Genomic DNA, 72,089 nt, shown 5'->3' on the forward strand with positions numbered 1-72,089 from the left:
TCAACATATCTCATCACTGTAACAGGAGGAACATTGCCAAGGCTCTGGCCATGTTGCCTCTTCTCTTGAGCCCCTCAGAATAAAGCTCAGTCTCCTTTCCCACATAGCAGGACTTTTTATCCTCTTCCTTGCTCATTTTTTCAGCCTCATCTCCCACAACCTCTTATTCAACTCCTACCCCGAAGCCAATTCAATAACTAAGTTTTCTGAGTGGCTTCTCTCTCTCTCCCTCCCTCTCCTTCTTTCTTTGACTCTATCTCTCTATCTTTCTGTCTCTTTGTCTCCCTGTCTCTGTCTCTCTTTTTCTCTGTCTCTGACTATCTCCTTCTGTCTCCTTGTCACTGTCTCTCTCTTCTCTCTCTCTTTCCCTCTCCTTTGCCCAGATCAACTCTTTCCTTTCTCTGGGAATATTCCATCTTTCTGCTCCACATTTCCTACTTGCCTGGTGATCACCAATCCATCCTTTAGGTTTCCATCTTGGGGCCACCTTCCCTCTGCAGCCTTTGCTGTCCACATCCCCACAATGCCCATCACCTCTCCCTTTTGGGTGGACTTACTCATTCCTGCCTTGAGACCCTGTGTCCACAGGACTCTGTATTATTAAATACACTTACTTCTGGATCCATCATACATATTTGCTCTCTAAACCACATGACACTACATTGAACATAGCATTGCTATGTCTGCCACATTACTCACAGTAGTCACTTACCCTTCCTACCTGACTACAATGTCAGGCACTTGCTATAGTGAACACTGCATGCGAGTATGTGTTCAGTAAGCATTTGTGAATACTGGGGCACCTGGGTAAGGATTTCCCCCATAAAATAAAAATTATATCACCCCCCCCCCACCACACACACACCTTCTCTTACCTCAAGTAAGGGCTAAACATTCCTACAAAGCAAGCCAGTTCTGATCCTGACCCTTTTGCCCTTCGGCCATCTTCTACCCTGGCCTGAATGCTTAGCTTCCTCATCTGTTGCATGAGGTTAGTGATCCCATGCTACCTCCCACTGTATAAACTCCAGGCAGGAGTGGTGTGTTGGCAAGATGGACATGGCTGTATGCCACATGTCCATGCTTAGGCTTTCAGAGATCTATTCATACCACTGACAGGGTCCTGCTGGGAGTCTCTCTCCTCTTCCAGCTCACTCGTGTTTTGAGGCTGAGAAAATGTTAATTATTAGGCACCAGCCCACCCGGAGAGCCTCAGATAAAAGCAAGCTCAGAGTATAAAGTCTAATCGATGCCCCATGCCTGGCGTCAGGGCTTCAGCTCCCTCTGCCTGGGGAATGGATCATTAATCCAGACACTCTAGCCTGGAACACGGGGCCCAGGAAGTCCCCAAACATTCCTGACCACCCACAGCTTAGCCCATCAGCCCTATGGAACAGTCAGCCTGGCTGCTGAGTCTCAGATGTTTCAAATCTCAGAGTGAGATGAGACTTGGGGAGAGCAGCTGATCCGCACTCCTACCCAGAACAGAAACCCAGGTTCCGTTTAAGCATTTGGTACCGGCACTGAGTTCATTCACTATCTGCGGAAGTGTGCTTGAGGAACAGCCCTGAGCTTAGAGTGGACAGAACCACGTGACTTTGGGCTTTTCCTTCCTCTTTGGTAAAACTGGGAGACGGTTATCAAACTCGCAGGGTGTTTACAAATAAATGAAATTGCTTTTAGAGGCTTATGAGAACATCACTGAAATATGACTTGTTATTATCACTTAATACCGTAGGCTTTTATCCTGGGAATCTATTAATTTTCTTCTATGCTCCGAGCCATCTTTGACTAATAAGACATTGCTTCTCTGCTTGGAAACTTTTGTGAATCCCATAGAGATGTACTTCCTTGTGTTCAAGTCCCTTCAGCTTCCTTCCTTACCTGTATTTCCTGCTTTTTCCCACCTATCAACTGCCTCCCAAAGGCAATAATCTGACCTTTAAGATCCTATTGGCTTGGCACATTGCAATTCCTTTTACCTTTCCTCTGGGTGACTTTCCACTCATTGTTCATGGGTGTGTTTCCATGCTGTCATCTAAAAAGCTGCCCACTTCCTTATTACAAACCTCTGGTAAAGTTGCTTTTGCTTCCCCTGCCACTTTGTCATTCTTACTACTGTAATATTATAGCCTATTGTTTGGCTTATAGCTGTTTTTCTTCTTGAATGAATGAAGAATATTAAAATGCGATTTTCCACAGGGAAGACTAGCATTCTTATCATGGTTAATCGCAACAACAACATCATTAACAACAGCAGTATCAGCCACTGGTTCCTTGGCATGTTTTGTTTTGCTTTTTAATTTTTATTTTCAATAGCTGAGTACTGGTTCTTGGTTTAAAAAAAAAAAGAAAAAAACTAGAGTCAAACTGATTGGAAAGTAAATCTGTACTCAACCCCTCAAGGCTGTGTGACCTGGGATGTTATTTTGTCTTTATCCACTGTTTCCTTGTTTGAACAACAGGGACTTTAATAACATTGACCTCTTAGGGTTCTTGAGATGCTTATAAAAATAGCCTTGATCTTTTGGATAGATACCCAACAGTGGGGCTGCTGGGTCATAGGGGAGTTCTATATTGAGCCTTCTGAGGAATCTCCATACTGCTTGCCAGAGTGGCTGAACCAGTTTACATTCCCACCAACAATGAAGTAGGGTTCCCTTTTGGCCACATCCCCTCCAACAATTGTTATTATTAGTTTTCTTGATATATGATGCTAAGTGAAATGAACTCCATGATATGGAAACAAGTGATATATCACAGTTATAACTACTTTCAACGTCCTATGTGAATGTGTAGTTTCTATTATTGATGATGTTTTGTATCACCTTCCTATGTTTGTACCTACACTATCTCTGTAATCTTATCTGAGTATATTGGAAACCGTGTTTACTGGTATTGGAAGTAGGAAATTCAAAGGGAATACCAAATTCGAGAGACACGGGGTAAAAAAAGAGAAATAACTACAAAAGCAATACTTGCAAAACTGTTTGGTGTAAGTGAACTGAACAACTGGGCGGGGGGGAGGGAAGGGGGGGAGGGAGGGGGGCATGAGGGACAAGGCAACAAACAGTACAAGAAATGTATCCAACGCCCAACGTATGATACTGTAACCTCTCTGTACGTCAGTTTGAAAATAAAAATTTGAGAAAAAAAAAAAAAAATAGCCTTGAATAGCTGGATTTCTTGCCCTAAGGCTCAGGATTCTAAGTTTTACTGTCTGCCCCTCTGTATGTATCTCTTGTATCCCTGGCTGTAAAATAACATGATCCTGTTATCAGAGTGTCTCAAATTTCAATCCTTAGTCATATGATTTTACTACAGGGCATGGCACTCTAGGTAGAGCCCTGCAGGTGGAAGCCATCCTTCACTATAGCAGACAGTTCTATTTCTTGTTGATTTCATACCTTTTTTAGTTTCTTTTCTTTTCTTTTCTTTTTTGCCAGTCCTGGGGCTTGAACCCAGAGCCTGGGCACTGTCCCTGAGCCTCTTTGTGCTCAAGACTAGCACTCTACCACTTCAGTCACAGTGCCACTTCTGACTTTTTAAAAGTAGTTTATTGGAGATAAGAGTCTCACAGACTTTCCTGCCCATGCTGGCTTAAAACTATGGTCCTCAGATCTCATCCTCCCGAGTAGCTAGAATAACAGATGTAAGCCACCAGCACCCAGCCCATTTTCTGGTTTCTAAGAACTATTTTGTCTTTGACCTATGTTTCCAAGTTTCCATGAGTGAGTCAAGTGACTAGGAGAGAGTTGTGAAGGTACAAGATGTGGGAAGCCTGACTGGTCATGTTCTAGGCTATGGTTGGAATACCCCAGACATCCAGGGCAAATGAAGAGAGCAGGGCTTGCCTGTCTTTGCAATGTTGCCTCACTGATGTTTTACACTGTGTTCAGCATAAAATAGTTTCTGAGTATTCATTAAGTGGGGAGCAAAGTTTTTTTTTTTCTTCTTCAGAATAGTTCTTCAGAACTCTTAAGATGAGACAATGCCTAGGATCAATAAGGCCTGCCTCACTAACTTTCTCAGAGAAACATCCATTGTATACACTTATCCAGCCCAGAAGACTCCCAAATTCTAACTTCCTAGTGGCCACCAGATCATATCTTGAGATTGGGATATGGGAACTTCCTAGAGAAGAGCAGCTTTGAGGAGAGAGGAAGGATCAGGGAGTTTTGTGCTCAGGGAAACTGAGGTAGGTAAAGGTCCTGAATGAACACTAAACATCTCTGAAAAACTTTTCAGGAGTTCCTGAGCAGAGGCAATCCTGAATTGAAAGAACTCTGGGTGTTCTTGGACCTTTGTCCTGGGTCTGCATCCATGTTATTTCAGGTGGGTTTTCAAAGGGATGAGCTATAAACTCTGAAATGAAGAACTGGCAAGGTCAGGTTGTCCATGGGGAATAGGAAACTGGAGAGGCCAGAACTCTTCCCCCAAAAGAGTATAGGATAATCATGGACAAGGATAGAACTTAAGAACTGGGGAGAATGGTTGGCAGAGCTCCTAGGGTTTACAGGAATGAAAGAAACACGAGAAGCAGTTTGGGACTAAGATGAGTTTGTGGGCCATCCTACCACTGCCTTATTGTGAGCTCTTCAAGGCCAGAACTAGGGCTTGGTATGGCTTAGAGGACGGGACATGGGCCTCTGCACAGCCCCTCAGCTCAGCATCAAGTTTTGCAAATATGGGATTCATGCTGAACACTGCTTGAACTCATTTTCCCCTCTTCTATTTTCCCCTTTTATTTTAAGCTCAGCTCTTCCTCCCCCGGATGGAGTTCTCCCATCTGGTTACAGAAACGGACTCAGTGTAAAGAGAAATCCTAGGATGCTGGAATTTCAGGAACGTTTCCAGGATGCCAAGAAAAATAGCTCTGCGATGAACCAATGGCATCACAGTGGCAGATCTGGAAAATACATTTGACTCTGTCTGAATCACAGAGATCCTGAGATTGTCTGGTCAATTCCATGATAGTTCAGATGAAGGAGCTAAGACCCTGGGTGGGGGACAAAATTAGCTGGTGGTGGAGATAGGACTGGAACTGTTACAGCTGTATAACTCACTCTGATCCAATGCCAGGTCTTGGATGCTGGACTTTTCTGAAGCTGTCTGACATATACAGCTTTCCTTACCATCAGGAAGAAAAGATGACAGTGGGCAGTCTTTCCTGGCCAAGCACCTGCCAGGATCCACATAAATATTTTCCTAGTGTTTGCATGGCCAGCATCTATTGGCTAACTTCCACAGGACAGTAAATAATTGAGATGACTAGTTGCTTTCTTGGGTGTGTTCTCTGATGACTGTGTTTTTTAGAGTGGACGTTGGAGAGACCTTGATGAGGGCAGTGAGCCAAACCCTTACTAGATTCTCTGAAAGCAATTTCTGATCAGGAAGGAAATACCCACGGGGTCTTTATGTCAATGTAGTTGGGGAAGAATACTTTTGACTCAGTCTGAAAGGCCTTTCAAGTAAGGCCAGGAATTAGTTTCAGGGATTAGGGTGGGGTGAGGTTAGAGAATCAGACCGAAAAGTCAGAAGAAATCAGCTTCTGTGGTTAAGTGGGTAAACTTGACCACAAGGCATGTTGGGAACTGTGCACAAGGGAAGGGAAGGGAAGGCCTAAGGTTCTCATAGTGACCATTCTTGCACTTCTAAGTTGAGGAGCGGGTAAGTATTCAGGCCCAGCCATTCTGATACCTCACTCAGGGCCTCCGACAGGCTGGCAGCAAGAATCTCAGAGAGTCAAGCTGTGAATACCCTGTCTGGTATATAGTAGGATTTCTATCAGTAATTGGAGGAAATAAGAATGGAAGAGAGGGAAGGAAATGTCTAGAAGTAGGTCAAGGCCACAGTGTCAGTGCAATTCAACCTTCCAGTGGACTTAAAACCAGACCATTTCTGCATGTCACCGTCTGGTGGGAGAGCCCACTATCATCTTTGCATTGGACAGGGTGGAAGCAAGATTGGATGGAAAATGTCTGAGGGTACGACGTGGAGGTCTGTGTTTGTTGAGGGAAACCTGTTTGTTGAAGAAACATGTTTGTTTGCACAAGCATCTATGTCTCCTGAATTTGGAAGAAAAGGCAGAGGTTGAGGGAAACCAGACTGCACTGAAGGCAGAGCACAGATCCCTGCTGGGTATGAGGATGTAGAATCCCACATGATTGGAGCTGGCAGGATCTCTACTCACAATGAGATTATTGGGGCCATGTGTTCAGCGTGTCTTGACTTCCAGCCTCCAGGCCCTGTGGTGGTTTCTGGGAACCAGCAGAGATGACAGTGGTTCTATATCTAAAGAAGGCAGGAAATGGGGCATAAGAAGCCAAATCTGACTTTCTTTATATGGTTTTTGGTGATTAGGATTGTGGACCTATAATTCCTAGTATGGAGATTAAAGTCCTTATCATGCAAGCATTTGATCTATGATATATATATATGTATATATATATGAATTGTACAAATGATGGGTTTCAATATGACATATGTACACATGTATATGAGATAATTGGATTGTATTTGTCCTTTTCTCCTATTACCTATATGTTTATCTCTCCTACCCCTCTTGCTGGTCCTCTCCCTATTTACCAATAGTGCTCCTTCATGTCTTTTCTCTTTGATTCTACATATGACAGCAAACATGTGATACTTGTCTTTCTGAGTCTGGCTTATTTCGTTTAACAAGAAAATGGATGGAAGTGGAAACAAAATTCTTTTGAACCAGTTTATAACCTAAGCCTTGCATACTCTCTAGGGATGGGAGTTCCTAAATTCACTTTATTCTAAGTTGTGCTGCAAACACATTTCTTCTTACTTTAGAAGGAAATACAGAAGTGTTGAAAGACTATGAACATTGAAATAGGATGACCTGGGTTCAGCTACAAGCCAAAGCAGCTGTGTATCCTTGGACAAGTTACTTAGCACCTCTGAATCTCATTTTCTTCACCCAAGAAATGGAGAAATAGCCATTGAAAGACTGAAATGAAATAATGTGCACAAAGTGCTAAGCACGGTATGTGGAAAGAGTAGATGCTTAACAAGTGATTGTTGACTTACTAAATATTTGGTTTGAAACAACAGTCTTTTATGGGGCTGATCTTTGATCTGCCAAAGTCAGGCTGTGTATGGGAACTACAGTTGTCTCATCAGTATTATGGGAGAACTATTGCCTATATCACGGGGTTATTGTAAGGTTTAATGTGATGCTTGTAATAAATCTTAGGCTTGTACTAGTAACCAGATTTAGAGGAAACTACCACATTGTGTAAAAGATCTGAAAAATGTGAGTTCAATATCCACAATTTAATAGATGCAAAAGGCTCTGACTCTGCCCTGGAATCATTTTCCTGTCTATTCCTTGTTTCCTATGCTCCGTAGGCTGGTCCTCATCCTGTCTCACATGGGATGTTATACCTGCTGTCTCCTAGGTCTCTTCCCAGCAGTGTCTCTTGCTCCAGCTGATTTTCTCCACAAAAAATAGCACATAGAAAGCAAAAGCCTGGCCATTAGACTGCCCTGCTTGCACCATCCTTTGCAATGGTATTCAAAACTCTCCACATTTCAGCCATTTCAGGACAGTCTTTCTGTTTATATTCTAGAATCTTCTTTATAGTCCCTTACTTTATATTTGCATTTTTATACATCTTTGCTAGGAAAAGATCCTTGGGCTCAGAAACAACTGATGATATATACATTTCTGTGGTCCTGTTTGTCTGCTGATTCATCTCTTAGCACTTTCTCTTGGAAATCTCAGAATAGCAGATCTCAGGATCTGCTGTAATTTAAAGCGGGATGTCTCCTCTAGAATTCATGTTGGATTTAATCCCCAATGCAACACGTCCAAAGACATATGGTCTTCGGAAAAATGATTATGTCATGATAGTTCTGTCCTCATGGATGAGATTAGTAGTGTCACGAAAGTCTGTTGAAAGAAGCCTTCTCTTGACTTTCTGCTTTCTGCTATTTGATGACATGCCAATAGGCTGCCATCTCGGAAATACAGAATGGTTCTTGGTAGCATTCAATGTCACTGCTGTGATGTTAGACTCAAGACTTCAGAACTATAAGAAATACATTTTTGTTCTTTATAAATCACCCAGTCTGTGGTATCATAGTAGCATAGATAGACTAAGACAGAGCCTTTCAATTCTAAGTTATTTAAATAAAACATAATGCCTTCTAGGGTGACCGAGAGTTCTTTTTCCTCTTTTACTTTCACCACACATGTGCACACACACATACACACATACCACATGAGCACATGCCACACAAGCACACAGATACCCAGTCATTTGTATGTAAACTCTTACACAAGTACTTCTTCATCGTGTGAACATGTATTTTCATATACATGTCCTAACATATACATGTAAATACTGTTACAAACATGTAAGGATTCATATACATGTAAAGATGTCTTCAAACATGTATGTACCCAAGCATTCCTGTAAACACCCTTATAGACATCTGAACACTACCTTTTACTGTCCACCACTGGACAAGCAGCTTTCTGTGAGCAACTCTTCAAGAGTCATCTGTGAATAAATTAATGGATGAATGAATGAATGGATAAGAGGATTCCCTTGCTTCACTGATGCCAGGTATTTACATGCATCATATCATCTATGCAACTACCAGATGTCACACTCCAGAGCACAGGTACATGTGACATACACTCAGAATGCTCATTCCTACCACATCCCCACATTTCTCATCTCCTCAGAAGCCTTTCCTGGAGCTGAGAGCTAAGGGAAATCTTCTGCTGTATGGCATCCTGACAGCTCTCTTGATATCAGGTTTGGACTCAGGGACACTCAGAAACCTTGGTCCAGATGTCAAGGATAACTCTGCAGCCGTCTATTTAGACCGTGCTCTGTAACAAATTGTTCCATTAGATGATACACCAGGGGTCTTCAGCAAGCCTGTGTGGACCCTGGGAACAGCAGTTGTCCTCCTCCCATCAGACTTGGAGAGCTTTGACCATCAGCCCCCTGGTCACAAATCTAGCTAGAGAGGAATCACCCAACCAGAACCCACCCCTTCCCCCATTCTCCATTGCCTCTCTTAGAGACTGTTTTAAGAGGATTATTTATTCTTCAGTTGTTTTCTTTCCCTAATTTATTTCTCTCTTTATCTTATTGTTTTTATCCCCAGTTTCCGCCTACAAAGAGTAGGGTTTCGACAGGGAGGCCAAGTTCACAGTCAGAAGGAAAATCTGAAAGTAACTTTTCCTTGTAAACCCCAGCCAAGATTCCTGCCAAAGGAAACAAGAAGTTACCATACTCGAACACATCGGTCTTCTTCGCAAAGAACCAACTTGCTGGGGGGGCAGGGACGCAAATAGTAAAATTCATATCTACTTCAAATAACAAATTTGTTACATGGCACCTCTGGCTATCTAATTTGCCAAATAATTAAAATATTATTCCCACTGCTTTTATGAATTTTAAAAGTTGTTTTTGTTCCTTGGAAGGAACTGGCAACATGTAAGCTGAGTGTCGGTCAGTCAGCCTGGATGGGTTCATCTTTGTGAAATTCTCCACAAAGATGGCACTGTAAGAAGGCTGGGGCTTCCTTTGGGGATCTGAGGACACAGTTAATACCTCCCTTCCTGACTCCAGAAGCTCTTGGAAGAGATGGGAGTGTACAACAACGAGACCCTTGATTTGAATCCTTACTCTATCCTCTAATGGCCGTGTGACTGTAGGCAAATCCCTTAACCTCATGGGTCTCAATTTTCTCATTTCATCCTCTCCAAGCATGTTATTCTTACAATTAGGACTAGCACACACAAGAAAACTGACACACAGTAGGAGCTTAACTAAATGACCAAATTAGCCAAACTAGCCCTTGATTCTACCCTAAGATTTCTAGGATGAAGCTGAATGGGATAATAATATAAATTAGAAGAAGGAAAGAAGAGCTAGGGTCCATTCTGGCTCCCCAGTGGGTCTGGATTTTTTGTTTGTTTGTTTTTGCTTCTCTGGGTCTCTATCACTCATATGGATATATCTAAGGGGTCTCCAATGCGGTAAACTTTCTTGGCCAAGTATGAAGTCTGAGTCTTCTATCTCTGCCTCTAGTTAGATACATAGTAGGTACCCTAAATAATTTAATTGATTAGCCTAGAACATTTCCGGTTAGCAGGGCCCAGAGAAACGGCAGAAGCGAGTTTAAATCTGTTATGTGAAAGAGATGATACATGATATTTCATGTAACTGTTTCACTGAATTAACAGGATCACGAGTGTGTAATGATACAACTTGCATTAGTCAGCTTTCAGGACTGTCTCTTGTACTCTTAAAAAAAAAACTGGGATTTTTTTCCTGCAACTTTTTAGTTGTCTCCTAGGCAACAAAATTATCCACTCATTTTGTATCATAAAACATGTTTCTGCTCAATAATGAACATGTCTTGTCCCTGAGTACTAGTATTACTCTTTGTACCAGTTTTTTAAAATTTCCTCTCTAACAGACTAGAACTCACATTCTCAAGCCCTATTATAGCCAATATTAGTTGACTCTTGAGTTGGAGCTCCTCTTATCAAGCCCCACCTCCCAACTCTGTTGCATAGGATTTAAGTTTCCAACGTGTGCTTTTCAACTTGAGTTGTATCAAACTGGATGTAGCCAAAGCATAACAGTACATTATTAGTAATAGCAACAAGCTTCAAACTTCATTTGAAAGCAATGTCTTTCCTTACTACCAAATAGGACCTGAAACTGCTGTTGGCTAGTCTCCTACAGTGAGAAAGGGAATTAGTGTCCTTTTTAGTTTTCTTTTTGCCAGTGCTGGAGCTTGGACTCAAGGGCCTGAGCACTGTCCCTGGCTTCCTTTTTGCTCAAGGCTAGCACTCTACCACTTGAGCCACAGCTCCATTTTCGGCCTTTTCTGTTTATATGGTGCTGAGGAATCGAACCCAGGGCTTCATGCATGCAAGGCGAGCATTCTACCACTAAGCCATATTCCCTGCCCCTCCTTTTTAGTTTTCTACTAGAGAATCTCTCTCTTCTGCTTACCATTGTGGATTTTCTAAAACAAGCAAACAAAAACCCTCCTGTCAGGGATGGAGGGAAGGGAAGCAGAAAAAGGAGAGAAATGTTCTTATGAACTAGTACTGATATGAAGATCTACGATCTCTCTGGGTTTTGAAGGCATTGGACCCTGCATGTTCCTTCACTGAGTTTTTTTCAATTTCTTTTTAGCACAGAACCCTTTATATGTGGCACATGCAAGTGATCGCTTGTTGTGGACACATGGACTTACTACTACTACTACTGCTACTACTATGTAGTTGTACAAAGGGGTTACAATTCCATAAGTCAGATTATGAATACAATGTTTCTTGATCCATGTCACTTCTTCCATCATTCTCTCCCCATTTGCCCCCCTCTTTGTCCTACCCTCAAGTTACATAGTTCAGTTTTTACATAATGTACATTGGCTTTAATGACTGCATCAGGAAAACATATTTTTATTCTCATTTGATGCTTTGGACTCCCTGCCAGTGGCTAAGCCTTTGCCAGCACCACCAGCCTCATTCTGCTGAGGTGTCTCATTCCTGATGGTCCTTTCATAGAGTCTGGCATGACTTAGATCATTGCCTTCTCTGTGTGGTCCAAATCTGTTTTTTGAGAACGTGCTTCTGCATTCCCTGCCTTGATAAACACTGAGAAAACAGGTTTTTCCCCTGTGCAGCCACCTCCCTTTGCTCCACTGTTAGAACAGCTGGCCAGCTACCCTCTAACCCTTTCTATTTAGCAGTGGGAGTCAGATTCCAGTCTACCATATCTCCCAAATACAGGGAAAACAGCAAGCTTTCCAAAATCCCATACAGCCCTATTCCCTCAGGTTTGAGTTATGGGAGGGAGTGGACAAAGATGTACGGTATACTTGCAATGCTCCTGAAATCGCCTATCTAATCCCCATTCAGTTTTGGTTTTTCCCACTTCTTTTTTTAGTGCCAGAGGTGAGTGGTCAGCAAAGAACCACAAAAGCAGCTTCCAGTGCTACCTTCCACAGGCCTTGCCTGGTGGTCTCACACTGCACGTGGGGAATGTGTTATCCATTATCTTGGGGTCTCACATGTAATCTGGACTAATGGAGTAGAAGTCTGAGGCATTTTGTTTTCCTAGGCAAAACATTGAGGTAGATACTACTCTCTCAACTTAGTGGATGAGGAAATGGGTTGAGAGGTAGTCTCCAAATGGAACTACACAACTCACTGCCACTGAAAGCAAAGTCTAACAGATTCCTAAACTTGGGGGTTTTTTTTGTTTGTTTTTTTTTGTGTGTGTTGTTGTTGTTGTTGCTTTTCTGATGTTATAAAGACAGATTCTTTACTGATATAGCTGGTGGATAGCATAAAGTCTGAGGTCTGTCATATAGACAGCTTAGCCACCAACATCAAAATTTAGTGCAAGGGCTAGGAATATGGCCTAGAGTGCTTGCCTCGTATGCATGAAGCTCTCGGTTCAATTCCTCAGCTCCACATATATGTATATAGACACATATTTATAATAGAAAAAGTCAGAAATGGCACTGTGGCTCAAGTGGTAGAGTGCTAGCCTTAAGCAAAAAGAAGCCAGGGACAGTACTCAGGCCCTGAGTTCCAGCCACAGGACTGGCAAAAAAAATTAGTGCAATCTTGACACTAGTGGCTCATGAATGTAATCCTAGCTATGCAGAAGGCTGAGATCTGAGGATCTGCCAGCCCAGGCAGAAAAAGCACATAAGACTCTTATCTCCAATTTACCAGCAATAAGCCACAGGCTGAGCTGTGACTCAAGTGGTAGTGTGTCATCCTTGAGTGGTAAAAGCTAAGGGATAGAGCCAAGACCTGAGTCCAAGCCCTAGTACCATTACCCCACCAACACACACACACACAAATCCTGTGTGATTGGCTGCTACTTGTCAATCTGTCCTACTCATAAAGCTACTTTAATCATGGCAAGAGCCTCCCCATTGCTCAGTCCATTGCTTTGAAAGAACTTACCAGAGAGTCTCTGTTGTGTTTGCTTCCAGCATGGCTCCCTCTGCCCCAGTTTCTATAACTTTCATTTGTCTCCTTTCTGCTTTTTATGAGTTATGCCAATTCCTGTATTGGAGACCTTTAATTCCCATGGCATTTATCACCACCATCATCATTATGTATGTCTATTTAGTGTTTAACTTTTCATAGCACCTGTCTTTAGACTTTGTTCAGCTCTGTGTCTGCAGCAGTGCATAGTAAATATTACTCAGTCGCAATTGAGTCAAATTAATTTATTGTCTGAACAGAATTAATTTGAAGGTAGGCTAGGTACCCGAAGTAGGAGGAAGAGAAAGGAAATGGGGACTGTTGGGTGCCTTTGTCATCAGCTAACAATGGCTCATTCTTTCTTTTTTTCATTCTTTTGATTCTTTCTTGGAGTGATCCTGCATGACTCACCCTTTGTCCGCTTCAGTTTTCTCATCTGGGCCAATGAGTAGGAGATGTCCTGCCAGCCTCACTGGGAATGTAAGATGAACCTTTCACAGGATCTTTGATGTGGAAAAGAATGACCAAGTATCAAACATGTGGGTTTGGTCTGGAAAAACAGAACTTGTGACTCAGCCCGGGTCTCCTCAGACAGTGGTCTGGGAGGACCCAGTGAACCACCACAGCCAGCATGAGACACAAACAGAGGCCTTGGCTTTCTGGAATAAATTATCCACAGGCAGAGGCGTCAGGGCTGTTGCTCTCTGTCTGGCTTCCTTGGCCATTTTACTTCATGAGACATAAATCCCCAAGACTCCCTAGTCATTCCTAATCTTTCTCAGTGTTTATTTTTCAGTTTTGTCCTCCTTTCTTTCCTGCTTGCTATTTTATAGGGCTGTGGGTCAGAAGGCCAGGAACCATCTGCAAATCTCACAGCTCTCTTTGCTGATAGATGGCGGTGGGACAGAGAGATTGAGCTACAGTAGCTTGAGGAAGAGATGCCCAAGAAGGCTAGAGGGATTGCCTTGGAGGACATTCCCAAGAAACTGGGGTCTGAGCTTTGCTTCTAGTATGCTTAGGCCTTCAAGTTCAGAGTCAGGAGAGACCAAGGAGTGTGCTCATTTGCAGAGGACATCATGTACGGTGTTGGGCTCATTTCCATCACATCCAACTGGGGTGACATTGAGCAGGCTGCCACATGGCTTTTAGTTTTGCTTTTCTCTTTCTCTTGTCTCTGTCTCTGTCTTTCTCTTGTGCTAGTCCTGGGGCTTGAATACAGGGCCTGGGTGCTGTCCCTGAGCTCTTGTGCTGAAGATTTCCACTTGAGTCACAGCTTCACTTCTGGCTTTTTGATGGTTAATTGGAGATAAGAGTCTCAAGGAATTTCCTACCTGGGCTGGCTTTGAACCATGAAACTCAGACCTCAGACTCCTGAGTAGCTAGGATTACATGTATGAACCACCTGTACCTGGCTGCTTTTCTATTCTTAATGGGAATGACAATAACTCATTCATACCATGGATGTACAGACCAACTCAGATGTCCTTGGCCAATGTCCTTGGACCTGTGAGACGTTCAGTACATAGTTTCTCCTCTCTGTAGCTGCACATGATGAGGAAGTCATGAATATGTCCTCTGATCTTCCTTAAGCCCTCTCTAATGGGAGCTCCTTGAAGGCAGGGTGCTTGGCTTGTTCACCCAGGACTCATACAACACCTGACTTGTGATCTGTGTTCCATAAATCCTGACCAGGGGATGAACAATACTAAGTTCTCTGCTTACAGAGGAGTTTCTACATCTGAGGATATTGCCATGGAAATGCAGAGATGTTCAGAGAGAGAAAGATCTGAAGAATAGAGTGTAGTCACTATCTCCACCGTTGAGAGGAAGTCACTTAGGTTCAGAATAGGGAAGTGGCTTGGCCAGGATCATATCAAAAGTTAATGCACAGACAGTGCAGGGCCCAGGCTTTCTGATGTCCTATCCATTGTTCTTCATATGCACCAAGTCATAAATTTATGGCAGGAGAGAGGGGGAGAGGAAAGAAGGGGAGGAGAGAGGAGGGTGGGGAGGGGAGGTGAAGGGAAGAAAAGGAAAGAAGAGAAAAGAGAGAAAAGAGAAGAGAAGAGGAAAGAAGAGCAGGACACACCTAGGAATGGAGAGAGAAGAAGAGAAAAGAAGAGGAGAGGAAAAAGAGAAGAGACTTGTCTAGGAACAGGAGAGCTAAGGGAATGAAACATTTATGCTTTCTAGTCTAAAGATAGATGCAGGCAGGCAGGTAGACATATTCAGGCTTGGAACTTATAAGGAATTATAACCCAAACAGTGGACAAATGTAAGAGTCAGCCTGAGTGTCTCTCCAGTTCTCTGAGAACACTTCCTTGACTGTGGGGCTCAGCAGTGCACATGACCTGTATTTCTGTGGGTCACAGAATGAAATAACATTAATGGGAATGAGGAAAACTTGATTTCCACTCAATGCCAACTCCTGTTGCCTGTATCAACTTGGCTAGCAAGATCTGTTCTTTTTTCCCCCTTCAAACAGTGCATGCCGTAATGCTTCTGCCACTGCCACTGATCTTCCTAGATCGAGTATTGCTACAAGAATGGGTATCTTTTGAATATGCACTCTATGCCAAGCACTTTGCTAAGTATTACACATATCTGAACAGAGCCTCACAGCCACCACCACTCACCAGATGAGGAGAGCAAGGTTAAGTTGTCTGCCTCCGATCAAGGGAGTACAAAGACTGGACCACTCCTTGGGGCTTGATCCTAGAGCCATCTGATCTCACATCTCACTCTAGACTTGCCCCTGCTCTGCTTTTAGATGTCACTTTACTTTCACCAAACTGAATTGATTCTTCCACTTTGTCCAGACATGGTTCTCTCTCTTCCATGTGTGCAGCTATCCTAAGTAAAATTTGATTCCAGGCCTGTGTGAGGAATTGGGGATGCTGACACCAGAAAAGCCTTCCCTGAGGGGGAAGTTGATATTGGAACTGAACATTGAGAGTAGACAGAGAAAGGCTGGTGAGATATGGGATACCAGGGAGCCGATGAGGTGCACAAAAGAAAGGGCTCAAGTGTGAGGCTGGAAAGGGACTCCAGACAGGCTGTAAAAGAGCTGCAGATCAGGCTGATGATTGGCTTTATCTTGAGACCCTATAGTGGGTGGGATCTTCCCACATGACAGACCTAGCTGTCCCTCATGTAGTCTGACACATGGTAGGTACTTAGAAAAGCCAACTGATTGGTTGATGAGATCCTGTCACAACTTCTCCCTAATAACAGAGAGTTTAGTTGGCACTTCTCTTAGGGCTCAGCTTCCTGCTACAACAAAGAAAATTTTCTTTCTGCCTTTAATTTCCTCCACACTAAGAACTTTGCTGCTTCTGGCTGCAGATGGTGCTGCTGGCTCTGGGATGTGTTGAGCCCAAAGTTTCTGCCAGGCCCCCTCTGGGCTTCTTACGAAATATGAGATTTGGGCCAGACCCCAGTTTCCCCAACACATGCCTAAATCACTTTCACTGCTGTGAGCCTACTCTGCCTTTCCAGCACTCGTCATAGCCAGAGGGGGGTTCAGGCACGTTGGGAAGGACCAAATCTTCAAAACTCCGAACCTGGGGGATGTGAGACTGTGTCTCCAACTGGAAGTGCTGCCCACATGCATAGCCATGAATGGCTTTAATAACTGGATATAAACTCAGTTTTACGTTGCTATTTATAATCACTCGTAAAACAAATAACACACTTGAGGGGAGGTGATGAGATTGGTCCTTGGCTTGGGAAGCCTGCTGGGGTACGACCACTCAGGGCATTCTACAAAGAAGCTTGATTGCTTTTCCTTCCCACCTAGGCCCACAGCACTCTTTCCATACAGTTATATTCACACCCAAGACCTATCACTCCTGCCTCCAGCCTCATTCACAACTGGCCCTTCCTGACTTCCTTTATCCCAGACAGAGCCTGCAGGAGGGGGTGGCACATACTCTGGAGTTCTTGGTTTTAGAATCATAGCATTTCAATATTTAGAAATTAGGTGGGTCCAGGTTTTTACTGTCTAAGAACTTGGAGATTATAAATTATGAGTGATGTGGGCTTGATAGTATCTGAAACTTAGGAAAAAAGTACTAAAATAATGAATGATAAGAATATTAGGAAGCAAGGAACTCATCCTGAGTGATGGCTCCTATCTACCCCTGAAGTTCAGAACAGGCTGGAAGTATGTAGGGCTGGGAAGTGACCAAGTGATAGTTGGCAGTAGACAGCTGGCATGAGGGTGGGCAGGAGCAGGGGGAGGGAACAATGTGTTGGCCTCCAGCTGACCAAATGTGCTCATGAGAATAATGAAAATTTAAGTTACTACTATTATTAACTCCACAATTCAAATTGCACTCCGAATTCTGGACTTGTGGACTTTTAGGTTCAATATAAGGCTTTTAGTTTTGTCTTTTTTTTTTTTTTAGTCAGTCATGGGGCTTGAACTCTGGGCCTGGGTGCTGTCCCTGAGCTCTTTGGCTCAAGGCTAGCACACTTGAGCCACAGTGCCACTTCCATCACTATGAGGCTTTTAGAATTTTAAGCTACCCAGTATTTAGATGAGAATCTAGAATCTTAAAGATGTAGACCATCAAAATTATAAAAATATGATGGTATAGCTATCATAACTTAAGGAGCCCAGGAATATATCTTGATCAATGTTGTTTGTCATGGAATAATTTGGAGCTTGGGGGGAGTCTGGAATCCAGATGTGTTGGTAGAGAATACTGAACCTATAGACTATTATATCCAAATCTCTGAATGGACAGCAAGAGAGATGATGGAAAAGTGGCAGTACATGACTGCCATTAATGGTAGATATATGGAAATGATCTTGTTACTTCTCAGTTTAGCTAACAAAAAAATTAAAAGATGCCTTGTTTAGTACTTCTACTTGTCTTGTAGTGCGTTTTCTGCTGATATAACAGAATAACTGAGACAAGGTAATTTGTAATAAACAGACGTTTATTTGGCTTATGGTTCTCAAAGCTGAGAAGTCCAAGAGCTTGGTATCAGAATCTAGCACAGTACCTTTGTGATACATTAGCCCATGGCAAAAAGAACATGATAGACAGAAGACAAGAGATCTGGATTCACTGCTGTAACAAAGGCATTCCCACAATAATGGCACTAACTTATTTATGAAGACAGAGCTCCCAGGATCTGATCACCTCCCATTAGACCTCACTTCTTAACACCACTTCTTTGGAGACTAAGTTTCCAGCATATGAGCTTTGGGGGAGACACTGAAAGCATGGGAGAACTCTATGTGGAGAAAACGGGAGTCTGGCGAAGAAAAGTGGTTTGTCCAGTTTGGAACAATCCATATTGCTTGTCTTCTAGTCACTCATGTCTCTTCCCCTGGTATGTCTCCTGCACGGAAGTCTTGTTGTATTCTCCTGACAGCTTTACAGGAAGCACTTGTGTATCACTTGTATGGAAAGATCAAGGACAACAAAGAAAGGAAATGTATATGGTGAGAGCTCAGTACAAACTTCATAATGAAGTCATGGGTGAATTCATGTTTGAGCTGCTCATCTTCATCCCAATTCCATTTTGCTGTCTCAAAGTCATGTCTTTTGTGGGATGAACCTGAACCTTGGTAACAAAGCAAGGCTTTAGTATAATCACAGACCAACCTTTCACCTTGGTGGATGAATGAGCCTTGACTTTAATGATAAAAAATAAAGGGCACTTTAAAACACCGAGTCAGACCTTTTGGTACAGGGAAAGGACAGTGGTTTTTTTGTATCCTCCAGAGAAGGGTTCTCTGGTTTTACAAAGAGATTTCCATGAAGAAGCATATTTGAGATTTCTCCACCAATGGGGATTAGAAGCAAATGGCAAATTTAGGTAGAATTTCTGGTCCCATAGAGCTAACTTCTGGTGCTTTCCTTGTGTTACTAACTGCCTGCACCTGGGACCCCCTTTAAACTGTTGTTCCTGGGTCTCATCCTTGTAGGCAAAAGAGCTGTTTTCTTCTCTGTTGGGTGTGTCTACTTATGGAGATGACTAAGCCACACAGTGTCGGTCATAGACTAACTTTTAAATAAACTCCTGAGATTTCAGTAAAATTTAACTATTTGCTCATGTTATTGGCAGATGGGAGAAGATTACTCTATTCCACACAGTTATTGGGGACGCAGCTTCCTCCCATGGGGTGGCTCTGCCATCTTCTTTAGCAGTGGTTCTCAGTCAGGGATGAGGTGTTTGGAGACATTTCCCGCCCTGTCATTAGTATCGGGAGTGAGGATGCCATTGGCATCTAATAGGTGCAAACCATCCTATGATGCACAGGTCAAGGAATCATCTGTTCCCCCAAATATCAATAATACTGAGGTTGTAAAGTCCTGTTTGAGGGTCTTCTGGGGCCATTCAACCAACAGACAAAGAGAAGGGTAGAAGACTGCCTGTGGGAAGATTTTATGTTTCTTTAGAAATGTACAGCACTTCTGTCCACATTCTATGCTAGAACTAAGGGACTCTGGATTACTGTTATCTCCTAACTGAAGTCAGAGGAAGCAGCTGTACTGAGTGTCTAACTAGTCTCTGCTCTGACACAGGCGTCTCTGACTCTAACCTATAAAGGTACTAGTTTGGCCTCTATTAGAGTTTCTTTTAACTTCCCAGTTATTCATATTTATCATGGAGTCAGATATAGAAATAGGACAATTTGCTTTACTCTGCTTGTTGTTCAATAACAGTTCATAAAGTTGGTATCGTAAGAGTTGTTGTGTGAAGGTTTCTTTTGTTCTATTTTTTATCTGCATTCTGAACAGCAATCCCTCTTCCATTCTAAGAAAAAGACTGTGAGGTGCATCCCATTTTAGAAATGGAAATTTCATCCTGATCCTGAACCAAGAGAGGAAAAGGAAGACATTTTCAAGAAGTTTAAACACATGGGCTTTAGTATGAGTTGGATTCTGAGGACTCTCTGTTACTCAGCATTCCCTTTGGAAATAAAAATGGCATCAGAAAAGGACCTTTTATTGAGAGGTGGGGCATTCCACGTCAAGTTTTGGCCCTGCCTCTCAATAGCTCTGTGCAACCTTGGGCACATTTCCTCGTTGGATCACAGAACCCTTGCTAAACAAGGGGCAAGGCAATTAGTTCTGCAAGCAGATAGAAGCTTATCTGCTGCTTTATTCCCCTATTCCCCAACAAGTTATCCACGCTCTTGGCACCAATATCTACTTACAGAATGGAGTCTTGTTTTCAAAGGAAGGGCACAGTGGTGGTGGCTGGTTTAATGACCCTCTTCCCTCCTGGGGCACTCAATTGGCAGAGAGAAGTCCTCAGGAGGTTGTCATAAATAAGTAGGCCCTTGTTCTCACTTCCTTAGAAGGAAGTCTGAGCTGTGATTGATGTGGCCCATTTGGGCAATGATGGCTGCCCAGAAGAATGCTTACCGGCTGATCTGCTTGTAAAGATTCACATTAACACTAGCCTGGCTAGTAGCCAGGTTCTCCAACATCCTTGAAAGGTTTACTCAGGAGTCTCTAAGAAAAGGCAAAGAATTTCCTGCCTGGTGAGAACTGGGAGTAGGTAGTAAAGAATAGGTTCCAGAAAAAGATAAAGAACCTTCTGGAATTTGTTGTGGAGTGCTTACAAGGATTTTTCCCTAGCTCTCTTTCAGAACCTCCAGAACTGAACTCAGCGTCTAAAATTTGTTTGAATGGTGCGCTCTGCACATGAGATGAATATTTAACTTGTTATTCATCAGAGTTAAACAACCATGTGTTAAAAATTATGTCCACAGTGGAAAAAAATGAGATGAAAGAATTGCCCGGTGCTGCACTGGTACTCACTGGACACTATGTTGAAAATGAATTATACAATGTGTGGGAGGGACAGGAGGGAGAAACTGGGAGAGAGCAAGGGAAGGGGGGCATTGTCCAAAAAGAAATGTGATCATTATTTGCTTATGTAACCCCTCTGTACATCACGTTTATAATAATAAAAAATTACAGAGAGAGAAAGGGAGAGAGAGAGAGAATGAATCGCCTTTATCTGTCTGGTCAGTAACACTGAATGTTGGAAGGAAGAACAAAAGAAAGAAGGAAGAATGTGGGGGAAGAGCCTAACACAAAACTCTGCTGACTTCAAGATCTGGCTGACCCAACTCTGAATTCCCCCCAGAGAGAAATCATTACAGATTTGTTAACTTAAGTTCAATATGCAACCTGAAGCATTCTGGGCCCACAGCTTCTCCTACTCTTTCCCTACTTATGAGACCTTTTCCTCTTGCCCAAAGACTGAGCATATCAGCAGGCTTTCTTCCACCTGTCTATTGGAGCTGGAAATTAATGCTAGCTGCAACTGCATTTACCTTCTTCAGAGGTAAGTGACTATCCCAGCCACATCCAGTCATTACTGTGACTTTCCAGCAGCCAAGCTCCTTGTCTCTATAAGCAGACAGTTTGGAAGAACAAAAGAAATGTGTTGTGGTCCTAGCGCGGAACGCAATGTTCCTAGAGACAGCCCTCTCCTTTTGGTGATTGAATGCAAGGAGGTTCCAAGAGAGACCTCTAGAGGTTGGATGACCTAGATCAAGAGGGGACTAGGAGAGGTTTACTCCTTGGTTTGATGCTTGCTGATGTGCTGGACCTGCTATTATAGCATGGAAATAGCAAGGGGAAATTCTAGAAAAGGGTTGGCTTCTGTTCATTGAAGTTTAGGGACACCTATGAATCAGAGATGGGTATTTTTCTGCTACTTACTAGGGAAAACAACTTTATTGAGGTAAACTGATCTACAATTCATGAAGTATACAGTTTTATAAGTTTTGACATTTGTATACAGTCATGAAGCTATTCCCAAAGCGAAGGCAGGGTACAAATTTATCATCCCTGAGTTTCTATTGCAAGAAATCCCCCTTTGTGGTTTGTTCCGCAACTCATTCCTTCTCTACTCTTCACAGATAACCCTTGACTTGTTCTCGAAGAGCTTTAACTTTCCAGAGTTTTCTATAAATAAAATCCTACAGTAAATACTCATTTTCTATAATTTCTTTCACTCACCATAAATATCCATCATAATTCTTCCCTTTTTTCTTGCTGAGTAGCTTTCTGTGATACATATATACAATAAGTAATTAATGTATCCATTCATCTGTTGGTAGACTTTTGGGTTTTTTTCTTGTTTGGGGTTAGAAAGAAAGATATCTATGGTCATTTATGCTTAATTCTTTGTGTGGAAATACACACCCATTTGTCCTCAGTAGAAAATAAGTTATCTGGAAGCTGCACATTTTAAGAAATGTCCAAACTATTTCCTGAAGTGGTCTACCATTTTGCATCTTCCCTCAGCAATGTGGCAGAGGTCTGTTACTCCACATCCTCACTGACACTTTGTATGATTGGTATTTTTAATTATAGCCATTTTAATAGTGAAGTGTTTTCTATTATAGTTTTACAATGAATAAGACTACCTTTTTTATTTATTTACCATCTGTCCATCTATGTATATGTGTATGTATATGTATATGTATATAAGCATATTTGGTAAAATGTTTGTTCAGGTATTCTGTGTGTTTATAGATTCTGAATCCTACTCCCATTTCCTCTCCTCATTTCAGAGCCTTCTGGCTCCATTGAGATTTCTTTTACTTGCCTCATAGACTAGAATCTATGAAGACAGAAATTTGGGCAATCCTAAGGCCTACTCTGAGGCTTGAGTCTAAGGATTACTACCCTTCGTGTTCTGGTACTCAGTGTCTTAAAAGTGCTGTTGTGTCTTTGCTCAGTTTGTTGATTGTTTGCTCTTGGTGAGAGGGCTGATGTGCCCCTTGTAAATTTGGGAGATAAGTATAAATCTCTTGGCGTCCCTTCTTACTGTCACTTCTTGCCGTTTCTGTGGCCTAGCAGCTTGGCTGCAAGGAGAGAACACTGTGATGTTTTCCAGTGGGGAGGAAAAGGCCTTGCCCTGTGCTCTCCTTTTCAATTTCTCTTCAGCCTTTGGGAACATAGAAAATCTTTATGTTTGTCAGGGTCCATGATAAGACAAAACTAGAAGGTAAGAGGAAAAAGGTCAGTGCTGATTGCTCTGTATCCAGAGAGGGAGTCGGGGAAACACATTGTTGTTAGGACAAAGAGGGAGATGTATCCTCCTCAGTAATGCACAGAGCTGACATAAAGATAAAAATCTGCCTCCAAAACCAGATAACTGCAGTTAGGAGAGCCACATTTTAGCAGATGCCACCAGCAAGAGAAAGCCGCAGATGAAGGCAGTGTAAAAGCAAAGATCTGTTTCCATCAGATGACAAATGCCCTGTTATTCAATGTGATCTCAGCTACCCTCTTATTTCCTTCCATATCTCAACATGAAAGGAATTGAATTCAGAAAAGGAGGAAGAGTAAAAGATAAGCCCATGCCTCCTTCCTAACTTGAGTTTCAAGTCTGGCAAACTCTGAAAGGAGGTGAGCAATTGTGAGTGAAATTAAATCTGAGAGTGGAGCTGTGAGCTGGGCTAGACTGGAGTTTCAGTAACTGATATTGACAGGAAAGCAACGGGATCTGCCTGGATTTATCATTAGGAGACAAGACTGCAAGATTAGACAGTTAATGATTCACTACAGCGTCTGGAGAAAACAGATCGATCTATTTATTCTTATACCCCTAATGGATTAAGGCCTCTCGATAAATTGGTTACAATCTACTAACTTTTCTTGCTGAGTATTGAGACAGGCAATGCATCAAGTGCTGGATAGAAGTTATCCTCTTCTCTCTTTGGAACACATAAGAAAGTTACTCATCTATTTCTCTCATTTTATTGATGAGGGAAATGGAGGTGGAACTGACCGGTCTAGAGAGTGTCTCTCCAGTCTCAATTCCTTTGCTTTTGATGTTTTCCCTGAAATTTTTGTGATGCTCAGAGTGTTTGTCTCATTTCTCTAAGCTGCTTTCTGTGGGTCCAAATCTTAATGAGGCAAGGGCAGATTAACTACTAGGATGTTATATTATTTGATTCCTGCAGCTGAAATATTGGATCTGAGCACACAGAAAATCATAAACAGATAAGAAGTATCAAACAAACCACTGATCTTTTTGTATTTCAGTTTGTATTTCAGTTGCACAGAACAGGGCTCCCTTCTGTTTGCATCAGAGGTACGTGGAGATTTATAGCAAAGGAGCAGGAGATTGGTGCAGTGAGAAAATACTAAGAAGTCTCAGGGAAATTCTGCCTGAACTTAAGTAACAGGATTCCTAGGAAGGCAAGGCTGGATAATTATATACCAAGTAGAGTGGAGAGTGGAGAATTTTGATCAGATATTGATGGTGACCAGGTATGGAGGGTAAAGGATTCTTGTTAAACTGTCTTGGCAGCATAACTGGGTTTTATGATCCAAGGCAAAGGATCAGATGCTTTATGAAAATTTGGCTCAGCAGAAAAACTTTGCCAGTGAAACAAGGGTGATGAATACTGGTAAAAATGCAATTGTGGATAGAATGAGAGCTTATCTTTTCTGGGTACCCTTTCACTTTTATGTACTTTATAAGCTAGACACTAATTTTGCAGAGGCCTGGGATCCCTGAACAGCTTACAGTTGAAACTCTTAGCTTTGTACAAGTGCAAACTGGGCCCATAAATCTCAGTCATTTCCTCAAGGAGGAGTTGGGTCCAGATGCCTGACTTCTAACCCTGGCTCTTTTCTCTGCCTCATATCCCCACAGTGGGTAGCCTCTCCCGCAGAGTGGGATTGTTCTAAATGTTCTCGACTGCTAGTTAGCGGTCTTCTCTCTTCCTCCTTTCCTTCCATGAACTGGTGACAGCCCCTGTTAGGCCCATGTTAGGGAACATTACCTATATTTAATACCAAACAAATGTTTGATGTGGTTTACTCATTTACATTCATTCATATATTTGGCAATAAGCAACTGTTTTATAAATCATATTTGGAATCTGCAAGGAACTCAAGAGAAGCAGGTGATAGCATGATTCCACAGTATCCTTGAGGAATTGGCAATCTGGGCAGGGTGAGAGAGTATACACACACACACACACACACACACACACACACACACGAGCCAGGCATGTGTACATGTGCGTACATCCACACATACCTCACTCACCACACAGTGGAGGACCAGCACTCAAATCAAGGCACAATGAAGGTCAAAATGCTCTTTCTACTTTAATGGTAAGGAATTGTTTTGATCTGGAGTTGAGAAGACTAAGACATAAGCTTTGGCTGCTGCTTCTGGTTTTCTGCCTATTTCCGAGATTGTATTTTCTCAGTCCAATCCCTCCATCTCCCTTCTGTTTGGCCCGCTCCTGTGACAGATTCCTCAGGTTGTTGTTTTAGCTCTTATTCTCCTCTCACGATATGCAGTAATTTCCCTCTTTCCATCACTATCCTGTTCTTGGTGGAATGCTAAATATAGACGTCCAGAGGAATGTGAGTTTTAGACCTATCCATCCACCTGCCTCCTGAACATCTGTCAGAAAGCTCACATGTTCCTTGTCCTAAACTGAACTCATTTTCCCTCCAATCTGCTTCTCCTCTTCCAGCTCAGTTGCTCATTCAGAAACCTGGATGCCCTTTGTGATTCCTCCCTTCCCCTTACTATTTTAATATCTCTGTAACCACTGTGTTTTCTGAACCACAGAATCTTAGAATTCTATCCTTATTGCAGATTTCTTTTTCTCCCTACTACTGTCAGACTTCAGGTATGGCAAGTACAAAGCTGGATTATCATGCCATTCTTTAACCTAATCAGTACTGCTCAGAATTATGCCTATCAATGGGTCCTCTGCATTAGACCCTGGGAGTTCTTCTTAAAACAGAGCAAAAGAGCAGAAACATTACTGTACTGTCATTTATAGCCCTTCAAAGTCTGCCCGTGCTCACAGAGGGAAAGTGGGTTGAATCATGACCCTTCCCCCCAAAAAAATTATGTAGAAATTTTAATACCTGCTACCTCAGAATATGGTCTTATTTGGGAATGGAATAATTGCAATTTAACTAGTTTAGATGAAGTCATACTTGAGTAGGGTGGGCCTTTGCTTTGATATGACTGGTGTCACATCAGACTTTGGATACAGATCAGGCATAGGTAGAAGATGTCCATGTGAAGCACAGGCAGAGAGTACAGGCTTGTGATGGCAGAGGAGTGCCTGGGGCTTCTAGAGAAACTGGGAGAGGCAAGGAAGGGTCCATCTCTATAGCATGCTCTTGCCAGTACTGATTTTGGATGTCAGCCTTTAAAACCCCAGACAATAAGTTTCTATAGCAATGTGTCATGGCTCTTTGTGGCAATCTTTTATGAGAAGCTCTGGTAAATTAACACTGCCTTTTCATGAGCCAAATACCCATTATTTCCAACTATCTCAATTTACTCTGCCAGTTGAGATCAGTCACATTGGATTCAGGACAGTTGTCTAAATATAAAATATATCTACACAATTTTTCTCATGCTGGCTCCTCTCTTTTTCCACTCACCCATCTCTTCTCTGGGACTTCTTCCTTACCGGTAGCCCTGATAACCTCTTGCCCTATGGCCATGGCATCCTTGAGAGCAGGCTCTCTGTTTCTCTCCTTTATCCTAGTGCTTCATAATGAAGCTGATCTACCACCATGCTGGAAGAACTTATTTGAGTTAGGTCATGGTTTCTCCCATGGTTTATGATGCTGGTGGGTGGTGGATACAAAGCACTTGTTTTTCACCTCTTGCTGGGTTGCTAAAGAGGGTCCTACCTTGATTTCACCAGTCACCAAGGGCTCGTCATAAGGAACAAGGTTTTCCAGGAAATGGCTTCCAAATCGCCCAGGGCATCGCCCTCACATCGTGGTCCAGACACCTCAGCAAGCCTAAGGGAGGACCCAGGGGAAGAGATTTTTCATGTTCCATGGAGGCCAACACCTAACCACTGCCCCTCTTCAAATGAAAAATGGAGACAACACCAGCTAACTGTTGTTTAGTGACTGACCCCCTCAGCTCCCACCCCTTTAAAATAAACACTCTTTTCAATTAGGAAGATTTGTCACCAGGGACAGTAATTCCATGTCCTACCAAAACAAACACACTTGTAATTAGTTTTATCCAGGAAGAAAATTAACTCTGTTTATCTTAGCATAATTAATCACTGACCTCTTTTTGTACAGGCAGCTTGGGGGAGGGCAGGGGAGTGGAGGGGTGTGATCTACAGCAGAGGGGCATTCTGGGGCCCATCTATCTCTTCTCTTAGCTACACAGCTGTCCACATGAGTTATTAGAAATCATATCCCTAGCCAAGAGTAGTAGTGTTGCTTGAACGGAGCTAGGAGAAACATTAAAGAGGACCGTGGTTTTATGGCTTCTGCCTGGAGAGGTTTGGATAAGTACATATCAGATGGGCATGAAGGCCTGCTGCAGGCCTCAAGATGCACTTGTCTCCTGTGCCTCTCACCTTGACCTTTGGGAGTCCTGGGCTGGGGGAAAGGTGCTGCAATGGGTCAGGAGAAAAGCTGGTTCTCAGTAATGGAGGAGAAGCTATTATGGTCATGAGATGGGCACAGGCTTTGGGACAATACATCTGAGTTCAAGTCCTAACTAACTTCCTCTAGCTGTCCAATGTTAAGCAGGATACCTTATATATCTCTAAACCACAGTCAGGTCCTAAGGGTAAAAACAAAATCAACCAACCAACTGACCAGACAAAACAACAACAAGAACTCTAGAAAAACAAAACCAGGGTAGAAAATCAGGATTTGTATCCATATCTGTTAGCCTGAGTGAACCGACTGAGGTTCCAGGGACAGAGGACACACACTGAGATGTTGTTCTTTTTATTTCTTTAGATCTACAGCAGAAAGAGATCCTATACTGTGTGTTGGACTCTGAAGTAGGCCCTGAAAATATAAAAAAGAAATTAGTCATGACCTTTGTCCTCATGGAGTTCATACTTACTGGGGAAGCACCGGAGAAGAGAAGAGGGACAAAGCAAAAGAGGAGCTAGCTATATGGAGAAAGGGAAAGAGAAAGACAGGGAGGGAGAGAGAGGAGAGATAAATTGATTCTCAGTGCTTCAGTTCTTTACCATAAATGTTGAGTTGGGGGATCTCAGGTAGAGATGCAAGCCAAGATTACAGAGATTCTGATTTCCTGTGCTCTGGACATTGCAGTGGATAACTAATCCCTCACTTCATCTTGAGGATAACTCTAGAGATAAGCACAAGGGAGGTGGACTCAGGGACAGAGGTGCTGAGGCTCAGTGGGAAGGTGTTGTGCCTAGGACAGGAACCAGGTTTATGTGACACGAAAGCCTGGGCTTTGTCAGCTTCACCTTAGAGGTCCTGGCCGAGTTTTAAAGGCTGGTGTCTCGCCCAAAGGCCTTGAATCATGGGCATTAAAGCAGCCCAACCTTAGGTCCCAGAGTAGGAGCTCCCACAATTCACATCCTGGAGCCTTGCTCCTTGATTCTGGCTTTTTTTAACCAAGACCACTTTGCAGGGGGATAATTTTAAACAACTATTAAACAACTGCCTAAGCTGATTCTTAGTACTTACCATCTGTTAGAGTCATAAAAAGCTACCTCTGCTCGTGATGTGGAGATGGTTCCTCCCAGACAAGTTCTTAGGGTATGTGTATGGGGGGGAGGGTGTTGGGGGAGAGACGTCCTCAGGAAAGGAGTAAAAGAGAGCTACAAAACTAAGGAGGCCACAGCCTGTGCTAAGAGGGATGGTGAGAAGGGGGTTGGGCCAACAGGCTCACATTGGGCTGAGTTGCCAGAGTCACAGTGAAGGGCCTGGAACCTGTTTGGAGTATAATGACCCTCTTGGTACCAAGAAAGGAAGCTGTGTGGGCTTTGGAGAAGTAGACAGCTATGTAGGTCATTTCCCAAAGCACATGAGAGCTCCAGGCTGGGGAACATCTCCCTCTGCCCATTCCAAACAAGGAGCAAGAGAGCTTTTCTGATGAACACATCCTTGGCCAGATGTGGCTTTCATCCTCTTCAAACCTAGCAGGAATAAGCGTTGGTAAGAGTCAGTTTTAGTGCTACTATGGACTTGGGGACAAGAAGCAACCAGCTCTGAAGCTGGATTGTGCTGGCCAGGACAATCTAAGTTCTACAAAAGTGCAGGACAATCTAAGTCCTACAAAAGGGCAGGGGACTCCACATGAGCTGAGAAATAGCAGAGGGAAATGTGTCAGCATGGTATTCTGGGCCCCATGTTTGCTGAGAGTAAGCTGTGTCGCCTTGGAAAACTTCCCTCCATTCTCAGGGTCTTAGTTATCATCAGCTACAAAATGGACATGACAATATTGAGCTTGTAAGATGGGTGGGAGGGTTAAAAAACACACATTAGATGCATCATCTCATTTAATCTTCTCCTCTGAAATAAGGATCTAAGTATTGTCAATCTTACTGTCAAGGGAGACTGAGGGATTCAGGTAAATAACTAACTCCCTAGTCACAGAACCAGATAGGAACTCAGTTCTGCCTGATTCTAGTATTGCCTTGACCATATTTCACAATGTCATTTCCCCCCCCCCTCGGAGTAAATGAATGAGTGAGTGAGTAGTGAAGGAAAGCCCCTATGCATAAGCATCTACTCTTTGAGGTATCTTTGAAACCATCATTGCCTTCTCTAGAAATGACTGAGCTTCCTGCCCATTCTTCCTGCTGCCTGGCTGGGCCAGGACTGTTCCCCAGTCCAAATCCTCTCCTTGCTGCTGGTGGCACTGTAGAGACTGTGGGCTCTGGAGTTGGGAACATCTGGATTCCAGCGTTGCTCAGGAAACCCTTTGGGTGGGAGCACTTTCTGGGAGGGAGCTACTGTGTGATGATAAGGGTTTTCTAGGATTTGAGACTTCTTGGGGTCACACAGGTAGGCCAGAGAAATATCCAGAAACTTTCTGAGCTTGTTATTATTTTCCCTCAAGGCTGCAGCCAAGATGGAGGGGGTCACATCGCTGGGCCTTTGTGGGAAAGGGAAGAGGTCTCAGCAATGTGTTCACAATGTGAAATCTTCCAGTGAAGATTTCATATGCAGGATTTAATCCGCAGGAAACCCAGACAGGACTCAGTTGTGTTTTGTTTTGTTTCTTTTCTTCTCCTTGCTATTCTAAGCAGCTACTGGGCTGGCTCCCCGGGGGCTCTATTCCAGTCAGGAAACATTTATGGAGTAGGTACTGGGTGCCTGACACTTAGCTGGGGATGAGGTGGGAGATGAGGTGGGAGGATATCATGTGCTCCAGGAAGTTTTTAGGCTGTCTGAAATTGGGTGGCAAGGGAGTGTATATGTGTGTGTATGTGTGTGTATGTGTGTGTGTGTGTGTGTGTGTGTGTGTGTGTGTGTGTGTGTGTGTGTATTGGGAGGAAGAAAGAAAAGGTAGAACCTATGGCACAATGTGAAAGGTGTATTCTTGTTTCTCACCCCTTAAAGCGATCAGAGACTCCCCCTACTGGTCAAGACCAGCTCGGGCGGATCCTGTGGATCCTGGTGGCTCCAGGTTGAGAATGGTCCTGTTGCTGCTCATTTGGAAAATTGTTTGAGCTTCCCTGGGGGAGGGAGGGTGAATCTAGGACTTGGAATCTTTTTTGAGTAAACCAATTGTACATAATAACAGGCTTCATTCAGACATTTCCATACAATGTACTCTGATTCCACCTCCATCACACTCCCATGTTCTACCCCTTCCTCCCTTAGTCCCACTTCTCCCAGCTCCCCTTAGCTTTCCTTCTTTTTTTGTTTTGTTTTGTTTTCGAATTTAGGTTCTGCATAAGGAACAAGCATATGGGTTTTGTCTTTCTGAATCTGGCTTTTTTACTTAACACGATCTTCGGTTCCAACTATTTTCCTACCGATAATATCCTTTTGCTCATCTTGATGGCTGAATAATACAAGATAGTGTAGACACACATTTTCTTTATACATTTGTCTGTTAGTGGGCACAAAGGATTAGTCCATTACTTCACTATTGTGAATTGTGCCACAATGAACATGAGTATGCAGGTGTCTCTATTGCGTACTGACTTTTGATTCCTTCTGTAGATATTCAGGAGTGGTATATAGCAGATTATATGGTAGCTCTATTATATATTAGTTTTTTTGAGGAATACTATTACTAACAACTAAGTAACGTTTCCATAAGTAGTGCCTAAGGGTTTCAGTTTCCCTACATCTTCACTAGCATTTATTGTTATATTTTTCTTTAAAATAGTCATTTGCCTGGGGTCGAGTTTAGATGGAATCCACATGTAGTTCTTATTTGCATTTCCCTGATGACTAAAAACATTTTTTCTTGTGTCTATTGGCCATTCGCATTTCTTCTTTGAAAACTGTTGATTTAATTTACTTGCTCATTTATTGTCTGGGTCATGCATTCTTTGGGCATTTAATTTGGGGAGATCTTTATATATTGTGGATATTAGCTCCTTGTCAGATGAATAGGTAGCATGTTTTTCTACCATTCTGTAGGCTATCACTTCCTTCTGGTAATTGTTTCTTTTTGCTAAGTAGAGGTTTTAAATTTGATGCCATTCCACTTTGTCAATTTTTTACTCTTATTTCCTGGAGCTACTGGAGTCATGTTAAAGAAGTTTTTGCCTATGGCTATATCTTGAAGTGTTTTCCCACAGTAGCTTCAGTGTTTCAGGTATTCTGTCTATAAAAGACCCTAAAGACTCTATTAGAAGATTCATAGATCTACTTACAATCCCAACTTCAAATATCTGGGTTTCTGGAGCTCAGTTTTTCATACCTACCACTCATGGGAAAATGAGCAGTCAACTGGAGGCAGTACCAGGGAGACTGACAAGAAAGGCTGACCTGCTGCCTCAGGTATGTGCCAATAGGCACAGAATATTCAGACTATGTTAGCATCCTCCTCCTCATCCCTGGCTGTCATGCTAAACCAGTCACCTTCAGGACTGAGGACCAGAGACTGGGAGATATTACCAGATGTGAAGGGATTTATTATTCAAGTCCAATATGCAGAAGATTAAGGGTCTCTGATAGGAAGAAATCATTGTGAAGAGCCAAGTTTTAGCTTAAAATGGGAGCAACCTTCCTGATGACATAGGCTTGTAAGGTGCTGGGCTTTCTATCTGAGAGTGCTCCCAAGAGGCCCAGGACTGATCACCACTGGAGTTGGGAAGCCAGTGAGGGGAGAAAAGCAAAGTGCTGATATTGCTAGTTGGCTGGAGCTCCTACCTCAGTTCCTTGGCTAAAGAACCATTTGGTCTTTAAGGATTGGTGACCAAAAGGCCATTTGAGGCAACGATCTCTTATAATCACAGCATGCAGCATTTATAGCGAAAAGTATATGGGTTGGTCCCTCTTGCGGGGGGAGGGCATGCACAGAATGCATTCCTACCCCAGGTGGAGGTGTGGATGCTCTGAGCTCAAGTTTTCCTTGCATTATGTGGCTTATCAGAAAAAGAAAAGAGAATTGGATAAGGACACAAGAGTGTGGATATGGGAGGGGTGGAAGGGTATCAGAAGATGAATCCATTTTTGACTGGGATTTCACTGTATCCTGCACACATACATATTTTGGCCACATCCAATCCTTGCATCACTTTCTGGACTGATTTTATAGATGATCAGAGGTGAGCTGTCAGCCAGTAAGTAAGGCAGGCTTGCTTGCTTGTCAAGCCTGCTATATGTGGGACATCCCAAGGCCTTGTTAAGGTCAACAGCACAGTATCTCAGGACTGAGTTCTTGTTTGGAAGTCATTTCCATGGCCCTTATTTCCCGGATAGTCTGCCATCTGCCTTGTGTTTGCCTTGTGCAAGTTCTGCAACCTGTGGGTCTATTCAAAAAGGAATAGGGCACTTGACTCCCTCTACTGGTCAGATTAGTAGGAGTCAATGTTTCTTTATGGTTATATAAAATTATATACATAATATACATATATACATATCTCAAAACAAACTCCAAGACATGGAAACAAGAGATATCTCTTAAAAAATTTTATTTGTTGATGAGTCTGTCTTCTTTTCTTTATATATGGTATATTCACATATCTATCTTTGGGAGGGTGGAGAGGGTATAGACCTCAAGGAAATAAGGGTGAAAAGGTGCAGCAGTGGAGCTCACTGGACGCTGATGAAAGTTAACTTTGCAACCCATGGGTGGAGACAGGAGGGAGGGACTGAGAGAGAATGCTATGAAAGGAAAGGTACTCATTACCTGACTCATGTAATTGTAATCCCTCTATATATCACCTTTATAACAACAATAAAGGAAATTTAATCTAAACATGGAGCTACCCTATGACTGACCAGTTCCACTCCTGGGCACAAACAAGGCTATAGTAAGGCCACCAGAACAATCATAAAAGAATGAAAACAAGTATTTAATTGATACAGTAATTGAACATAATTATGACTGACAGTGAGTGATTTGATACATGTGTGAATTATGTAACGATCAAACCCAAGTAGTGAGCATGCCTATCAGCTCATATATTCATCATTTCTTTACAGTGAAAGTATTAAAAACCTCTCTTGTAGTTATTTTGGATGCACGAGTCATCATTGTGAAACATAATCACACCAACACCAGAAAGTGGGTACTCAAAGGCGTGGGGTAGGGTCAAGGGGAAAATGATAGACAAATGAAGAAAAGAAGGGGGGAATGCCAACAAGAATCCAATGTATATCCTAAAAAATTAAAAAGAGTGAGGGAGGGGTGAGTAGGAGAGAGATGGGTGAGAATCTTGGAGGGGGTGACATTGATCAAGGTATATTGTATGCATAAACCACTTTGTTAAATGGCAGCTCCTTTGTTCGATTACTTACAGATAATAATTTTTTAAAAGATTTAAAAAGAAATATAATCACGCCTCTGCAATAGCTAGCCAGCATTTGTGCCTCCTGCTTCCTTACAATGTCTTTCAGGAATGCTGAGAAAATCTCTGAGAAATAAGAAAGTAATCCAGGAATGGGCTTTTGGAACACAGTAGACCACATAGCTGATGAATTCATGGATGAGACCAGGAGGCAGGAGAGGATTCTGGGGAAGAGGGAACCAAAGGAATAGGTACTCAGTAGACCCAGCTCTCCTAGCCATACTTGGGAAGTCTATCCAAGTTGCTTTCAGCTATGGCGGCTCAAAGCCCCAGCTTGTGGAAACCTGAGGTTGATTTATATTTGGTTGCATTCATTCTAAGGCACTTATTGATCACCTTGGAAGTTTAAAAACAAACACTGTTAATTGGGCCCTGTCCCTAGAGATTCTGACCTAATAGGAGCAAGTTGATGCATATGATATATGATTTTTTTTTAAGCAAAGCTCTGTACGTGACTCCAGTATGCCTCCAAGGCTGAGAAGGATGAAGGCTGTTTTTCTGTTCTTGTTTTCCTGTAATTCAGAGCTTGTTTCTGAGGAATTCCACTAACTTTAATTTGTATCCTGCCTTAGCAGATGATGCTATTTCTCCATTAGGACGACAGGCTGATATTTGTCACCAATAAACCTAAGCATAGATCTGGATGTTTGCATCCATAAAAGAGATTCCCAACAACAGGCCAAAGGAATATGATTTATCCCTCATGCCTCTAATGGAATTAAGTGTGCATTATAAAGGAAGCGGCACCATGGAGATACAAATTAGTAATGGCAGTTTACTTTCCAATTGCCATTTTGTTAAGGTTGCCATTGTGTGGTTTCAGCACTTCCCAGCCCCATTATTCATGTGGCCCACTCAAGTCCTCTGGGAGAGAAAGCACAACCCATTCAGGAGGTGATTCAAGGCCTCTGGACTTTGTCACATCTGCAATCCCTGTGACTTCACTCCCTCGTCTGTTCGCTTTCTCCATGTTCTGCACATGAAATTTAACACTGATGGGGGACAAGGAAAAGGTAAAACAATCTACAGCCTAGGCAGCTCTCCTCATTCACTCTCTCCCTCACCTACTCACTCACAGAGAGAGAGAGAGAGAGAGAGACAGACAGACAGAGAGAGAGAGAGAGAGAGAGAGAGAGAGAGAGAGAGAGAGAGAGCAGGAGAGTACAGGCTGTTGCTGTTACGGCAAGCATTATTCTGAGTCACTTTCCTAATGTGGCCACCTACCTGACAAAAGAATAACTAAGGATTTGGAGTCCTGGCTGTGTTCTGGTCTGGTCACCAGCTGAGCATTCACAATAAGATTGCCCACTGGGTCCAGGTGTGGCTGCTGCTGGGTGATATGAAGTCTAAGTTTGATTAGCAAGAAACCACACAAACAGTAACATCAGTAACAAGAGCCATGGTTGACAGAGTGCTACCATTTCCCAGCTGTAACTCTGCATAGAGTGGAGGCATCAAGATAGATTTTGCCACTTTTCCCTCTTCATTGTTCCAAGGCATATCTGCCAGTATTATCTACCATCCCTGACTTTCCTCAAAATATGTTGTACAGTGTGAGGGTTTGGTAATGTTCCCAAATACACTTGGTCTAATCTTGAGTATTGTCAGAGAAATGGAGATGGATGTACCTTAGATTAATTTATAGCCCCTTCTCCCGAGTAGCTAAACATTAGGCCATTTTGCAAAGAGCAGTCTTATCTATCTGTAAAGTATCCTTCAACAGCTACTTCGTGTGTGTGTGTGTGTGTGTGTGTGTGTGTGTGTGTGTACCTTATGGTGTTTTGTTTGCAGTGACTAGAAGGTACAATTAAATTTCCCAGAGGAAAAAAATCAAAGGTCTATTTCAAGGTAACAGAACTTACACCACGTTTGAAGCTGCTGGCAAGTTCTTTTGATGAAAAAGAAGCTCTGTCTTCCCTGGCAGCTTATCCAGCATGTGTGCATACTTCAATGCTTCTAAAACGTTTGCAAAGTGGGTGAGCTCATCTCACAGTTAGAAATTTGAATTACCAGCATAATGTAAGCTATCATTTTCTTATCAATCTCTTTGTTTCTGTCACTATATTGGGTGGAATGTGAGGAACAAATGCCATTGTTAATCCTTTATTGTCATACCCTGGAGAAGGCTTTATTGTTTCATTGGGCATACCAGGGAAATCAAGGGTCAGAGAAGTTCAGGGAATTGCCCACGTTTCTGTAGTTGGCATAAATGACAGTGCCAGGACTGGGCAGCTCATCTTCCTGCTTTCCAAGCAAGAAATGTTCACCTGTCCTGGAGACAGTGGGATGTGCCCTTCCAGAAGGTCATATTATGGGGAAAAAAAGGAAGGAGTACATTGGAGAGATGCCAAAGGGGGCCTTGCCCTTGGGAGGAAAGGGTGGATAATGACCTTTGCAGCCAAGGACCTAACTTGTGAGTAAGAGGAATCACATTGATGACCACAAACCCTGGCACTAGGAAATACAGCAAAGAAAGGAACTGACAAAACATTAAGGGAGAAGTCAGGAGAAGGTCAAGAATGTGTTTTGCAGTGGTCCCAGTAGGTAAAGGCAGATTTTTGACTAAGATGTGAAAATCTTGCTTACTGCCAGTTATGGAAGACCCATTGGGCTATGGAGAAAAGGGTTCCTATTACTAATGGATTTCCAGGTACAAATTTCTCTCTCAACTTTGTATAGAGCAGCCACCAAAAATTCTGTAGTACTAATTACTAAAGGGAAAAGAAAAGGAAGTTCAAAAGTAAACACATGTCTTTGTAAGACAGGAGAGTCAGACTTTCTGGGCAGGAACCACTGAAGTATCCAAACCTTATGCAGTTGCTGCTGCTAGCACTTTAGCTGCCTTTTCTTAGTAACCATCCTCTTCTCAGCACCAATTAGAGCTGGCAAATATTCCAAGGCTGTGCTTAACATCACTACTTTGAGGGCCTTAGAGCAGCTGTCCAGGATGGGTACCTGGTCCCTCAGCCCTGTGAATTCTGAGTGGAGGTCATTTCAACTTTTGTGCTCCAAGAAGTTATGGTTCTTCCTCTTGCTCGCATCCTCAGTATCAGAACTGACTGCTTTGGGGTAATAGCAGGGCTCACAAGTTTTTCATCCTCTTCACCTTCCTTCTTCTCAGGAGCTTCTTTCTCCGAAATCTGGAGGAAGGCTTGGAGTTCTGACTCACGAATTTGTTCCCTGCGCAAGTGTTTCCCAGGGCCCTTTAAAGCCCACCTGGGAATCTTCTCCAGGCAGGGAGGTGTAAGGCACCTCAGAAGGAAGCTCTGTACCATTGCCTCTGTGTTACCTGCTCCAAGTCTCAGTCCTTGACTCTATTTGAAGTTCTACTGGAACCATGCAAACCTGTCCTTCTCATCATGCAACTCCAAGAAGTTTGCTGGCTCTGCAAGCCATCAACCAGGTTCTCTACCAGGGTGATAGTCAGATCCCTTTCCCGGAAAGGGCCTTACTGAGGTGCTGGGCAGAGCTGTTGGAACTCACCCACTGGTTCAGAAGGTAGACTCACTTCCCAGTGGTTTGTAAAGGCACCTCCAGGAGCTCTGCTTAACCTACCGTTACAACTTGCCCCCGCTGGACTTGCAGCTCCGAGGGGAACCCAGGTGTGCCTTCCAATCTGGGAACCCACCTGACCCAGCAGGTGCCATGTGATCAACCTCAGGAGCTCCTCAGCATGGCCTGGAAGAAGGAGCAGCCCTTCCAGAACTTGGCCCAGACAGCATGATTGTGCTGGCTCTGGGCTGGGAAGTAGGGGCAGAGTAGGGGTGGTCACTAATTGTGGCTTTGAAAAACCAGCTGCTACTTCCTAACCTACTGTGTATGGTGATCTGTTTCTGAGGTTGCTTCCTAGCCTCAGAGAACTTCTGTGGAAATGTCAGAAATAGCCTCTGTAACTACAGAATCAGAATTTTCAGGAGCCAACAGACTTCTGGAACTTTCTTGAAAGGGGTAGAAGCAGAACAGGTTATTGGCGTCTCTCCTAAATAGTTGGTGTTGTGTAAGCTGCAGCTGGGTATATTGCTGGGGGAGTTTTGTGTGCTGTTTGCAAAGTGGTGTTAACCATTTTTGTACAAGAAACATATTCCTGCGAAATTCTCCTGTTGCAAGAGTCTGATCCATCTACCTACCTATTTGTGTCCGTCCTAGGACTTGAACTAAGAGGCTGAGTGCTGCTCCAGAGATTTTTTTCCACCCCTCAAGGTTAATGCTCTACTACTTGAGCCACAGCTCCACTTCTGCCTTTTTGGGTAAAAGTCTCACGGATCCTCAGCCCTCATCCCTCTGAGCATCTGAGATTACAGGCATAGATAAGCCACAAGCACCTGGCTTTAATTTATTTTGAAAGACAAGTTTACCTAAGATTTTGTACTTTTGTGATTATTGATTGCCTTATTTTAAGCTGTTGTCACTGGGACATATTCTGAAGATTTCTCAAATATCCCCAGAAAACAAAACAAAAGAACAAAAGAAAACCAAAAAAAGGCCTACAGATCTACTTTCACCTCTAGATGGCACTCAGGTACCTTTCTAGCTTGTAGGTGCTTCTGTCTCAAAGGCACACAGGTTGTGGTCTGTCTAGCAGCTGTCCAACTTCTTTTCACAGTGTGATACAGTACCAGAGAAAAAAAGTACCTTTCTTTTTTAATTTATTATTAACTCATTTTCTCATCCGAAGAAGGATTTGAAGCTGTACTGCCAGCCTGGCATCCTGTATTATAGATATGTGAGGGAGACAGCAAAGATGCCCTCCAGAGATCCTTCAAAGCCAGCTGTTGGTGTGTTGTCCGGTCTTAATCAGCCATTCATAAACCTTGTTCTCCACAAGTACTTGTTCTTTTGTCAAATGAGCCTGCTTCACAGTTTTCTGCCAGATCTGTATCCTCTGTTCTCTTTGAGCCGGTGCTTTTTGATACACTAGAGGAAGACCCTGGGTATCTCTGTTATATCCCCTTCCATCTCAAAAGGAATAATAAATACATAAAATCCACAAGGAGGTAAGACTTAGAAATTTCTGTGAGTGTTCTCTCTTAATGTAATCATTGGATTATTCTGATAATTGTACACCGTGGCATGACCCATCCCTGCCATAGGCTTCTCCAGCATTGAGTAATGAGTGTGAAAGGGGTAAAAGTTACTTTCTGCTTCTTAGATAGAATAAGTGGACATGAAGGTGTCAGAATGTTAGAGATGCAACCTGTTGTAGAAGGGACAGACAAATTATGCCAATGACTTTAACACTGTCATAACTGTAGAGGTGAAGAGGGGTCTCCACAGCCCCAAGACCAGGGTGCTATTCCTCTACTCCCCAACTGTCACAAACTTGTAAGGGAGAGAGGATATAGAAACTGTTTGTTGCAATATGATAAGAAATGTACTTACTACCTTATTATGTAACTGTACCCCTTCTGTACATCACCTTGTCAATAAAATTTAATTTAACAAAAGAAACTATTTGGTGCAATGATAAATCCTGACATATGCCCTGAGTTCTTGGCCAGTGTCTGCTTGTAAACCTGGTTCATTACTACTACATGCCATGGTACCTTTGGTTCTGTGTGAGTATTATAAGAAATCTTAGTCTTTTGGTCATGCATTCAATTTGGTGAGCCCAAGGCTGTTCATTTCCAGACTTAAGGCCAGCAGATGCACCAAATCAACCAGGCTCACAACTATGCTTGCAACTTGTAGAAAGTCTTAGGTATTTTTGTGAAGCCACATTCTGCATGCAGTGGATAAGTGCAGCCAGCATAAGTTCCTGAAGTGGATAGACCTTCTTGGCTCTACTCATTGTGCCTTCAGCAGGGAAGCTAAGGGATACAACAGCTTTGAGAGAGACTCGACTAGTTAATACTGATCCAATGAAAGTAGGTAAGTTGTTATGGATCTTAAAGTGATTCAAGGAGATCTTACTGATGGTTATAGATGAAAGCCTAGTGACTGTAGCCACTGAAGTTCTTATTATGACTATTGGATTTTTGAGTCAGATCAGGAGACTTGAGACTGGTTTCTGGGACTAGTATACTCTTCTCCAATCAAAGATGTTTTCCAGGAAATCTTGTTTAACTACTGCATTTACAGGAAGAATAGAAACTGTAGGGTACCCACTGAAATCTGCTTTTCCTCCCCCTTCTGCTTTTCAACTTTATCTCCAGACATGCAGTTGGATAAAACCTCACACTATCTAAGACATTTCTCAGATGTCTTCACTAAAGGGCTATTAAATATTTTAAAGTCCTGCCACCCTGTCAACCACCTTCAGATTCTCATATGCTGCTTCTGCTTGATTCTAAAAGCAATGAAGACAATCACGATGGATGACAGCCTCGGCAAATGAATTGTTCCTCCCTCATGTTGTTTTTTTCCCCCTCAGGTATGTTGTGACAATGATGAAAAATACCTAGCCCATATGTTCCATTCATACGTTTGTGGAAAAATTAAATCCTTTTTTCACAGTCAACAGTACAGTACAGTACAGTACAGTACAGTACAGTAAAGTTCCATGGGCTCCATAGATGCACATAACTTATCTATTATCCATTTGTCTATTAAAGATCATTTTAGTTGTTCTAGTTTGGGGCAATTATCAATAAAAATGTTACAAATATTCATATGTAAATTATAGTATAGATGTAAGCTTCCAGTCAGTTAGAATAAATATTTAGGAGCATCCTTGTTTGATTCTATCCTGACAGAGTATTAAGCTGTGAGAAGATGTCAAAGGACTGCAAGAAACTTTTTCAACATGGTTTGTACCATTTTTAATTCTTGCAAGCAATGAATGAAGATTCTTATTGTTTCACATCTTTATTATAGCACCTAGTATTGTCAGTTTTTAAGAAGTGTACCCACTGCCTTATGTATGATATTGTAACCCCTGTATATCACTCTGACAATAAAGAAATGAAAAGAAAAAAATAAAGTAAGAATCAAAAAAAGAAAAGATGTATAAATGGAAAAAACAAAAAAAATTCTAATAGTATTCCATTATTATTTGAATTAAAATTCATTAATAGAAAATGAGCATTTTTTGTGTGCTTGTTTGCCATCTTTCTATCTTCTTTGGTGAGGCAGTTGTTCCTTTGCCTCTTTTTAAATTGGGTAATGAATTTCTCATGTTTAATAAGCGTTTCCAGATATTTATCTGTAAACAATATACTTCCTCCTCCATAACTTAAAAATGCATTTTTATTAGTGTAAGCTAACTGTTCATCAATGTCTCATTATATTTCCATACATATGTATTTTGATTGAATTCATACCCATATTACTATTTCTTTACTTTCCCTCCATCCCTTTTTAATAGTTGAATGAAAATAGTACGACACTCACAAAAAAATTTTAAAAAGAAAACCAACCAAAACCCACTTTTTACAGAAGGACAGAGCTAGGTCAAGAAAGATAAACCAGGCTATAATTAATCAAAACTCAAATAACTATATACTCTTGCATCAGTTAATAATGGGATATGGACTCAGAAATGTGTTCTTTGGTGATGCAGTCATTGTGCAAACTTTAGAGTACACTTATACAAAGATGCCTATGACATTGCTAGGTGATAAAATATTATGGGACTATCACTGTATCTGTGGTCCATCACTCATTGAAATACTATTATGTAGCACATGACTGCATTAATGCCAAAGTAAATTTCACAATAAATCATATTAGCTAGGATAAGGACAGGTATTTCATAACTGCAAAAGGAGCATTCATCTAAAAGGCATAAGAATTAAGAACATTTATGTACTTAGTAACAAAGTTTAAAAATATATGACCAAATACTCAGAGAACTAAAAGGAGAAACAGAAAAACTTACACATTTATTTGATGATTGCAAAGCTATCTTTGTCAATGCATTTTTAAATAAGTAATCAGAAAGTCAGTAGAAGATTTTATCAAGACTATGAATCAACCTAAACTTATGGACATCTCTAGAACACTCCACCCCACAACAGTAGCAGCTGAGTGGTTGAGTCCCAACTGTATGTGTAGACCACAATCATCTCACTGGCAGTTAACTCTGAGGATGCCCCGCCTCCCTTCCTTCACTCTGGCAGTGCAAAGCCACTCTTTTAGAACAATCTGGTTTACCATAGCTTTTTTGTTTATCAATGCTGGAAATCTTCTAAAGAGCATCTTCAGTATTCTTGGATATTTAGCACTATTAAATCACTTTTGCAGACCAGTGTTGGCCAACCACCCTAGCCAGCTGTTTGCTGGTTGTGTCTCATGTGTATCTGTGGCTACCACGCTATCTTCAGGGAGGATTTGAATCTCAGCTTTGGGGCAGGGTACTGTCACTTTTCTCCTCATTATTCCTTAGCTTAAAGACAAATTCTTCTTTGCATCGACTCATTCCAAACTCTGCAGAACTCACTGAGTATTATTCACTTTATGGTTTTAAACAATAATAATTTTGTGTTTAAATTTCTCTGTGTGGATTTCTGGCCTCTACATTCCTACTTGACCTTGCTTGCTGTGCTCTAGCATGTTGGGAATGGCAAAAGGGATCCTGGGTAGGCTCAGAGTAAGCTTTGTAAAGAGCCTTTTAACCTTCTTCCTATTTCTCATTCTTTGTGTCAGAAAGGTAACATAGTGGCTTAAGCTCTAGACATTGTCATATGATTGTTTGGCTGGGAACTTTAGTTCTTATCTATTACCTACCTGGAGACTACCTTCTGTTCCTTGTGACTCTTTTCAACAAGGCAGCTTAAGCAAACCAGCAAGGAGGATTCATTCAACTTCCTGTAAGCTTTCCCAACCTGGCAACTAGCTTCACTGAAGTCGGCAAGGGAGAGAGCGCACTAGCAAGATGGAAATAAAAATCTTTCACAATTAACTACAGTGCTAAAGTTCTCTTAACATCAAGGCGGTCCATTGGCTTGATGAAATAAACAGGCCAACCCGTACTCAGGGAAGACATTACACAAGGGAGTGTACACAAAATGTGGGAGCCTTCTTAGGTTTCATCTCACCATGTAGCACATTTCTACATTTATTTTTCTTACTTTGGCAGACCATAACTTCATCGATGGTCCTCATATGCATACCAATAGTCTTTTTTTCTGTAAAACTTCTGTAAAGTGCTCATAAATACCCCAAATTTGTTAAAATAGATAGACTTGGCCTTCTAAAACCTCTAATTAGCCTGTTCATCCTATGTTTAATCCTAATCCTACATGCTTTATTCTTGAAAAGAGAACTTCTTTAGCTGTCCCAAGAGCTTCTTATCCATCTTGGACAGTCATCTCTGATACAGGTGGCAGGGCATTTGTGGACTTGTGCAGTGGACTGGAGGACTTCATGGCCAACAGCAGTCCACATTGTACTGTAGCCACACTCCAAGGGCCTTGCATGAGCTTCTGGCAAAAGGAGACTGCCCAGGAAGTCCAAGCTTTTCATCTAGCCATACACTGTGAAAGCTAAGGAGTGAACATTACTGAGTGTACCTAAAGACCATCCACTGGTATCGGCTAAGAAATTGTGCAATGAAGACGATTTGTTCATGAATAAAGCTACGTAGCAAGAACTTTCTATATTCCTGTTGCTCACGAAGAGAAAGGAGTTATTCCAATGTAAATATTTTATCTAAAATATTCCACTTTTGAGTTATCCTATTCTTCTTATCATGGGTTTTCTGATTTTACAAGGATTAAAAAAAAACAACTTTTCAACATTTCACAAAATTGTTTTGCCTTTCTTTGGATTACACTGGAATCCTAACAAATCCATGAGCATAAAACAAGACTAAGAAAAAGAAGACCACCTACTTAGTGTCAACTTATGCATTGTCCCCAAAGGTAAAATACTAGAATGAATTGAAAACATTGTGCCTTATATTAGACAACTCCTCTGTTTAATACCTGGTGGAATGTAAATTCTTCTTATCCCCTTGCAACAAAAGCAGTATCTTACAATAAACATGAAGAACAAAGCAAAATCTTTTAAGAGTGTTGTCCCATTTCTGTCTAATACTGTGATCAGCTGTGCCAATTCTGATACCTGCTCACAAATATGAGTCTGAAATTGGTGTAGGGAAACCTGAAATTATAATTCATAAAAATGAGTTTATGAGAATGAATAGCTTATTAGTTTGTTATCTTAACCTACAGATCTTATTATATAACTTGCCAACAATCTTAGATATTGAAGTGAACCCTGAATTGAGAATAAGAACAACAAAGAGATGGGAAATGTTTTGTTGGGATTTTATGAATAAGATAGGTGATGCTTTGTAAATCTACCCAAGCAACTTCCTCTGGTAGAACCAATGCTATCATTTCTCCACTCTGTGATACATTATAATATCATGCACCTCCTGGCTGAATCCCAGGGTATGCTTTCTCCATGGTTACAATCATGCAAAATAATCTGAGATTTAAAGCCCCAGGAATTTTGCCTAAGAAAAGTAGATGGTAAGAATAAAACAATGTGTTTATTGGTTGTTTATTATACAGTGGTGAAGAATAATTTTGAAAATTAAGACTATTTCAGGATTCGTTTATAATCCTGAAAAACAAACAAATAAATTATCTAATAGAAAGAACTTACCTGGTGACTGGAGCTGGAAGCCCGTGGGCCAGAGACGCTGCTGCTGCAGGATCGTGACCGGAGCATCTGAGTAATAGCTCTTCAAAGTCTACAATTAAAAATGGCCTCTAACAAGACTACATTGCAAAAAATGGGAAAGAAACAGAATGGAAAGAGTAAAAAAGTTGAAGAAGCAGAGCCTAAAGAATTTGTTGTAGAAAAAGTACTGGACCGACGTGTAGTGAATAGGAAGGTAGAATATTTCCTGAAGTGGAAGGGATTTACAGATGCTGATAATACTTGGGAACCTGAAGAAAATTTAGATTGTCCAGAATTAATTGAAGCATTTCTTCAAAAAGCTGGTAAAGAAAAGGATGGTACAAAAAGAAAATCTTTATCGGACAGTGAATCTGATGATAGCAAATCAAAGAAGAAAAGAGATGCTGCTGACAAACCAAGGGGGTTTGCTAGGGGTCTGGATCCTGAACGAATAATTGGTGCCACAGACAGCAGTGGAGAATTGATGTTTCTTATGAAATGGAAAGATTCAGATGAAGCTGACTTGGTGCTGGCAAAAGAGGCGAATATGAAGTGTCCTCAGATTGTGATTGCTTTCTATGAAGAGAGACTAACTTGGCATTCTTGTCCAGAAGATGAAGCTCAATAATTGTTTGCATTGCTTTTTATATATATATTTATACATATATATAAAATACGAGTCTTGGTTTTTGAATTAATGGTGTGAAACAATAACTACATTCTAATGAAAATCAAGTATGACATGTTGGTTTGGAAAGAAGTATTGGGAGAGTTGAGGTTTTTCTTTTTTCCTCAATAGCACTGGTTACTTTGAACAAATATAATAAAGGCTTTCTGTAGTTGCTTTATCAGAAAAGAATGTTTAATACCATGGTATATTTCCTCTGCATTCAGAAACAGATTGTGGCTTTTTTTAATATTAGGCAATTTTTGGGGGTCATTACTTAATCAGAACAACTTGTCTTTAACTGCTATGTTGAAGGACCATCCTGAATTTTCTTTTTTGTGTTTGTGTGTGTGTAAACAAAATACTTACATAGGTAGTTTTTTGTTTTGGAGATTTTGCTTGTTTAGAGGTGTTGGGCATCAGACCCACAGCCTTGCATATGTAGGTAAATGATGTATCACTTAGTCACATCCCTGGCCCTTGTTTTAGTTTTTTGTTGATTTTTGAGACAGGGTCTCTAGGCAGCTCAGGTTCACCTTGAACTTCCTAGGTAGCCAGGCTAGCTAGCCTCGAACTTTAGGTCCTCCTGCCTCTGCCATAGATAAGCAAATGCAATAGCTTTGCAAAACTTCTTGAAAGGAAAAAATTTAAGCTAATAACAGCTTCCCTCACCCAGATGAGAAAAGACAAATCTTGATTTCCTTTCACTAAAATTTTCTGTAGTGAGCATTCCTTTACAGAATATTGGGTCATGGGCTATCTAACACTCAGCTCATGGAAATGTAAAATCAGCTGGTTAGAGATGTGACTATTTAGGACCTACTGGCCTAAATGAATGGACAGAATTTTATAATTATTGACCTGAATGCTTTTTATTTATCCCAACTCATTCCTTACATGTAGGCTCAATTGTTTTCAGTATTGGGTTACTGGTTCCACAAAAGCCAGAGAAACAACTGTGTAGTAATCAGAATGTTACCCAACTGTATATTGTTTACTTTATTGTAAATAATGGTGAACAGTGGTCAATAAATAGTTTTATATTCCTTTAAAAAAAAAAGAACTTACCTGAATAAACATGGGCACACAATACATGGCTAAGAAAAAAAGAGCTCACTTCCCTTAGTCTACCCTCTAGCTATTTTCCCACTCAGTAAAACTCCTACTTTCATCAGGCTGTACCTTACTATTAATTTCTGACCACTCCAAGCTCTGATTATATCTACACAGAAGTGAACAATTAATATATCTTTCAGATTAATATGTCTTTCATATTTTTTAAAAAAGAAAAGAAGCCAGGCACTGGGGACTCACACCAGTAATCCTAGCTACTCAGGAGTCTGAGATCTCAGAATCATGATTCAAAGCCAGCATGGAAGGGAAAGTCCATGAACTTCTTATCTGAAATTAACCATTAAAAAACCAGAAGTGTTATTCTTTCTGATAGAAGCATAGAATTCCATTATATATATATACATATATATATACATATATATATATATAATTTATTGATCCATTCATCTACTGAAGAGCATTTGGGTGGGTTCCATATGTTAGCTATGGTAAATAATGCTGCTATCAACATAGTTGTGCTGGTCGCTTCAGTTTGGCCTTGCTTGTGATCCTTTGGGTAAATTCCCAGAAGTGGGATTACTGGGTCATAGGGGAGCTCTATGTTTAGCTTTTTGGGGAACCTCCACACTGCTTTCCAGAGTGGTTGTACAAGTTCACACTCCCACCAACAGTGTAGTAGTGTTCCCTTTTGGCCACATCCACACCAGCATCTATTGTTGTTAGTTTTATTGATAATGGACATTCTAACAGGGGTGAGGTGGAATCTCAATGTTGTATCAATTGCATTTCTTTTACGGCCAGTGATATTGAGCACTTCTTCATATGTCTCTTGGCCATTCTCATTTCCTCTTCAGAGAAGTCTCTCTTTAAGTCTTTAGCCCACTATTAATGGGGCAGTTGTTTCTTTGAGGATTTGTTTTTGAGGGACTTAGTTGTTTGAGTTCTAAGTATATTTTAGATATGAGGCCTTTGTCTATTGTATGGCTAGTGAAGATCTTCTCCCAGTCTATAGGCCTTCTATATATCTTGCTAGCTATGTTCTTTGTCATGTAGAAGCTCTGCAGTTTCATGCAATCCCATTTGTCCAATCTTTCTTTGATTTGTTGTGTTTCTGGGTCATTATTAAGAAAGTTTAGGACTGGGACTGTGGCTTAGCAGTAGAGTGCTTGCCTAGCATGTGTGAAGCCCTGGGTTTGATTCCTTAGCACCACATAAACAGAAAAAGCCAGAAGTGGTGCTGTGGCTCCAGAGGTATAACCTTGACCAAAATGAAGCCAGGGACTGTACTCAGGCCCTGAGTCCAAGCCCCAAGACTGGCAAAAATAAAAGGAAGTGTACACCTGTGCCAAGGAGCCTTAGTGTTCCCTCCTATTACTTTCTGCAATGTTTACTCCATTTGTAAGAAAATGGAAAGACTTAGAAAACAATCTTACTAAGTGAAGTGAGACAGACCCAAAGAAATACAAACTTTATGGTCTCCCTTATTGGTAATAATTAGTATATGACTAGAACAGTCCTAGAAGATGATTACAAGAGCTCAATAACTATGTACATATGATCACATAAAATGACACTAAGTGAAACAAAGAGTAAAAGGCAAAGCAATGCAACAGCAATACTTACAAGACAACATGTTATAAACTAACTGTACAACTGGGGGGGGGAGGTGGGAGAAAAATGAGGGAGAGGGTATCAAGTTGGAAAAGAAATGTACTCACTACCTAATCTATGTAACTGTAACCCCTCTGTACTTCACTGTGACAATAAAAAATTAAATTCATTAATTAAAAAAAAAACACCAAGAGAGAGAAAGATGGCGCCGAAACAATAGGGAGGCACCCCGACTCGCACCAACTGAATAGCGAGCTGGGAACTCCAACACCCAACACTCCACCAAGAACCCAGCAAAACCAGCATCCAGAAGCAGTGGAGAAACGCAGGAAAACAAAAAGGAGCAAAAAAGAAGAACCGAAAACCTACACGGAGCCGGAGATTCATCAGGGCACCCTCCCCCCACCAGCCGACCCTGGCCCAAACAGGGTCAGGCTGGGAAAGGGGAACCCGGCGATCGGCAGACAGGTTGCCAGGAGCGCAGAATCCATATAGCGGGAGACCCCACGGACACAAAGCAGGGTGCGGACCAAGACACACCCGGCAGTGACGAGAAATTCGGGTCCACACCGGATTCGGACAAGGGAACCCAGCGCGGCAGAAAGAGGGAACGGGGGAAGCCACCACGACACTTCGCCAACCCCTGAAGGGCCAACGGCGGCGCGGGACACACACACAAAGCAGCAAAAGTGAGTCCCCCATAATCCCTTCCCCCAACGGGAGACCCAAGCCCGACAAAGAAGATATATCTCCCTCCCTCCCCCTCCCCACTCCCGTGGGAACAAAGGACCCCCAAATCAGGCGGGAAGCTCCCATCAGGCGCTGGGAAGCCAGTCTAGCAGGGGGAGGGCGGAACAGCCCCAAGCCCCCAAAGGTTCCTGAACTGGCAGAACCAGCCCCGTCCCCTTCCCAACAGGGGCCGGGGACGGCCGGCAGGGCAAGCCCCACCCGAGGCACCTAGACCTTGCAGACTCTTACAACTAAAATCACAGGCTCTGGTGGGCAATACCAGCCCAGCAGGGTCACCTGAGCCTGATCTCGTTCCCCCTCCTCGCAATGGAGGCGAGGTCTGAGGGGGCCAAGCCACACCCGGACAGTCGATCCCACTGGGCCCCACACATACTGCCTCCCCCGCCAACGGACTCGCGGGAGGGCGCAAGCACAACCCAACAACCCAGGGCTCGCTCTGGGAGGCAGACCCCACTAAAGTGCCTGTTGTAGGGGACTCACAGTGCACAGGAGGGCGGGGCCCCGGCGAAAGCGCCCGCTCTGGTAGGCGTGCCCTGCACTGGTGGGCGGGGCCACAGCGACAGCACCTGCTGCCGTAGACACGCCTACAGAGAAGGGAGGGAAGATCTACACAGAGCTCCAGATGCGCAAATCACAAAGAAACATAACTCAGTTCATCAAAGGACAAGCCAACTCGCCAGCTCCAAAAAGCAGCATGACTGAAGAGGAGATGGAGAATAAAAAAGCAAATGAGGACATGTTAACAGGAATGATCGAAACCGTCAGAAATGAAATCAGAAAACAATTCCAGGAGTTTAGAGCGGAAATCTGGAAGGACACCCAGGAAGCCAAGAAAGAGATGGAAGCAAAACTGGATACAATGCAAGCCTCGTTTAAAGAAATGGAAGCAAAAATGGATACAATGCAAGCCGCCTTTAAAGAAAATCTCCACACCCTGAGAATTGAAATGCATGAAAAAATAGATTTAAAATACAACTCTTTAAAGGAAGAAATTTCCACGATCAGAGCTGATATGACAACCATGAATAGCTCTCTGACATCCATAAACTCCGCAATTGAAACCATAACACAAAGAGTGGACCATATGGAATCCAGAATCTCTCGCCTGGACGATGAAGCAGCTGACAACAACCAGAAAATGACCACACTCCAAGAAAAGGTGAAGCTTCAGGGAAGATTAATCCAGGAACTAATGGACAAAGACAAGAGATATAATCTGCGCATAATTGGAATAGAAGAAGGAGCCGAATATCAGAGCAGAGGGCTTAATCATGTTCTCAATAAAGTTATTGCAGAAAACTTCCCCAATCTCACAGGGGACCCCATCCAGGTAACCGAAGCCTATAGGACACCTGGCAGGCCAGACCCCAGGAAAACCACCCCAAGGCACATAATATTCAAGACTACAGACCTCAAGATTAAAGAGCAAATTCTGAATTCAGCCAAAGCGAAGAAGGAAACTTTTTTCAATGGGAAGAGGATTCGAATAACATCCGACTTATCCACACAAACTTACCAAGCTCGAAGTGAGTGGAAGAACACCATCCAAGTACTTCAGAATAACAATTTACAACCTCGGATCAAATATCCAGCGAAACTGGAGTTCACATTCGAAGGGAGAACCAGATCTTTCCACACCAAAGAGGAGCTAAAGGAGTATGTGAATAAAAAACCAGCCCTACAGCGAATATTAAGAGGGGAAGCCCACCCAACAGAGATCGTAAAAGACACACAGACAGAATCAGAAAGAAACTTCAATAGCCAAAGTCCAGCAGAAAGACCAGCTCACTAAAGACAAGAAGAAAAAAAAAAAAACAGGAAAAAACAGCCCAACAAGAAAATGGAAGGAGAAAAAACACCCTTATCCTTGATCTCTTTAAATATAAATGGCTTAAACTCCCCGATCAAGAGAAGCAGACTGGCAGAATGGATCCGCAAACAAAAAGTTGACATCTGCTGTCTACAAGAGACCCACCTTACAGCAAGGGACAAAAACAGGCTTCGAATGAAAGGATGGAGCAAGATCTACCAAGCAAATGCACCCACCAAAACGGCAGGTGTAGCCATTCTGATCTCAGACAAGCTAGATTTCTCTTTAAAGTTCACTCAATAAGACAAAGAAGGACACTACATATTAATACAAGGAAAAATCCAGAATCAAGACATCACGGTGATAAATGTATACTCACCGAACAAAAGAGGCCCGACATATGTCAAGCAAATTCTCACAGAATTACAGAGCAAGATAGATGCAAACACAATCATAGTGGGTGACTTTAATACTCCTCTCTCTCCAAGAGACAGATCCAACACCCAGAGGATTAGTAAGGGAGCTGAGGACCTAAATAACACCATTTCCCAAATGGATCTAACAGACCTATATAGAACCTTCCACCCTACAGAGACCCAATACACCTTCTTTTCAGCAGCCCATGGATCATATTCCAAAATAGACCACGTCATAGCCCACACAAAGAACCTCAGCAAATACAAAAGTATTGACATCATCCCATGTATTATATCTGATCACAGTGGATTAAAGGTAACCCTCAACAACAAAGGATACCACAGAGCCTATACATACTCTTGGAGGCTAAACCCCATGCTGCTATCCAACACTTGGGCCACAGATCAAATTAAAGATGAAATCAACGAATTCATAAGCCACAATGACAAAGAAAACACATCACAAAGAAACCTATGGGACACAGCTAAGGCAGTACTGAGGGGCAAGATCATTGCACTCAGTACCCACATTAAAAGAATGGAAGCAGAGCAGGTGAATACCCTCACGATGAAACTAAAACAACTGGAGAAACAAGAAATGACAGAATCTAAAACGACTAGGAGGGGAGAGATTACAAAGATTAAAGAAGAGATAAATCTGATTGAAAATAGAAAGACCATTCAACAAATAAATAAGACTAAAAGCTGGTTCTTTGAGAAAATAAACAAAATTGACAGACCCCTTGCAAGACTCACAAAAAAAAGAAGAGAAGAGACTCATATTCGTAAAATCAGGGACTCCACAGGAAAAATTACAACAAGTACACACGATATTCAAACAATCATAAGGAGCTATTTCCAAAACCTCTACTCAACAAAAAACAATAATTTTACAGAAATGGATCAATTCTTAGAGAAGTACAAACTGCCCAAACTGAACCAAGAAGAAATAAATCAACTAAATAAACCAATAACTTACGGTGAGATACAGGAGGTAATCAAGAACCTCCCTACTAAGAAAAGCCCAGGCCCAGATGGATTCACCAATGAATTCTACAAAACCTTTAGTGAGGAGCTAATTCCAATACTCCTCAAACTCTTCCGCGAAATAGAAACGGAGGGAGAAATCCCGAACTCATTCTGCGAAGCTAATATCATACTCATCCCCAAACCAGGCAAAGATCCAACAAAAAAAGAGAACTACAGACCAATATCACTAATGAACACAGATGCAAAGCTCCTCAATAAAATATTAGCTAACAGGATCCAGAAAGTGATCAAGAATATCATACATCATGACCAAGTAGGCTTCATCCCTCAGTCACAAGGATGGTTCAACATCCGTAAATCAATCAATGTAATTCACCACATAAACAGAACTAAAATTAAGAATCACATTGTTATCTCAGTCGATGCCCAAAAAGCCTTCGACAAAATACAACATCCATACCTATTAAAAGCTTTGGAGAGAACAGGAATAGATGGAACATTCCTCAAAACAATAAAAGCCATATACAACAGACCAACTGCTAATATCATATTAAATGGAGAGAAACTTAAATCATTCCCCCTAAACACAGGAACAAGACAAGGATGCCCACTCTCCCCACTTCTGTTCAACATAGTACTGGAATCCCTAGCCATAGCAATAAGGCAAGAGGAGGACATCAAAGGGATCCACATCGGCAAGGAAGAAATCAAGTTATCCCTATTCGCAGACGACATGATCTTATATCTCAAGGACCCAAAAAACTCAGTACCCAAACTCCTACATCTAATAAACCAATTTGGCAAAGTAGCAGGATACAAAATCAATCCACAAAAGTCAGCAGCTTTTCTGTACACCAGCAATAGACAAACAGAAAAGGAAATTATGGAAACAATTCCATTTACAGTAGCCAAAAAAAGAATAAAGTACCTAGGGATCAACTTAACCAAGGACGTGACGGACCTATTCAATGAAAACTACAAAAATCTAATAAGGGAAATCAAAGAAGACACAAGGAGATGGAAAGACCTCCCATGCTCATGGGTAGGCAGAATCAATATAGTGAAAATGGCCATATTGCCCAAATTGTTATACAAATTCAATGCAATACCTATCAAAATCCCAGCCACATTCTTCACTGAAATAGAGAAACCAATCCATAAATTCATATGGAACAGCAAAAAACCTAGAATAGCCAAAGCAATTGTAGGCAAAAAACATAGTGCAGGAGGTATCACCATACCAGACTTCAAGCTCTACTACAAGGCCATCATAACAAAAACAGCATGGTATTGGTATAAAAACAGATCGGAAGACCAGTGGATTAGAATTGAAGACCCAGAAATAAAACCGCACTCTTACAGCCAACTGATATTCGACAAAGGAGCTAAAGACATACAATGGAATAAACATAGCCTCTTCAACTACTGGTGCTGGGAGAACTGGGCAGCCATATGCAGAAAACTCAAAGTAGACCCAAGCCTATCACCATGCACCAAGATCAACTCAAAATGGATCAAGGACCTCAACATCAGACCTGAATCCTTGAAACTACTGAAGGACAGAGTAGGAAAGACACTAGAACTTATAGGCACAGGAAGGAACTTCCTGAATAGAGTCCCAGGGGCACAACAAATAGGGGAAAGACTCAACAAATGGGACTACTACAAATTAAAAAGTTTCTGCACAGCTAAGGTCATAGCCACCAAAATAGAAAGACAGCCAACCATATGGGAAAGGATATTTACCAGCACAGCAACAGACAAAGGCCTGATATCTGTCATCTACAGAGAACTCAAAAAACTAAGCCCCTCCAAGCCCAATAAACCTATTAGGAAATGGGCAAAAGAGCTAAGGAGAGACTTCACAAGAGAAGATATAAAAATGGCAAAGAAACACATGAGGAAATGCTCAACATCCCTGCTAGTAAAGGAAATGCAAATAAAAACAACCCTGAGATACCACCTCACCCCAGTTAGAATGGCCTATACTCTGAACTCAGGAAACAACAAATGCTGGAGGGGCTGTGGGGAAAGAGGAACCCTTCTCCATTGTTGGTGGGAGTGCAAATTAGTACAGCCACTTTGGAGAACAGTATGGAGGTTTCTCAAAAAGCTCAATATAGACCTACCCTATGACCCAGCCATACCACTCCTAGGCATCTATCCTAAACAGCAAAACCCAAGATATCAAAAGGACATTTGTACTTCCATGTTTATCGCAGCACAATTCACAATAGCCAAAATTTGGAAACAACCCAGATGCCCCTCCACAGATGAATGGATCCAAAAAATATGGTACTTATACACAATGGAATACTACATAGCGATTAGGAATGGTGAAATATTGTTATTCGCAGGGAAATGGTCAGAACTCGAACAAATAATGTTGAGTGAGACAAGCCTAGAACACAGAAAACAAAGGGGCATGATCTCCCTGATATATGACTGTTAACAAAGGGAGATGGAGAGACAGTAGAGACCAAGTCTGTGAACACTGTATATGTGCTTGATACATTGTATATTGCATATGGGTCTACCTGACCTAGACAAGGGATGGGAAAACAGGTTGTAAGATATCACAAGAAATGTACACACTGCCCTACTATGTAACTGCACCCTCTTTGCACAGAACCTTGTAAAAAAAATTTTATGTTCAATTAATAATAAAAAAAATTAATAAAAAAAAAGAAAATGAAAAAAAAAAAAACACCAGAATTGGAGATGTGGCTTAAATGGTAGAGCACCCTGAATGTAAAAGCTAAGGGACAGCCCCCACGCCAGTGCCTGGATGTTACTATGAAGATATCTTTTTATGTGTGATTAACATTATATTTAGAGACTCTCAGTAAAGTAGATTATCCCTAGTTATAGGGATCAGTTGTAGGCCTTAAAAGTATAAAGTCCTCCAAGAAACAAGTAAGTCAGCATTTGGACTCAAGGCTGCCCCATCAAGGCTTTCCGGGCTATCCAGGTTGCTGGCTTTCCCAGCAGACTTCACACTTACCAGCCCCCACAGGTGTGCGAGGTAATCTTTGAATGCAAATTGTCTTTCTAGATATTGTACACATCTTACTGATTTTGTTTTCCTGAAGAACCTTTCCTCATATACTCACTTGAAGAAAACTTGAGTCAGCTCCACGGAAACTATTTCCCTAATGGAAATCACTAACTACCACTGTGTTTCCTACCCTACTCTGAAGTTAGAGCTGAAAGGCAGCCATCAGGAATACCGATAGGCTTCCTCAGAAGTCATATCATCAGGCCAAAATTCGCCTCTCTTTGGTATTGGTACCATCCAAACTTTGCAGACTTATTTTCGTGTTTTGTGTGTTTCTTCATTTCCCAGCATTTGTAACACTTCCACTCATTCTTTCACAATGACAATGTTGGCCATAGTTCATGCATTTAGGGCCATAGTACCTGTCTTTTTTTTGTGGAAAAAAATGTATATTTATAATTAGCCAGCTGGACTCAGTTTAGATGATTCCAATTTTGTTGTCAACGTCTCAGGCATCATAATCAGGAGCCAGTCGAACATAAGCTTTCTTCTCTCCATCAGGTCTGATCAGGGTATTGACCTTACCTACATCAATGTCATAGAGCTTCTTCACAGCCTGTTTGATCTGATGCTTGTTGGCCTTGACATCCACAATGAACACAAGTGTGTTGTTGTCTTCTATCTTCTTCATGGCTGACTCAGTGGTCAGGGAGAACTTGATGATAGCATAGTGATCAAGCTTGTTTCCTTGGGGCACTCTTACGAGGGTATTTGGGCTGCCTCCCGAGCCGCAGCATCTTGGGCCGCCGGAAGGTGGATGAAGTGCGTATCTTCTTCTTTTTGTGACTGTGGACACCTTTCAGCACTACCTTCTTGGCCTTCAAAGCCTTTTCCTTGGCTTTGGCTTTAGGAGGGGCTGGAGCTCCCTTCTTTGCTTTCGGCACCATCTTGGTGGAAAGCCATTGTACCTGTCTTGAAAGGTAGTGTCATCAGAATTGAACACTCTGAGACCATGAGTAGATAGATGCTCCGCACACAGGAGCTATTAGCACTCATTGCATGTCTGTGCAGTACAGGGGCTTAGATAACCACCAGAAGCTTTAATGGTCAAAGGAAAATCCATTCAACACTTTGGTTTCAAAGTTGGTTGACTCTCATTCCAAACATTCTCAACTGAATTCATCTTTGGGTATTCATTGCCACCGCAATGTCTTAGAACTTGTCACTTTCAAAATGGTGCCTGCTCCTTAAAATTACAGACTTACCATAAACCCATTTTACATGTTTTGACAAATCTCTCCTGTGAGAACTAGCTGGCATGCTATGAGAACAATATAAAACCTTTCTGAGTATGACACTAATAGACTAGTTACCTTCCACAAAGTTGTAACTCTTTTTTTTTTTTTTTGCCAGGCCTGGTGCTTGGACTCAGGTCCTGAGCCCTGTCCCTGGCTTCTTTTTGCTCAAGGCTAGCACTGTGCCACTTGAGCCACAACGCCACTTCTGGCCATTTTCTATATATGTGGTGCTGGGGAATCAAACCCAGGGCTTCATGTATACCAGGCAAGCACTCTTGCCACTAGGCCATATTCCCAGCCCCTAAAGCCGTAACTCTTAAAGATCACATTACCACTCTATTACCACACTGGAGATCAAACCTCTAGCTATATGAATCTTTAGGGAACACATTCAAACCATATGAGTCAAAGAATGCAAAGTTTGTTATGCACAATGAGTGTTTTAGAGAGGTGGTGTAGAGTAAATGATGATAGCAATGCTGTATCAGAAAACTGAAACTTTCTGAGAAAGATAGTTCTTATGTGTCTTTATCACAGAAAAAGAAAAACAAAGAGGTAGTGATATATGCTCATTTATGGTGATTATTTCACATCATTTATGTGCATAAAATAACATGCTCATCTTAGACAGTTTTATTTTACTCAACATATACATCCATAAAGCTGTAAACATTCCACCTTGAATTTTATTAGGTCTTGAGGGAGGATTTTCTTCATTTCACTCAGGGTTTGGCTGACATGTTGATGCTCATGAAAGCGTTGTATGTCTGGCCTTGATGTGGCTTGCTTCTGTTGATTCACTATGAATGAAGCTGGTTGCTCGTTCCACTCTGAACATTTCTCACAACATAGTATTGATTACCAAGGTAGTGTTTGTGGAAGCCTGGAGGGAGCAAGAACATGTTGAAATTTGGGATTGGTTTAGTCATATAAGGGTGAATAGTCTGATGCTTTTCCTACAATATGGCAGTGGCCATCTCAGGTCTTATCCTGTAATCCTTTTAAACCTTATTTTCCTACTATACTAGTGGCTGGCTGCTGTTGTTCAAGAAGGGAAGTTTGCTATTGAAAAATTTGGGGAAATTCACACAGAGAAACACTTCAAATCTCACAATTACTTTAGAGTCAAATAGATGCCGGGTGAGCATGGATGTATTCCGTGAATTTCCATCACTATATTCTTTGACATTCATGGAAATAGGAAACTCAGAGGAAATGTGTTTGCACTTGGGATAAGAAAAAGGGACACTCCTTCCTCTAGCAGATAATGAGTTTTCCTTATGGCTAGTTTCATTTAAACTGTTCTTTTTCAGCTTTAATGTGCTGCCTTTTTTTTCAGAAATTTAAGAGGTTGGCTTGCAAATGGCTACAGCAATAATTTGGTAGCAGGTCATTACAGGAAGGACACATTTACACTTTACTTATGGACATATGTTTATATTACACATAGGAGCATGTTTCTTAGAATAATATACTTTCTGGCTATTTTCATAGTGTTTCAATTACATATATTATATATTTTTATATAATTATATGTTGTATAATATATTAATATGTGTTACATATTATATAATATATTATATGTGTTATATATTATATGTTATATAATATATAGTATATATTTATCTAGCTCCCTATGTGAGCTATGCCAGTAATACCAACTCAACAAGAGAAAATATAGGCATAGCTACTACAATACTCTTTCAATAACTCATCATAAAGTTATAAGTAATGTTTGTAACATTTTATATTCCCTGATCCAGGATTCCCTTTCCCTTGGTAGTACCTCAGATGATTGGGGTCTTTATTGGACAAGGGGAATCGAATCTTCGTTCTTACAGTATCTGGGTCTTTCATTGCCCTGTTTTTGTTGCATTGCTGGTCTGTAGCATTTAATAAACATGTATTACTGAACTTGAAGTGATTGTATTTGTACAACGGAGTCTCCTGGACTTCAGGCATAGTTATCCATACTTTGGTCAGGCCTAGCTCCTTTTGCTAGCTGAAGATCAATCTTTTTCCTTTGCTTGTCGATTGAGTGGCACTGGGTGCCCAATTTGGCATTGCTCAATTTTCATGTCACCTACACAAATGGTGCTTACTCATGGGAAGTTATTCCTTCCTTGGGAAGACATTTAGACCCAACATAGTTTAAATGTTGGTGGGATGGATTCTTTGGCATAATGCTAAGAAACTTCTCACCATTTTCTCTCCAGTCTAGAAGGTATGAATTTTGATAATGGAATAAAAAAGCACCACATATTAATTATTGCTGCAAAGAAAGGGCTACATCTTTAGGGAGGGTGTTGAATCTTTGTAGACTGTGCATTATTACCTTTGTACAACTACTTAAAAATAGTGTAAAAGTAAATTAAGGTGAGTACATTCCAGTGGTCTATATGATTGCCTAGTTCTATACAGAGCAGCCTATGGTAAGGTCAGTCAAGTCAGTAAGTGAGAGCTCACTGCTATATTTGTCTTGTTAACAACTTGCAATACCATGATGACAATATGATTTTGTTACCAGTCTGTGTTTGAATTGCTGACAGAAATGCTGTAGCCTAAGAAGGCAGGCATATAGACAGAATGATTATCTAACTCAGTGAAAATACCCTGCTCTTCTATGGTAGAAAGGGTCCAGCATAATGAGTTGACAATGGTTGAAACTCTAGGGTTTAGTGTTTAATCCCTACCATTGACAACTGTGAAATCTGTGGTTTCAGTACACACAATAGGTAATGGGGAGGGAAAATATATTTTGTTAAACTTCATCATATTGCCATACTTGTTTTGTACATGATTCCAGGAAACACAACTAGAATTGTTCAGAACATAGGCAGATTACCATTCACGGGATGAAAGTATATAGTTCCCTCATGATTAAAGTTTCTTTTCCAACAGGCAATTTTGGATAAGCAAATAAATAATTCATGAGTATAATCATATTTGATGCTCATCTTAAAAGGCATGTTTACATTTCCTACACTACCTGTCACTCTAAGATGCTGACAAACTAAGCAGCCTACAAACTGATTTTCAAGAGCCAGCATCAATCTTCATGCTCATCTAGTATTTTATTATTAGGGGTAGTATCATTCAGAATCCAGTGTTAATCCAAAAGCTGATTTTCAAAAGAGTAGATATTTACAAATAGTATTTATCCTTTTGCCTAAATTCCTTGATACTGATATGATTTTAAGTATTTGTAAATAAGTTTGTATTGGAACTTTGCCATTGGTATATTGTCAATTCATGCTTCTCTGCTATAAGGCCCAGGATGAGAAGTTGCAACACTAAGTGAAAATAATTATGGCAAATACTAACATAAATATCAAAGAATATGGTGTATGTGTCTTGAAATGCCATACTGTACCTCACAAATATGTGCAGTTTTGTGGTTGATAAAAGTTGAAAGATGCAGATACTTAAGAGGCTGAGGCAGGAAGTTCACTTGAGCCATGGAGTTCAAGTCCAGCCTGGGTAACAGAATCAGATCATATCTCAAGAAAATAACTGAATAAATAAATAATTTAAGAAAATAAAAATGTTAACTACCTTATATGATCATATAAATTGTGTATATGCATTTAATTTTTATACAATACCCTATAAACTTATACAGCTAAAGTAATAATTAAGATGGATATGTATAATTAAGTATTCCTATAACTCTGGCATTTGGAAGATGGATGAAAGATGATCATGGATTGGAGGCTAAGGTGGGCCAAATAGTGAGACCCTATCGTAAAAAAAAATAACTTAAAAATAAAAGAAAGGTAGAAATATTAAAATATTTACTATCGGACCCTTAACAAACAGAGACTTTGCTGATTATAACAGTAATATGAAACAACTTCAATGAATCAGTTGAAGTAGCAGTTTCCAATTCTAGTAGCATTCTGGAATCTTCCTTAGGTGTCGTATTGTTCTTTATAAGCTGTTTCTTGGCTCAATCTGCTTATCCTGAAGAAAAGCAAGAAGTATTTTTTTTCAAATGTACATGTTTAGTCACTTATCAACCATTGTGTTAGAATATCTGAAAGGAACAATTTTAAAGGAAGAAAGATTAATTTCCATTCTTGGTTTCAGAATCCAAGTTTGGCTGGTTCCATTGCTTTTAGGCTTACGGCAAGGTAGAAACATGGTAGAACGACATGACAGAGGAGTGCTGCTTGTCTTATGGCCACCAGAAAGCACATATTACACGCATGTGCACGCACGCATGCACACACACACACACACACAGGAGCTAGGGACAAATTATGCCTTTCAAAGGTATATAAATACATATACCTACCACCAACAAGGTTCCACTTTCTAGTTTCTAACACATTCCAATAATCAAATTAGAACTCTACCCAATAAATGAATCCGTTGATTAGGTAGGAGCTGTCATAATGCAATTGCCTCTCAATGACTGGGGTCCAAGCCCTCACTACCTGAGCCTTTTGGTGGGATACTTCATGTCTACACCATAACAGTGCTCTGCTGGCCAGCTCATGCTCTTATCCATCTCCTAGTGCAAAATGCATTCATGCATCTCTCAGACTCTCCGAAGTCCCAACAGTTTCAACATTTCTTAGACAGCCAAGTTCAAAGTCCCCTCTGAGACTCAACACAAACTCTTTCCCAGGAGTCCCTCTCCCTCCCCCCCATAATGGTCAGGCAGAAGAGAGTTGCAGGGCAAGTCTTTGAAGAAGGAATTTAGTTGGAAGATCTGATTTTGTGGCTGAATATAAAATAAAACTATTTAAGGCAATGTGCTGTTTCTGTGAAGACACATATAGATTAATGAAACAAGGAATAGGCCAACCATTTTACACTTTGCACCTTTAGAAAAAAAATTAGTATTCAGTACAATTCCATTATTCTGACTTTATAACACTACTTTGAATTTTAAAGCTTTCAAATATACCTGAGATTAAATAATGTTAAATTTCCAATTCAAATCTTAAAAAAAATCTATATCTTGATTGTATATATGAACTATGTCAATTTCCTCAAAATACTTGCTTGGACATTGGGATTAGGGTTATAGAAAAGTTTTGAAGTAGTTTTTATAAATAATAAGGGATCAATCTGGTAACTAGATATAGCTTTCCATTTACATGAGTCTTTCATTTCTCTAGTCAAAGTTTAGTAGTCTTTATGATATAAACCCTAAATTCTTTACTTGCTTTAGTAGACACATTTCTATATATTTAACTTAGATATCACCAATATAATTTGTATTGAAGTTATGTCTAAGCAGTCTCAGTTGCAGTTAGAAGCAGTTTCACTACTTGTTTCTAGTGCTTTAAATGCAGAATAAGCACAGTTCACTTAAAAAGAGCCAGAAGGCTGAGCATTGGGCAACTCCAACTGCAAGGATGCCATTGAGCTTTGCTGCCTAGTTGCCATCTTTGGAACACTGAGAGATCTTGCTTTGTTTTACAGTCCAAATGCCAGCTTTTTGGTTCACGGGAGAATTCTTTTCTTTTTCTTCTGTTTTTTGTTTGTTTGTTTGTTTCCCAAAGATTAATTTAATACATTGAAGAAAAAAAGGTAAATTCTTACTGTGTTCAAGGTATTGAGCTCAGAGCTTTGTGCAAAGAAATCTAAAGGGCAGCAGCATTTGTCCAGGAGAAGTCTTTTTATACACTAGCTCCTTAGTTGAATAGCGCATTCTCCAATCTCTTGTGCTGCTCTCAGCCATTAGAAGGTCAGCACAACACAATCAGTGGAGTAACTAGGAAGAACTGTTGTCACTTCCCTCACATCATTGGTTGTGAGGAAGACCTTGAACATATCAAAGGAATTCTGTCACTCAAATATTCCATCCACAACACGTACAGTGCTACCTCTTAATTAAGTTCTGACTGGAAAGAACTAGTGGCATGTACACAGTTGCCTTGTTCTGATTTTTATCATTCTTATTCTAAGTTGACATTCTGTTTTACCTCCTATTTATATAAATCCCATCTTTTAGATCAGTTTAAATTCATGGGTAATTAATGAACGAGTACATATCATTATGAAATTACTTATTTTGAGCTAATATTGGCCCACTTTGGCCAGTAGGAGTCCAAGATTCTGTGTCTTCATCTTATTCTTATTCTAAATTCGTCTTCTTATGTTCATGCTCTGAATCTGGAATGAGCTATGTGTCCAAAAAACAATTGTTCCATTGACTACAATGCAATTTAGAAAATTGTCTAGGTCATATGTATTCTCAAAGATGCTAGAGTGTTACTGCTGCAACGCCCTCTTACTGGACAATCTCCTGTCATCTATCTGTGTTCCTGTGTGTGTGTGTGTCTGTCTATCTATAGTCTATTCATTTATCCACTTGCTCACATATTTGTGTGTTTATGTGTGTGTATACACATGTGCACATACGCATGTATGCGCACCAGTACTGGGACTTGAGCACAGCACTAGCAAGCAGTCTTATACAGCTCTTCTCTCACAGCTGCTACTTGAGCCACCTGAATTACACTTCCAGGTGTGGGCGTTTGTTAGTTCATTGGGAAGAATCTCTTTGACTTTTTTTGCCTAGGCTGACTCTAAACCACCACCATCCTCAAGTTTTAGCCTCCTGAATAACTAGGACTAAAGGGGTGAGCTGTTTTGACAATTTCTTTCTTTTCAGTCTTATTTTTGTTCATTTATAAAAAATGTTTGATGACTTTCTTAGTATTTCATTTATATTTACTTGCTTTTCTTCTGTATACAATAGATTTCTAGGCCCATTTGATTTGAAATTTCTGGGCATAAAGTAGTCTTCACATTCATGCCCTATGAGTCTGCATTTTATGTATATAGATTAGGGTTAGACATTAGTGGACCTGGTCTAATAGAAACTAGAGAGCAAATATTATCTTAAGCTTACAGCGACAATACTAGGTTGAAAAATCGCCTCTGTCTACCATTAATGATTTTTAGTTCAAATACTTCCTGATCATAAAAGTAAACCACTGGGTCAATTCTTATAACTTTTGTGATCTTGGACAGTATGATTGTTACAAATATTCTCTTTAGGTTAAAGCCATTTATTTTATATCTCATGCCTGATCTCCTCTACAGAACTTTAAACTCATATATCTAACCCTTAGCATTTTTACTGCTATATCATGCATACATGGTTTTACAATAAATGATTATTGCACACTTTTCTAAATAGGCAAAAATTCAATTTTATTGTTCAGTTTTATAACCTTAGAAACTTGGTTATTTACCTTTGTTTTTCTTTCCCCACACACCAAACCTATCAGTATGTCCCATCAGCACTACCTTTAAAGTATTTTTAAAACCTCACCCACTTTGCAAAGAAAAGGATGCACCTGGAAAAAAGTTATGTTAAGCGAAGTTAACATGTTAAGTTATGTTATGTCTGGTCTGGAGAGACCAAAGGTGCATGTTTTCTCTCATATGTGGAAGATATATCTACTTTACAAATACAAGTAGACGCAAAAGGGGCTATTTACAAGTAAAAACAATTTTATTGACTGAGCTGTGGTATTTTCAGGGGGAGAATTTAAATGGTGTAATTACTTAGAAAAATGAAACTCATAGTCCAACAAAACAAATACCAGAAATCTAGCACTTAAAAGATTATGAAGGGGTCAATAAGAGGAGGGAATAGACAAATGAAGAGAGAAGGGGGAGGTAGAATCGAATCATAATATTAAATGCATGTCCTATGTAACTAGGAAAATTAAGGGTGGATTGGGAGGGAGGGGGGAGAATGAAGAAATGGATGACACAGAACAAGATGAATTGTACTCATAAATTGATTTGTTGAATGGTAATCCCTTTGTACAACTACTTAAAGAAAATAAAAATATCATTTAAAAGTAAACATGAAGGCCAGGAAGCTAAAACATGTTTTGCTAACAAGAAGAGGGTAAAGGGGGGAGGGAAGCAGATGAATAGAGAGAGAAAGAGTGGGCAAATATAGTTATTATATTCAATGTACTCTATGCCAAAGAAGAACTAAGTAATTTGAAGGTATAGATGGGATTGTAAAGAATGGGGGAGAACAAAGGAAGGGGTGACAGTGATCAAGAGGCACTGCATGGGCTGGGGATATAGCCTAGTGGCAAGAGTGCCTGCCTCGGATACACGAGGCCCTAGGTTCGATTCCCCAGCACCACATATACAGAAAACGGCCAGAAGCGGCGCTGTGGCTCAAGTGGCAGAGTGCTAGCCTTGAGCGGGAAGAAGCCAGGGACAGTGCTCAGACCCTGAGTCCAAGGCCCAGGACTGGCCAAAAAAAAAAAAAAAGAGGCACTGCATTCATAATCTGGCTTGTGGAGTTAAAACCCCTTGGTACAACTACTTAAAACAGAAAAAAAAATATAAGAAATGAACTCAAGGACACTTTGGATGGTTCCTGTTGGAAGTGAGTCTGTGGAGAGGTCTAGGTATCCAGGTTCTAGTCCCAGATGTGCCTCTAACTCCTGATTGGGAGCAGCCTTTTTTGCCTGTCCGCTTCTGTTTTCCTAAATGCAACATGAGTCATTCAGCCATGGGGAGTTCTTATACCAAAGGCCTAGGAGGGGACTTAAGGATGGAGAAGGGGCTGCAACGAGCCACAAGTAAGTTTATAAAAAGACAGAGTAAATTTCTTGTCTCTGATGCTGCTATATTAAAAAACAAACAAACAACTACATTGAGTTAGGATGATGAACACTTTCTAGAGATGATATTGATGGTTTCATAATAATGTGAATATGCTTAGCTACACTGGATGACACATTTAAAATGGCTAAACTAGTGAATTTTATGTTAGGTACATTTTACCACATTGAGAAGCAACCTTAAAAAACCCATTGATTCATAAAAAAAAATAGAATGTACCCACCCTTTCTTAGTTCCTTCTGCTATAGCAGAGATCCTTATTAAATACTCCCATCTTTTCAGGGAACTATTGATTATATATCTCTTAAGATATATACTTCTTCTAAGAGCATTAGAGAAGTTTTTATGAGAAGAGTCAGCCTACAAAATGACTCTATGATGACGTGACCTGTGAAAAGGCACTTTTGTTCCCCCCCACACACGCGTTTACTCCTACAGTGAATCTTGACTTTGTCCACAGAGGTATTGACTAGGGTGAGATATATATATATATATATATATATATATATATATATATATATATATATAATTTATTTATTTATTTATTTTAATAAAGCTTTTATTTAGCCAGGCAGTAGGTGGTCTTAGCCTATTTAGGAGGCTGAGATCTGAGAATCAAAGTTTGAAGGGCTAGGGATATTTTTGTTATGTAAAAGATGCAGTCTGTTCCTGAAAGATTATCTATCCATCATGCCTCCAGAGAGAGAGGGAGAGACAGAGACAGAGAGAGAGAGAGAAAGAAAGAGAGAGAGAGATGAACAATTAATCAGGAAGCCTGTGTTTTCCTTCCACATCTTACCACTGATTTTACCAGTTTCTCTTTAACATCTGCTTACTTTTTTTGTAATTTATTTATTAATTAAACACAAATTTTTTGACAAGGTGTTGTGCAAAAAGGGTACAGTTACATAGTAGGGCAGTGTGTACATTTCTTGTGATATCTTACACCCTGTTTTTCTTTCCCTTCCCTAGGTCAGGTAGACATATATACAACACACAATGTACCAAGAACATATACAGTAGCCACGTGGCCTACGCCCAAGAAAATTCGCCTAGGGCTTTAAATGTAATGTCGATATTAGACAATATGTCGACAGTAGTCTTATATGAACGTACATACATAGTTTTTGAGCTATTGTATTCCACTGAGAGGTCAATTTTTGACCTTTATATGTTGAGTAGTTGTTTGGTATTAGTTACATACTGTTGGGTCGCTGCTCCAATCCTGTGGGAAATACCATTTGACAAGCAGTTTTTGGTTTCACAGACCTGGTCTCTATTGTCTCTCCGTCACCCCTTCTTAACAGTCATATATCAGGGAGATCATGCCCCTTTGTTTTCTGTGTTCTAGGCTTGTCTCGCTCAACATTATTTGTTCAAGTTCTGACCATTTCCCTGTGAATAACAATATTTCACCCTTCCTAATCGCTATGTAGTATTCCATTGTGTATAGGTACCATTTTTTTTTTATCCATTCATCTGTGGAGGGGCATCTGGGTTGTTTCCATATTTTGGGTATTGTAAATTGTGCAGCAGTAAACATGGAAGTACAAATGTCTTTGATATCTTGGGACCTGCTCTTCAGGATAGATGCCTAGGAGTGGTATGGCTAGGTCATAGGGTAGGTCTATATTGAGCTTTTTGAGGAACCTCCATACGGTTCTCCAAAGTGGTTGTACTAATTTGCACTCCCACCAACAGTGGAGAAGGGTTCCTCTTTCTCCACACCCCCTCCAGCATTTGTTGTTGCCTGAGTTCAGAGTATAGGCCATTCTAACTGGAGTGAGGTGGTATCTCAGGGTTGTTTTTATTTGCATTTCCTTTACTACCAGGGATGGTGAACATTTCCTCATATGTTTCTTTGCCATTTTTATTTCTTCTCTTGTGAAGTCTCTCTTTAGCTCCTTTGCCCATTTCCTAATTGGTTTATTGGGCTTGGAAGGGCTTAGTTTTTTGAGTTCTCTGTAGATGACAGACATTAGGCCTTTGTCTGTTGCTGTGCTGGTAAAGATCCTTTCCCATATGGTTGGCTGTCTTTCTATTTTGGTGGCTATGTCCTTAACTGTGCAGAAACTTTTTAATTTGTAGTAGTCCCATTTGTCGAGTCTCTCCCCTATTTGTTGTGACCCTGGGACTGTATTCAGGAAGTTCCTTCCTGTACCTATGAGTTCTAGCATCTTTCCTACTCTGTCCTTCAGTAGTTTCAAGGATTCAGGTCTGATATTGAGGTTCTTGATCCATTTTGAGTTGATCCTGGTGCATGGTGATAGGCTTGGGTCTACTTTGAGTTTTCTGCATATGGCTGCCCAGTTCTCCCAGCACCAGTAGTTGAAGAGGCTATGTTTATTCCATTGTATGTCTTTAGCTCCTTTGTCGAATATCACCTGACTGTAAGAGTGCGGTTTTATTTCTGGATCTTCAATTCTAATCCATTGGTCTTCCGGTCTGTTTTTATACCAATACCAGGCTGTTTTTGTTATGATGGCCCTATAGTAGAGCTTGAAGTCTGGTATTGTGATACCTCCTGCACTGTTTTTTTTGTCTAGAATTGCTTTGGCTATTCTAGGTCATTTGCTGTTCCATATGAATTTATGGATTGCTTTCTTTATTTCAGTGAAGAATGTAACTGGGATTTTGATAGGGATTGCATTGAATTTGTATAACAATTTGGGCAATATGGCATTTTCACTATATTGATTCTGCCTACCCATGAGCATGGGAGGTCTTTCCATCTCCTTGTGTCTTCTTTGATTTCCCTTATTAGATTTTTATAGTTCTCACTAAATAGGTCTGTCACGTCCTTGGTTAGGTTGATCCCTAGGTACTTTATTCTTTTTTTGGCTACTGTAAATGGAATTGTTTCCATAATTTCCTTTTCTGCTTGTACATTGCTTGTGTACAGAAAAGCTGCTGACTTTTGTGGGTTGATTTTGTATCCTGCTACTTTGCCAAAATGGTTTATTAGGTGTAGGAGTTTGGGGACTGAGTTTTTTGGGTCCTTCAGCTATAAGATCATGTCGTCTGCGAATAGGGATAGCTTGATTTCTTCCTTGCCGATGTGGATCCCTTTGATGTCCTCCTCTTACCTTATTGCTATGGCTAGGGATTCCAGCACTATGTTGAAAAGAAGTGGGGAGAGTGGGCATCCTTATCTTGTTTCTGAGTTTAGGGAGAATGATTTAAGTTTCTCTCCATTTAATATGATGTTAGCAGTTGGTCTGTTGTATATGGCTTTTATTGTTTTGAGGAATGTTCCATCTATTACTGTTCTCTCCAGAGCTTTTAATAAGTATGGGTGTTGTATTTTGTCAAAGGCTTTTTGGGCATCGACTGAGATAACAGTGTGATTCTTGATTTTAGTTCTGTTTATGTGGTGAATTACATTGATTGATTTACGGATGTTGAACCATCCTTGTGACTGTGGGATGAAGCCTACTTGTTCATGATGTATAATTTTCTTGATCAGTTTTTGGATCCTATTAGGTAATATTTTATTGAGGAGCTTTGCGTCTGTGTTCATTAGTGATATTGGTCTGTAGTTCTCTTTTTTTGTTGGGTCTTTGCCTGTTTTGGGAATGAGTATGATATTAGCTTCATAGAATGAGTTTGGGATTTCTCTTTCTGTTTCTATTTCACGGAAGAGTTTGAGGAGTATTGGTATTAGCTCCTCACTAAAGGTTTTATAGAATTCGTTGGTGAATCCATCTGGGCCTGGGCTTTTCTTAGTAGGGAGGTTCTTGATTACCTCCTGTATCTCACCGTAAGTTATTGGTTTATTTAGTTGATTTATTTCTTCTTGGTTCAGTTGGGGCAGTTTATACTTCTCTAAAAATTGATCCATTTCTGTAAAATTATTGTTTTTTAGTGAGTAGAGGTTCTGGAAATAGTTCCTTATGATTGTTTGAATATCGTGTGTACTTGTTGTAATATTTCCAGTGGAGTCCCTGATTTTACGTATATGAGTCTCTTCTCTTCTCTTTTTGTAAGTCTTGCGAGGGGTCTGTCAATTTTATTTATTTTCTCAAAGAACCAGCTTTTAGTCTTATTTATTTGTTGAATGGTCTTTCTATTTTCAATCAGATTTATCTCTTCTTTAATCTTTGTGATCTCTCTCTTCCTAGTCATTTTAGGTTCGATCATTTCTTGTTTCTCCAGTTGTTTTAGTTTCATCATGAGGTTATTCACCTGCTCTGCTTCCATTCTTTTAATGTTAGTGCTAAGGGCAATGATCTTGCCCCTCAGTACTGCCTTAGCTGTGTCCCATAGGTTTCTTTGTGATGTATTTTCATTGTCATTGTGGCTTATGAATTCGTTGATTTCATCTTTAATTTGGTCTGTGGCCCAAGTGTTGGATAACAGTGTGGGGTTTAGCCTCCAAGAATGTGTATAGCCTCTGTGGTAATTGTTGTTATTGAGGGTTACCTTTAATCCACTGTGGTCAGATATAATACATGGGATGACGTCAATATTTTGTATTTGCTGAGGTTCTTTGTGTGGGCTATAACATGGTCTATTTTGGAGTATAATCCATGGGCTGCTGAGAAGAAGGTGTATTGGGTCTCTGTAGGGTGGAAGATTCTGTATAGATCTCTCAGATCCATTTGGGATATGGTGTTACTTAGGTCCTCAGCTCCCTTGCTAATCCTCTGGGTGTTGGATCTGTCCCTTGGAGAGAATGGGGTATTAAAGTCACCCACTATGATTGTGTTTGGGTCTATCTTGTTCTGTAGTTCTGTGAGAATTTGCATGACATAGGTAGGGCCCCTTTTGTTCGGTGAATATACATTTATCACCGTGATGTCTTGATTCTGGATTTTTCCTTGTATTAAAACATACTGACCTTCTTTGTCTTTTTGAGTTGATTTTAATGAGAAGTCCAGCTTGTCTGAGATCAGGATGGCTACTCCTGCCATTTTGGTAGGTGCATTTGCTTGGAAGATCTTGCTCCATCCTTTCATTCGGAGCCTGTTTTTATCTCTTGCTGTAAGGTGGGTCTCTTGTAGACAGCAGATGGCAACTTTTTGTTAGGGGATCCATTCTGCCAGTCTGCTCCTCTTTAGCGGAGGGTTTATACCGTTTATATTCAAAGAGATCAAGGATAAGAGTGTTTTTTCTCCTTCCATTTTCTTGCTGGGCTGTTTTTCCTCTTCTTTTTTCTTTTCTTTAGTGAGGTGCTTTTTCTGTTGGGCTCTGGCTATTGTAGTTTCTTTCTGTTTCTGTCTGTGTGTCCTGTACGATTTCTGTTGTGTGGGATTCCCCTCTTAGAATTCGCTGTAGGGCTGGTTTTTTATTCACATACTCCTTTAGATCCTCTTTGCTATGGAAAGATCTGGTTTGCCCCTCAAATATGAACTCCAGCTTTGCTGGATATTTTATTCTAGGTTGGCACTTGTTTGCTTGTAGAACATGGATGGTGTTCTTCCATTCTCTTCGCGCGTGGTAGGTTTGTGTGGAGAGGTCTGCTGTTATTCGGATCCTCTTCCCATTGTAGTAAATTTCTTTCTTCACTTTGGCTGCATTCAAAATTTGCTCTTTATTCTTGAGATCTGAAGTCTTGACTATTATGTGCCTTGGCGTGGCTTTTCTGGGGTCTGGTCTGCCAGGTGTCCTATAGGCTTCAGTTACCTGCATGGGGTCCCTTGTGAGATTGGGGAAGTTTTCTGCAATAACTTTATTGAAAATATGTTGAAGCCTTGTGTTCTGGTATTCGGGTCCTTCTTCTATTCCAATTATGTGCAGATTATATCTCTTGTCTTTGTCCACTAGCTCCTGGATTAGTCTGCCCTGCAGCTTTACCGTTTCTTGGAGTGTGGTAATTTTCTGGTTCTTATCGGCTGCATCATCATCCAAGAGAGAGATTCTGGATTCAATATGATCAATTCTTTGTGCTGTGGATTCAATTGCGGAGTTTATGGATGTCAGAGGGCTATTTATGGTTGCCAGATCAGCTCTGATCATGGAAATTTCTTCCTTTAAAGAGTTGTATTTTAAATCTATTTTTTCATGCATTTCACTTCTCAGGATGTTAAGGTCTTCTTTAACGGAGGTTTGCACTGTACCCATTTTTGCTTCCATTTCTTTCTTGGCTTTCTGGATGTCCTTCGAGACTTCCACTCTAAACTCCTGGAATTGTTTTCTGATTTCGTTTCTGAAGCTTTCCATCATTTCTGCTATCATGGCCTCAGTTGATTTTTCATTCTCCAGCTCCTCTTCAGTCGTGCTGCTTTTTGGAGCTGGCGAGTTGGCTTGCCCTTTGATGAACTGTGTTATATTTCTTGTGATTTGTACACCCGAAGATCTGTGGGTGGCTTCCCTGGTTTGGCTTTGTGCTGGTCTGTCAGTGGGAGCCTTGTGTCCTGGTGTCCTGGCTCTGGGTTTGAGTTTGGCTGTTGAACCCAATGGGTGAGCGTGACCTTCTCGGTTGTTGCCGAGGTGGTCACCCTCACTGCACTTGGGGGTGGGTAGGTGTTGGGGATTCACGCTGCCCTTGCCCCAGCCCTGGGCAGTGTGGGAGGGAGCCCCTCCCACCTTCCGCCTGTAACAGGAAGAGAAGCCCTCGCCCCTGGGGGGTGAACACGTGCGTGCCAACATGGCGGGGACTTCTACAGAGACCCAGCTCTTGGGGTACTGTAATCCCCGCCCACAGAGGAAGTTTCATGACATCACCTGATGGGCAGCCCAGTCAGCCAATCAGTCAGTCACCCCAAGTCCTTCCCCTTCCGCCTTTGTCATCGTAATACATTCTTCTGCCCGCCCTCTGCGCGGCTGAGGTGCATGGACCATCAAATTGCCTCCCCGATGTCTCTCTCTCTCTCTCCACTGCCGTTCCACACGTAAGGGTACCGGGGAGGGGGGCCTTGGCATTTCTCCTCAACCTAGCGTAATCCATCACAGATTTAGGCATTCCCCCAGGAGACAGGGGGAAAGGGGTTCTAGAGACCCCAACATTTGGGCATCTCCTTCGGAGAAGTGGGGAGAAGGGTCTCAGAGGCCCCGACATCTGGTGCCCGAACGCGGGGCACAGGCAGGAACACACGGCTGGGAATTTCGGGGGACAGCAACCCCACAGATTGCGCTTAGGAATTGTGCTCAGAGGAGGAAGTGCCACCCCAGAGGGGGGGCAAATGCATAGAGAGAAAACAGGCATGGGCTCGCAGGGCTTCTCGAGTCCTGGGATGCGGTGCCAAAAAGAGTTGTCCCGCCATGATGACTTGGCGCCAGGCGGGATGGAGCAGGGCGCGCATCCTGCGGAGATGTGGCAGTGGAGCACTGGAAATGGCGGCGGGAGCCCTCGCGCACCTGGCATTTCCAGGTCCCGATCTGGGAATGGGTGGCGGGGTGCATGGAGAGCCTTTGGGCTCCGCATGGCCATGGGCGGGGTGGGGGGCTCTGCTTGGGTTCACAAGCGGTGGTGTGTGCTGGAGCCCGCGTTGCCTTGGGAGGTGACAGCACTCTGGGTGCTTGCAGCCACCTGGGCCAGTGCCCCCGTTGGAGTTCACAAG

At 41.4% G+C, this 72,089-nt stretch overlaps 1 protein-coding gene, 1 long non-coding RNA gene and 2 pseudogenes across 2 annotated transcripts; 2 read left to right on the forward strand and 2 right to left on the reverse strand.

Moving 5' to 3' along the window:
* Positions 1–21,430: 21,430 nt before the first annotated feature.
* On the forward strand, positions 21,431–36,157 carry LOC125355131. The gene is made up of 3 exons (XR_007211598.1): positions 21,431–21,441; positions 28,773–28,780; positions 35,689–36,157. It is a non-coding gene; the product is annotated as an uncharacterized LOC125355131 (long non-coding RNA).
* Positions 36,158–38,053: 1,896 nt separating this feature from the next.
* On the reverse strand, positions 38,054–42,824 carry LOC125355670 (annotated as a pseudogene).
* Positions 42,825–44,404: 1,580 nt separating this feature from the next.
* Positions 44,405–44,998, forward strand: LOC125355129 (chromobox protein homolog 3-like). Its single transcript, XM_048351267.1, has one exon. The coding sequence runs from the start codon at positions 44,434–44,436 to the stop codon at positions 44,977–44,979; it is 546 nt and encodes a 181-aa protein (XP_048207224.1). The 5' UTR covers positions 44,405–44,433; the 3' UTR covers positions 44,980–44,998.
* Positions 44,999–55,112: 10,114 nt separating this feature from the next.
* On the reverse strand, positions 55,113–55,614 carry LOC125355130 (annotated as a pseudogene).
* Positions 55,615–72,089: the final 16,475 nt, after the last annotated feature.

This window comes from Perognathus longimembris, chromosome 7, assembly GCF_023159225.1.
Source record: "Perognathus longimembris pacificus isolate PPM17 chromosome 7, ASM2315922v1, whole genome shotgun sequence".
Lineage (NCBI taxonomy): Eukaryota > Metazoa > Chordata > Mammalia > Rodentia > Heteromyidae > Perognathus > Perognathus longimembris.

What these genes read in the sequence shown, in the direction of transcription:
- LOC125355129 (XM_048351267.1), top strand. Translation starts at nt 44,434, where the DNA reads ATGGCCTCTAACAAGACTACATTGCAAAAAATGGGAAAGAAACAGAAT.